The following is a 72,089-nucleotide window of genomic DNA, read 5'->3' as shown; positions in this document are numbered from 1 at the left end:
ATCCAGAATCCCCTACTAGTTTTCAGCAAGATTTGTTTTTGTTTAGGAAACAAGATGAAATGACTGCCCATTACAAATTGCAGATAAAGGTATTAAACATCAAGCAATGTAGCCTCCTATCTCATAATAAGGAATTGGAACAGTTGTGCCTCCACCTACCGTGTTACTTGCGCACTGTATCTGCTGCAGAATAGATTTGCATGACTGGTTCCACACTCACACGGAACCAAAGGCGTCTAGACTACATTTCACAACTCTTTGGGGACACTCGAACATTAGTTATTCAAAGACGGCCAAATGACTCCTTATCGAAAGTTCAAGTCTCATTAAATACTTTGACGACATTTCTTAAAATGGTTTACCATATAAGCGTCTATTTTCACCAAAATGTTCCCTTGTTGTTTTCAGGTGAACAATTGATTTAGCTTTGCACGTGTCTGTGATGGGTGCCACCATTGGTGCTTCTCATGGAAACCGTTTTTCACCACTATTTGACAGCGAGTTATAAACACTCATGAAAAAGACGGAACCGTAAGATCGACGCTGCTTTGGTAAAGATCTCTTATAAATCAAGAAAGGGTGTCGATGGTAAAATAAGAATCATGAAAACATGACTGGGGACTGGGATTTGGGAAAATTACTAGTCTTCGGAGACCCAGTCATCTAAGACATACTTTAACCGTTTACCACTTCGGTGAAATCTATGAGCACTGATATGGTTCCGGCAAACATAGAAACATTACAAGGGCCAGGATTCGAACCCATGAGCATAGTTTCTGGCACGCCAAATTAAGCAACGCTTTATCAGAAAAATGCATTGCCAAGACGACAGGCACTCGAGTCCCTGTAAGTACAGACATGTGTGGCGGATTAACAACATCATTGAAAACAGGCTGGAATATGTAATAGGTCATGGTATACCTGAAATATTGCTGACATGACTGAACATGTTAACTCACTCAATCACTCACAGATCAGTGAATATGTAGATCAGTTTAACGTGTCTTCGTAAAATCCATTTTATGAAATAATCGCACCACAGATGTTCATCAGCGATAAGCATCTTCACATGAAAAAAACTGATTTAATCAAGATGAATAATTTGTTATGGATTGTCACGTAAATCACGTCTTTAATAATTCATTGAAGGATGAATGTGCGCTAATGCTACATGTAGACTCAGTAAATACTTCAATGCTAATTGTTAGTTCTTCTGGATGGCCTCTTGTGTGCATGGCCTATTCTATGTTTGTGTGTGTTTGTATTATCAAGGTCGGTGTCTCTAATGTAGATAGTTAGTGCAAAAGAATATCCAGTTTTTACTTTCGTCACAAACACATTCCATTCAGCGTAAAGGGCAAATTAGCCGTGAACATGATATGAATGGACCAGTTCTTTGTTTTATTATATCCAATACTTCTATGCATCATTTAACCTTCTCAACATCTGACACTGTGGACACAAGCTATACATAGCCGGAAACTGAGTAACATACATTTTTTAAAAATACACAAAACAAAAAAGTATTGTAAGCTGCTTTTTTTCTTTCCAGCTATATGTAGCTACTGATCTGATACCGGACGCATCCGAGATATCATCTTTCACCTTCAACGTGGCTAGAGGTGAGTTGAAGGAATACCAGTGCATTTCAGTTAAGAAAACCATTTACACTACGACTGTTTTGTTCTCGGGTGTAGTATAGCCACCGACATATTGGTTATACTATGGGGACTGCTTTCTTCTGTTCATCTGCTTCTAAAAGAGACACGGAAATGCAAAAGATCAAATCTAACTTTATTTCGGGAATTACATTTTTGCAACCTTGACATTGACCGTAATTCCAAAGACTCAGCGTCAGACGTGGTCGTCGTGGACGTCCCCCTCGCAGAACCTTCATGACCCCGTTTTCTTCCGCGTCTTAGGAGGTTGCCCACCATCTCCTCTTGTTGCTCGTTTACACGTTTGTACTCCTAGACTGCATTGCTTCTGTGCCCAGTGGTTCGTGGGAGCAACTGCTCATCCACCATGTTGTTGAATAGTCGGGCTTCACATGTTGCCCTCAATGAATGGTTTGTGTAGAAACCTGGAAAATACATATTAAGTACATTTATCTGTTCATTCATCAATATTTAATTGATAATTTCATTAAAACATCAAAAAATGAAAGCCGCACTTCAACCTCTTAGTCTTGCATATGTAAAGAACATTGATCTTACCTCACACATAAATGTCGTTTTATGATTGAAAATAATAGAAGAGCGCTCAGCCAATGTACCTCGCTTACAAGCGCGTAACATTTCAATGCTCCCCGCTGTCAATGGCAACTCATTTGGTACTTCGTGGTAGTAATTCTTCATCTCGAATTACATTGAATCACGAAATGATGTACGGAAATTACCGATGTTTTGCGAATGCAAATCGATGGAAGGGAGATAACTCTAAATCTGTTATTCTTGTCAGCAAAATCTAGCGATGGCTACAAAAAGATTTGTACCCGTGCTTCAAACAATTCAAAATTAACATTAAAGTGTTCGGTAAGATAAATACGTTGTTCACTGGTCCCTCGGGGCCCATGGGTTGATGTACCCTCGATATTTATTTATGTTCCCATGTCCCCCTCGAGACCAGTGAACAACATATAGTACACATATGTCAGCAAATTTGTACACAAACTGTTAAAAACCTATGTTTAAAATTATGGGAAGGGGGGATCGGGGTGGTCATTGATTTTGTACATGAAGGGGTTACTTAATTTTTACATAATTTTTAGGGGGTGGTCACTCACATTGTACATTGCAAAAATCATCAAACACCCACCCAAGCACGCACGCACGCACGCACGCACTCACGCACGCACTCACGCACACAAGCACGCACGCACGCAAGCCATAAATTATGAACGGTCCCTAAAGTTACTGTAGGATGGATAAGTGTTTACAGGAGGGTATTTGTCTGTCCATAATTATTAACATATTTGATTTCATTTATTATATACCTGCGTGCTTGCGTGCAATCTCCATACTGTCATCTTCACAGTTGGTAGAAGCGATAACACCGTCGCCATCTGATGAAAAGTCATAGTTGTCGACTTTCAACTGATCATCGGAAATAACGTGAGACGAAGATTTGAGTTCATCATCATCTAAAATATCTGACAGAGAAAGATACGTCTTCTCCTCCATTTTACCAAATGCTTTTCATGAATACTGGCTCAAAATGACAACGTGGTCGACTGGACACAAGCCACACAACTAATGTTGATACTGAAACACGTGATAATCGTGCACGGGCGATAAAATCGGCACACGACTACATGTCTATGCCGTATTACCTCTTAGTCAGGGAGCTCAGGGCTATTTTCAGGGCATTTGGTTCAGATTCTTCCAAAAGCACCACATTTGGCACAGAGGTAGCTTAAGGCATACTCATTCGATTCCAGACGGGCGCCAATATGGCCGCCCCCTGTGGCGGCCATATTGGACAAAAAACAAAATGGCCGCCACCCCGATTTAAGAAATATTTTTTCCTACGGTTGTATATAGTCATGTTACATATTAAATGAAAGACAATAAAAAGGGCTTTACAGTGATATATAAATGATATTAAAGAAGTTAGATGAAAAATAAGATCTGGGGGGTGGACCAGAAACATCAAAATGTCAATAAAAAAACGAAGAAATACAAAAAAATATCCTCTTTCTTTTCTAAGAACATGTTTTTTTATAGTTTCCTATCGATTTATGAAGAAAATGCCCTTTTAGAAAAAAAATATAACATGGTTCAAGTCATGAGCATCACATCAAGCGCACAAGATATGCCCACCAGGTTTCCCTCATATCGCTGAACAACCTCAAGCAGAATGCATACTCTAAATATTGCAAGGGTGTCATGGGTCCACCGGAATCTTTCAACATGTGGGATCAACGTCCTCAAATATTTGCACAGTTCAAATACTGGTCTACTATCATTGAACTAGAACTGCTCATGGCTCGTTTTGTGAGGTCCTTGAGGTAAGGAGACTTCCAACTTTATGTACAATCATGTGACGAACTTTGTGATTGGTTTCACGCATTGGACCACACAAGCTATGCACGTTGGCTTCCAGTACATGTACGTGACATGGTTGAACTTAGCAAGAATCACCCTGAGATACATGATAAATTTATGAAGCGCAATTTCGTCGTTCAGAAATCATCCAAGAAGTTCAGTCTTATGGCCAAGGACCAAGCCCATGAACAGTCCAACAAATCCCTCCAGGAACATGGTGGAGCAACTGGTCTTTATGAGAATCCTGAAGCACTTACCCTTTATATGCTTGCAGGACCAGACTGTATGCGGATGGTAAAGGAGTTTGAATCAACATATGACCTTTCACCCCAGGCAACAGCTCATTATGAGGAAGGACACCATTTACAAGTCAAATTTCAAAAAGTCATTTTATCTTTTGTTCATGCAGTTGAACAACTTGGAAACCCATTCCTAGCAACCGGTCAGGAGCTTTTTGCTCTGGATACCTAAACTGTCAAGGAGCCGTCCGTGGTGAACAGTCTGTTACAAATCACTGAAGCTGGCAAAGCCCTGCATGCAGATTATGTCCAAGAGAGACTGGTGAAGATATATGTGCCTGTAACAGATACAATCAAAAGAAACAACATGTTGACCTTTGCAAATCGACCTGACCCAAGGAGAAAAGGACCTAAGGATGTTGGTGTTCAGAAACAAAACATGATATTGGTGACACAGCTCTTCCTTTCTTTGCAGCCCCGCCCAGATGCAGACTTGGCCGACTTTTTCAAGTATGAAAATCAAAAGGAACCACCAACCCTAGCTGACAGAGGGTCATTGAACCTTTTTATTGTCTTTCATTTAATATGCAACATGATTATGTACAATTTATGACAATTTATGACTAAATTTTTTCTTAAATCGGGGTGGCGGCCATTTTGTTTTTTGTCCAATATGGCCGCCACAGGCAATCTTGGCGCCCGTCAGAAATAAACTTAGTATGTCTTAAGCTACCCCTGTGCCAAATTTGGTGCTTTTGGAAGAATCTGAACCAAAATATTCCTGTGCCCCCTGACTATCTGGTGTGCGATCATGTAAAACACTGAACACAGCAGAAACTGAATCCCACACTGGCGTTGAACAACAAGAAAGATACAACATTTTATATTCTGTTGTAATATGATGAGGTCGAAACTCCTATGCTTACTTTAAGTCAAAACAAAGAAATTCAGATAATCAGTTGCATGACATATTGGCATGTGTTTAATATAGACATTACGGTCCATTTTACACCCGCGCAAGCATTGTGACACAAATAAGTTCTTGTCAAAATTTAGTTTTGTTGTTATTTTTCACCTTCACAGGAAGTTCTTTCTTCATTGTCGTAGTGTAAGTAAGTTATATGACTCGTATGTGCTGTTTAATCCACGAACTGGTTGGTTATAGCCTACTACTCGCCGTGCAGCTCGTAGTATAACCAACACGTGCGACAACGAACCACTAGCAAACAGCAACAAAACCCTTTCCACATCCGTAAGAAATCTCTGTTTAAAAGCAGATTTGGTTGCACGATTCCGATTGTCTCATGAGCATGTGTTTATGAATCACTATCTTTAGTGATGACACCAGGTGTTCAAACATACAATGGCTAGTAGTCAATAGGTCACATGGAAAAACACGGGAACGTATGTTCTTTGAGTGACATTTTAGAAGTTGTAAAGATGAAGGAAAACCAAGTTCTATGGACAGTCAACTTCTTTATTGCAATGAGTGCGACGTTTCGGCGTAGGTACACCGTTATATAGCCAGTGATGAACGTATGGTACAACATAAAGTAGGGAATTACGGCGAACATCATATTTGTCAGTGATGAGCCAATTTTGGGAGTTCTTGTCTACCATGCAATCTTTAGAAAGATTAACTGAGGCCTAGATGTGTTGTAACCTTCCTTAAACAACTTCTGAACAAGAGTCGGACGGCGTTCTTTGAAATCTGTATAACCTGGTAAAAAGAGCATGTTCGGTTGTGGCATAAATGCAAGAATTCATCATCAGTTATCATCATCAGGTAGGGCCTCGTATTTGTATGCTCTGTTATCGACGATGTACACAAAAGGGTCATCTGCAGTAGGTAATGCTAATCAGAGTCAGCATTGCGAGGAATCCATACAGGATCTGGTGTCACTAATTTGTGTGACTATCCCATTGGGCTATACAATCTGACTGTTGTCGCAAACGATATGGCTCGATCACTGCTCCTCCAGTGGTTATTATTTCGGTGTCCATCATATTGGCCAATGAGATTCGAAATCTTATATCACTTGTATAAGCTTAAAAAACGGCAGCTCCCAGTAAAGACGATCTCATAATCAAGACCTATATTGGAATGACACGGGCATTTTCATTGAAGTGTATTCAATTATCCCGATAGACGCGACTTGTGACTACGTCGTGTACAGACTCGTTAGACCTGCTCCACATATAAAAGTGGAACATATTTGGTAAATTCTTAATTCATTACAAGTATTGACAGCACTGGAGTCTACAATATGTTCCTGCATGTACATATACCCTAAAGAAATTGTTTAATCTAACAGAAAACGTCTATATTTTACAATGATCAATTTATCTAATCATTGAACTCTCAGTTTGGTTTGATAGCAGGCAGTATTTGACAGTGTATATGTCCCGAAAGACTGTTTTCAGTTTATACAGAACAGGGAAACATCTTGACTTCTGTATAACAGTTTGCACCAAAAACGATTGCTTAAAAAGTATAATGTTGATAATGATATAAGTACATTTTGTGAACAATTGGGAACAAGAGATTCTATTACACATATTTTGGAATATATGTTTCTTACAAACTCTCGGGAATGCCATTGCATCGATGTTTCTGTAAACATCTAATAACATTAAAATACGACGTCAGCAATCCACTATCTCCCCACATAATACCAGATCGTAAGAGATTCATCAATACATATACATGTAGTACCAACTATCTCCCCACATAATACCAGATCGTAAGAGATTCATCAATACATATAGTACCAACTATCTCCCGAAATAATACCAGATCGTAAGAGATTCATCAATACATATAGTGTCAACTGAAAAGGTCCAACCTCGAAGGATTCTCCAAATAGTCAAAGATTGGTATAAAGCAGAACAGTTTATTGCAAAACCTAAGAATCATGTTTTCAGGCACCCAAATTGTCACCATTACCGGTATATTTCACTACAAATAGAACCATGAAATTACACCAACCTGGTCATACCGCCATAATATCACGGTAATATTCACTGTTCATAAACTATTGATTCGTGCACACCCGGTGTTTAGGTTGATCCAGCTATATGTTGACACATAATACCAGTGAGAGACGAGATGGGGACATGCAGATGCAGAACATATAGTGATGATATATTGTGAACATAACTGCTGAATATGTGCTGTACCTTGACATCCTCTGTGTATGTATCGAGGCATGATACAGTGAGAATACTGAAATTACATTCTGAACAGTTTTAAGGAGATTTATTTCGTAGGGAAACAGACAAACAGTAAATCAGTTCGCTATAGCCGTTAATTCGCTACTCACGAGTTCGTTATTCGCGTATAATTCTAATGATATCATAAAGGATTGTTGACGGGACTTTTAAATTTGTTCGCTATATCCGTTTGTACGTTATATCCGTGTTCGCTATATCCGTGTTCTACTGTACAATAATTTAACAGAGAAATGAGGGATGGTAACCCAAGAGTAAATAATTACAGCATATTCATTGTACTTTCCATTTTAAAGATATGATAAACACATTTAGCAATACTAATCAATAGTTGTACATTATTAGTTTGTAACATGTTCACAAACTTTATCATACTTGGTCTGGCAATGACATGCTTTGGTAGATAACGATTTCTTATACTTAAATATTTTTGACAAATGAGCAAGATATGGTATTCATCTTCGAGATCGTTTACACAAAATGGACACAGGCGATCGTGTAATGGTGATTTAGGTGTAGTCCATCTGCCCTTTTCAATCATCGGTGTATGTGAACTCAATCTGAACCGTGTAAGAGCAATTCTATATTTCCTTATATCAATATGTACTAGATACTTTTCAAAATTTAAACAATCTTTAATTGCAAATGTAATCTAGTTTCACTCAAACAATTTAAATCATTCTTCCACATCTGAGAGTAAAAATCATAAATACGCTGTTTAAATTCTGCTATAAATCCATGGTAATTGCTCAATCTCTGCGAAACCCATAAATAACCAAAGCCAAATTTATAGAGTGTATATCTTAATAATGTTATCCAATTTTCACCATGAGGGTTCAATTCAGATAATGACAAGAGTGAATTGTAATTCAGTACTAGATATCTATGTGCACTACACTCTAAAATCTTCTAAAATCAGACAACATTATGACCTGCAGTTGGGTCAGATCGACCTTGGGATGACGTCGTTTGGCATTTGTGTTACCTGCCACCCGAGGACGTACAAGTGTTCATTAATAAGTTGATGGTATTAGCGCATGTTTATTGCATGTTTTACTGAAGAAACGGAAGTCGATGGGTGAACGGCACCGTTGACTAATGTCTTGCACGGAGTTGTTGTAAGGTTTTCATTGATAATGTGATAGCTAGAGTCCTTAGTCTAGGGAAGGGCGACATTTAGGGCCTACAGATGCCAGATTACCTCTCCCCAAAGCCAGAAAGGCTACCTCTCTGTGTCATAGTGTTGGCAGGGATGCCTTAAGGCATGTCTAAAGCACGTCACACGTCACCCCCGATAAGCACATACTCTACATTAAACAACTAGCACCGAGCAGTTAAGATTACGATGCGATGATATGCTTAAAATGGCCGAAGGCCGCCATGCAGAGTGACAAACCATGTTTTCTTTTTCATTTCAGTCTACAAAAACTTTGAAATGTGTATTTCCCATGCAGTGTGTCCTGCTATTACACCCACAGAAACGTGTGTGGTGATAGGAATCAATTTTTGATTAAATGCCTCGGGGTTTTATTTCTTACAGGGAATTTTTCAGGTGTCGAATGGTTGCGGCAATATTACATCGAGGCTGGCAAGTTGGCATCATATCAGATTCTGTTGGGCTATGATGAAGTTTAATCGGTGCGACGTTTTCGGCCCTTGGGACCACACCGTGTTGATATAACGAGTAGACTAAATAAAATTTTCATCACATTTTGATGCGGTATTGATCACGTTCACAACTGCAGTGCTGTAAACCCCGCCGCGGAAACAGAAGCGCACACTGATGTGATATGTCCCGCACTGCAACACATAACACCCATTTCATCGTGAAGTCCTCTCGGCGGACAAGCCTTCCCACAGCCTCTCATTGTGACACATTTGTCTACGTAAATGTAATATACTATTCACACTTTCCTAAGGATCAAATCATGGATTCAACAGAAAACTATGATGTGGGGTCAAATTTGGTTTAAATATCTAAGCGTATAGTAAGCATGGGCCCTAGGTGTCAGTTTGTCATTGCATCTTGTGGACCCCTTACCTGCTACTGACAGGTGTTGTGTACTTGTCAATGACTCGTTCCATGATTTGCAAAATGGATGATTAGTGCCATGAAAACCATTTTTATGGTTACTCATGATCAGGTGCATAAGGTTAGATAAGTGGCTGTTTGCCTAAAGAGGGGTTACCACATCAGCATTTTTCCAGTTTCAAATGGACACAATTTCAAATTATAAATCTACGTTTAAGTAAAGTTGTGATTTTTTGTGATCCTTAGCAAAGTATGAGTAGTATATATTATATCTGATAGAAACACATGAGTAATGTTCATAAAATGTCCTACCTTTGCTGTTAAAGAACCAACAAAAGCAAAGGATGTTGCTGAATAGGGAGCTTAATAATATGGTCAACTTGAAGGACCATCGGAGAGACACGGCAGCCTGGTAGTTACAGTTCTCGCCATCCGCGCCAGAGGGCAAGGGTTCTGTCTTCGCGCGGGTAGAATGCGCGGCGTAAAACTGTATACACACTAAGGACCATACCAATCGTTGCGACATGGTTCCGACACCAGCCGTTAATGAATACCTCCAAGGCATATCTCCCTTCATTGTTGTTACTTCTTTCAAATTCAAATTGCGATCCAAAGACATTTAAATCCAGATTTTCCTTTCGAAGAGGTCAGGTGACATATTTAGCACTGAGGATTTTCAAATGCTATGTTTTTCATAACAGAGCGTATTGTTGTAACACCAGACAGGCGGGAGTGTGCTGCTGTTGTTACATTGAAGGCGACGGCACTGTACTGTCGTTGTAACATGTGACAGGGCAGGAATGCTGTTGTAACATAAGCAGACGGGCTTACACTGTTGTTGTAACATTCAAGGTGACGGAACAGTATTGTTGTTGCCCGGTTTTAGCAAACGGAACAACAAAAACTGTCGTTGAAAGATTCGGAGAATGCGTGGAACAGCATAATTCTCCTTTCAACTTAATTCATTCCTCAAATGAATCAAGATAATCGAATTACTAGTCAATGATAATTTATTTGTCTTTAATTTGATTCAGTAAGCTGTTTCATGTCCTCTGATTCTTACGGCCAAGGAACACCCGGCGTTATGACGTTATTGGAAAATGACATGTTGTCCTTCATATTTTGTACAAAGACACATTAAAGAATGCTTATTACCGATCTACGATAACAATGCTGATATTATTATATGCATTATGACATTCTGCACTTATTAGAAGATAGTAAATAAGAGGCTTATTTTAATAATGTACATTTTGTTCTTAATTCAAATATAACTTTTGCGAACAACTTTCGACACAGACGCAAAACCTGAAAGTACAATGATTCAACATTCCTCAGATGTGACAACTTCGATATATACTCTTTAAAAAAAGTGGGGGAACTTATTAATTTACGATTGAGAAAAATGGGAGATATAACGAAGTCAATGAATGTTGATATGATAATAATGAATGTTCTGAGAGTGCATCACCACTTGTGCTTCCTTATGACCATAGTTGTCTGTACAATAAATCGCTCTTGAAAGATGATTGGTGTATGACGTGAAATTTGCATGTTTCCGATTTTCATTTTTAAAAATAGGCTTCAGCAGAAAAAATAAAAATAAAAAAATAATTAAAATTTAAAACCCGGCGAGAAATAAACTCTAACTGTGTGATGCAAGATGATTGTCAAATTGAAAGTTCAGGTTCCCCTACTTTTTTAAGAGTATATATGTGGTGAGTATATGTGCAGCTTCCATTCCTCCAAGATTATACCGAAGTGCTGTAACGTTGATACAGGCTCACACCTTATTGACAGAAGTAGGAAATGAAACAGGTCACTCGGCACAGCGAAGGTCGGGATTCGATCCCCAACATCGGAAGACATATGAGTCTCACCCTTCATGACGATTGCCCTATTGCTGGAATATCGCTAAAGAGGCGTAAACAGACTGTTCAGATCTCCTGTCCAGAGCGTGCGTTTTTCATATAAATAACAGGTTTCCTAGCTGTGTAGACGTCTCCACAAAACCAAGTGACTTTTGGCAATCACTAAAACCTTATGAATGTATCATCTATCAACAACTGTGACGACCCTAGAGCGAAACAAGTTAGGTGGGGAAAGGTTTCGGCCATATACGGCAAGCCTAAATGTCCAATCTAAAACATGAATGTTTATCAAGCACAAAAAGAGTATCTTTCAACCGGAATCAAGAAAGAAAAAAAATGCCGCATCTTCTTCCTGTTTGTCGTTTTTTGTCGTGACTCTGACATTAAAACACTGCAATAGTATCACCAGCTCCCCTCTAAACAGAGTCCAACATTATTGTTGACAAAGAACTTGACAACCCCTGGCCAGAGCCTTTAGACTGTTGCCGCTTTTTATATCTATCTAGCGTGGGTTCCATGTTCATCGATAAAATCATTTGCTTGAGATCCCGTGTGCCATGGGCAGAAACTTCCTTCAGATTCAAAATCGATGCCCGGATGCAGACACGATTTAGACAGGAGCCTGGGGACCGCAAGCCGATGAATAACAACACACGGACCTTCGTCGTGGCCAGTGCTGGACAGTGAAACAACTTAATGTTCTAACAACATTCATTCATCATCTTCTGTTATCCTTAGTTGTTAGCAGATTTGCCAGTTGTAGACATAGTCGGACATTAGTGTGTCTCATCCGTACTTATCACCTATAGTTAAAAGACTCATTACAAGAAGCAATGTCGGTTCGTCCTACCCTTGTATGACATGGCGGTCAGAGCACCACTATCATATATCCGGGCCCTTGTCCAGTACTCCACTCCCCCAAGCTGAATGCCCTTTGTCTACATGTCAGTTAGATGTACACATCTCGTACCAGTGCCTGCAGTGAAGTAGAGATTGTGATCAACAATGTAAATGCAAGAATTTTGCAAATTTGAGGCAGATATGTACATGTTAATCAGCATTATATATCGCACGAATGCTCATAAATCTCAATGATATCGGGCCGTCGATAAATCAAGACGGAATTCCAACAGCATCTTATTATGGCCTTATTTCATTTGCTAACGAGTTCGTGATAGTTAACAGATGCCTTCCCCGTTTCTATAGCTATCTTTACCGTTTATTATATGGTATCATCTTCATTGCCCTCACACACTATACAGTAATTGCGGATTTACACGAGCGCCTCAGTTGCAGTGATTTCCAGCAAGCTTGCAGCAACCAGCCGAATGATTACCGAAAGTGGGTGAGTTTCGTTCGACAGCTCAGCACAAACAGGTCTGTCAAGGACAGACAAATGACAAATGAGCCCAATAAACCCAAGAGAAGCAGTAATTCATTACTTTGACATTTGCAATTTTCTTCTTTGATACACTGTCTATGTAAGCTTAACTACAGAAGACATCGACTAGGGTGATAGAATACAGATTGGGGACGGACCCGTTGTATAGAAACGTAATTGGAATATCTACCTACTTACTAGGAGGAGTCAGTTATGTTTTGTGCTGCTGTATACATTCACCCGAGAAGCTTTGTATAGCAGTTTCATGCATGAAGAATTCGCCGTGTAAAGAAGGGGTGAAGTTCAGTTGTGTACTATAGTAGATATATTCAGAAAATAACAAAATAATGACACAACACGAATTTCCCTCCTGTGCGTTTCAAATTTGTGTGTGGAAAGTGTATTTTTTACCTTTTTTGAGTCTATAAAAACATGAAATTATATATACATAAATATATTGTGTCTAGGTTTATACTATGGTTTTTGATCATAATATTCAAAAATCTGCTTTTATTCCTATACTTGTCTACAGTTCACACCTACACACTCAAACATGCCTACAGCAGTATTCTGTTGAAAGTCCAGGCAACTGTGGACGACTACAGGCATTGTGGAGGCTGTTATTGTGTTATTGTATTTTTTATCTTCCCTACAGCTCATTTAGTGAAAAGGTCAACAATAAAGTCCACGTTGAAGTAGAGTCTGTATGTGTGACTGACATCAATTGCTTCATCACGCTGGACCTCCATCCTTTCCTTCGACGCTCAAGATTAACTCCTCAACACCTCAATACTTGCCATTACATTGTGACAAATTGCTGCCAATCCCAACTCGGCGCCTTTGATCTGTCACGTGCAACGTTATAAACAAATCAAGTGAAATTCAAATCCATTTGCACTTCAACAGTTTGACGTCTTATTTGCTCGAAGGATTTCGGGGCAATCTTTAATGCATTTTGTCTCTTAAGAGAGGAACTTGAAAATAGCAATAATCACTCTCGTTCGTTGTCCTTAATTATATGGTAGAATTCATTTCTCCACAAAATGTCTTTAAATATGCATTACATCAAAAGGCATTAGTGTCTTACAGTCCATAAAACCCTTACATGGCAATAATAGTATACATGTAGCATTCCTATACAAAGAAATGGGCTAACATGAAATCACGCCGTTTGAATTATTTTTTGTATTACATAAAGTCGTGTGATTTATGCATGAAACAAACCCACATCTGACTTCTGAATTCACAAGAATTCTGAAGTCACGGGTGTTCTTTATACCTCGTTGTTAAATTTACGCATTTGATAATAATCGTCACTTAGTTTACTTCTAAATATTCTAAAAGTTTGCCAGACCCGTCGTGCAGGATTGAAGAATGGGAGCCTCAGCAGTCTATCAGCACACTTTCCCTATAAACACAATGAACGCGTAACCTAATATGGTGGTTCCCAGATAAGGTTAGTTGTATGGTAGTCACGAAATAAGGACTAATACAATTGCCTGGTGTGTGAGGGTACTCTCCCATAGCTCCACCAACAACTGTGGGTTCATCGCTGGTCATCAGAACCAATACGCCGTGGCTAACTAATGACTAGGGACCCAACAGTGGACAAATATCCAGCTTCCATTCCACTAATAATATAAGCCCAGGACCGGGGGCTATCTTGTCGTGTCCCAGGGGGACAATGAACACCGATGTCAACACATGTACACGTAACCCCGTGTGTCGCATTCGTTGTATACACTCACTAACTCAAGGAACAATGACTTACAATGATACTCTGTCGTGTCCAGTTGGGCGCCATATTATTAAACCGTTAGACTATTTCACATCTTCTCCCTTGGCTGCAGTTTATGCATTATTCATGAAACGAAATTGTTAAAGAAGTCAAAGAGGAGATGCATTCATCTCGGCAAGTGCTCTGTTTATCGTGTTTCAGAAACGTCTTCAGTATAAGCGAAGATAAGAATGAGATATTATTCTTTTAGGTGCAGGATTATGCAATGGAGGCCGACTATATAAGATCCTGAGTAATGTTGGAACGTATTTATGCCCAGTCAGTGTGTGGAGTCAGACAGTATAGACATCTAATAAGGTAATATGAGAGTGAATATGTATGGTGTAACGACGTTTTTAGCAACAACTGCACGGCAGGGAAAACTAGAAACTGGTTTCTCGAGGCTAACCCTCAGCCCCAGTTGCGCAACGTAAACAATGGTGGATGACCTCAGTTACGGAAGTGACCTATGCAGCTGTTGACTAGTATATACTGACATACACAATAGCCATGTGCATCTTGAGCAGCCTGACTATTGCCAATCTATCACAAGTATTTCATACTTTGCCCAAACATGTCACTAATGTTGCTGTAAGTCATGTACCGTTGTCAATAGTACTGAAACCAACCAGTTTCAGAGTAAAACAATTATCGTGTATTCTTACTGTAAACATAATTTACGAGTTAAGATCTGCGCTGGAATTGGGTAAAATGAGAAGGTCAAGACTGGGTTTATGGTCCTCCTCAGCAAAAGGGGATTAGCAGAAACATCTGAGGTCATAAACAGATTTAAAATATTAAAGGAAATGTTACCATTTCCTACAGAGAAGCCTTGTTAGCCCTAACTCCGTATGTCAGGACAACTATGCTTCCCGGCCATTACTGGTAAAACGGTTATAGATTGAGTACATAATACACACATGGTCATTATAGTATAATATGAAGTATAAGTAACATATAGTTCCCCAGACATCAGTCACTAAGTTAATGCTCACGCCCGTCTTTACATCAGAGTGCACTCAAATGATATTCTCATTTCCCTGGGATTATACTCAAAAATTATGTTGACAAAATCGTCTTTTATTCCTCTATTCCGAATGTGTTCAAGATGTGAGTTAAAATAGGGATGTTGTCACTGATGTTTCAAGTTTGGAAGTGTCCGCCAATAAACCCTGCCGATGTCTGCATAAGACTTGTAATAGGCCGACTAAGTCTTTACTTGGTGTAACCCTGACCAAACACCTTCAGAATAAGAATAGCATGGTGCTTTTTGAAAAATGAAACGCTGAGAAATGCAGACAGCATACGAGGCTGCTTGAGAATTACTTTCGGAAGCTGAAGTCATCCCTCATGTCATACCGTCCTGTGGATAACTACATTGTATAGTCATCCCTCATGTCATACCGTCCTGTGGATAACTATATGGTATAGTCATCCGTCATGTCATACCGTCCTGTGGATAACTACATTGTATAGTATTCCCTCATGTCATACCGTTCTGTGGATAACTACATTGTATAGTATTCCCTCATGTCATACCGTTCTGTGGATAACTACATTGTATAGTCATCCCTCATGTCATACCTTTCTGTGGATAACTACATTGTACAGTCATCCGTCATGTCATACCGTCCTGTGGATAACTACATGGTATAGTCATCCCTCATGTCATACCGTCCTGTGGATAACTACATTGTATAGTCATCCCTCATGTCATACCGTCTTGTGGATAACTACATTGTACAGTCATCCCTCATGTCATACCGTCCTGTGGATAACTACATTGTATAGTCATCCCTCGGGTCATACCGTCCTGTGGATTACTTCATTGTATAGTCATCCCTCATGTCATACCGTCCTGTGGATAACTACATTGTATAGTCATCCCTCGTGTCAAACCGTCCTGTGGATAACTACATTGTATAGTCATCCCTCATGTCATACCGTCCTGTGGATAACTACATTGTACAGTCATCCGTCATGTCATACCGTCCTGTGGATAACTACATGGTATAGTCATCCGTCATGTCATACCGTCCTGTGGATAACTACATTGTCATACTGTGGATAACTACATTGTATAGTCATCCCTCATGTCATACCGTCCTGTGGATAACTACATTGTATAGTCATCCCTCATGTCATACCGTCCTGTGGATAACTACATTGTATGGTGATCCCTCATGTCATACCGTTCTGTGGATAACTGCATTGTATAGTGATCCCTCATGTCATACCTTTCTGTGGATAACTACATTGTATAGTTATCCCTCATGTCATACCGTCCTGTGGATAACTTCATTGTATAGTCATCCCTCATGTCATACTGTCCTGTGGATAACTACATTGCATTATCATCGCGGTTTGTGACAAATACCCTGTGGATAAAGGGATTAAGTTTGTCTGTAAGTTCGTCGTGTAGGGTTGTGGGAATGTGATTAAACCGAAAACAGTTCTTTTCCCTGACATTGCAAAGTTTCAAGCAAATCCTTTGTGTTTTGTAAGAACCCACATGGTAACACTGGGATCACATTACATGTGCATTATATGTACAAAATGTCTGTAGGATCTCACTATTAACGGCCGAGAGTAATGGAGATTCACTCTGGATTAAGAAATGGCACGAACATTGTAAACTGCATATGCTAGCAAATAGCAGGATGTTTATGTACTCCATCTGCCTACATTAATGTCTATTTACAGCTGCCGTTAATAGTATTGCAAACTAGACTGTGAAATACTAGTTTTAAGGAATTATCTTTCAGACAATACGCGGTGTTATATGATTTCAGGACACCATGTTATATTCCTATGTTAATACCATCTGAGGTTTTAGCAGCATAGAATCACAGGTTTACTGTGATCAATAATCTCAAGTATAACGTTGTTTGAAATTGCTATATTTTTTTTAAAAACAATGATAACTGACTGTATAATTGTATTTGAAAAAAAAAGGTTTTCATTTGCTAAATTTAGGGCAGTTCCAAAAGGAGGGAGAGATATCGTATACACTTCTCCATTGCTTCAAGCAGGCCAGTGTGAGTTCATGAAAGATGTTTTTTTTTTTCAAGACGGTCCTGCTGGATTAGAATAACGTGGGTCGGCGGTTGCTCTGCTGTCGATGCTTCTAAACATCGTGATTTTAAAAGTCGATAATGAAGTATTGTTTTGTTTTCCACGCTGGGGGTATTTCAATTATTCTAATTCCAGACCCTAATTCCGGTCTTGGTTTATCGTCGAACCCCTTTGAGCCGTGGATCCTAACCTTCCATCACCCCATCCACGTCTTCCGATAACCCACCTCGGTGCTTATAGTCGCTACAACGTTATTTTCACATCGACCGCCGTCTACCGGTGAAAAATTACGCGGACATAACTGGAAAATCTATGCAATTATCGTAGGGCAAGAGGACTCCATTATGGTCGACTTCCTGTGGCGTGTCAGTCTGGTGTCACATGACAAACAGGTCGCCATATTGGGGACGAGGATTGGTCACATGACACGGCTTACTTTAAAGACACTGGGAAAGAAAACATGACCTCACGCATTTTTATGTGCGTAACCGGAAATGGATTTCCACCTTTCCGCAATTTAGGTGAGCTGAAACTTATTTTCTGCTTTAATAAATCATCGATGAGAGATTGAAGTATATTTTTTTATGTTTGCCACTGCTTAAAGATAGTAACAATTATGTTTATAGCACGTACACGGGCCCGCGTTCGTGTCGCTGCGTTGTAATTGAAAAATAAACAGTTGTGAGGAAAATGGGGTCTTTTTGCCGTCATAATTTATAGCAAGCGTGCTGTTTCCAACAAAGGGAATTGTCTTGGTTTATTGGGAATATCCTGAGAGGTAAAGCTCGGCAATTTAAGACAAATTATAAACTGTTTCATTTATCAAATAGAGGCTGAGATGGACCTTGAAGTGATCAAATAGTGACTGCCCTTATTTTGATGTAATCGTTAGGCATTGTTGGAACTATTTCGGTAGCAGAAGGATGGTTATTTGGATGTTCAGTACTTCTTTGCCTCAGTTGTTCATGGCTGTTACTCCTTCATGCCTATTTTTCGAACTGGAACCAGTTGAACTGCACCATGGAATGTTTAAAATATACCTAGTGGTGGCAATTAACTTTTTCACAAGTTAATTTACATTTACAGATGAAGAGTATTAATCAATTAAGTTTCTGCATGTCCATTAGCGACACCGGCGATCGATAGATGCCTCTCCTAGATGCAAGAGCTCAGTAAACAAAATGGCGGTACTTCCTGTAGCCTATAGAATTACCATCTGAAAGCACGACATACCATGCATTATCAACGAGAAATACAGCAACAGTTCGTTTTGTAGCTGAGTGTAACTCAATTGATCATTCGTTGCTGGCATATTCCGTTTGGCCTGCCGTTTGGCCATATCGTTGAATATTCACCACAGCGTCGGATTCTTTTGCATTTAAATAGACTAGAGATTTTCACACGATGCTGTTTTTACTCTCACACATGTATGATATTCAACACTGTAGTTGTTATGAATACCACGTTCTATTAAATTATGTGAAACAGATCACCCCCTTAATTTGCAGAATTAACGATTATACAATTAATGTAATCAAATCCATATGATCACGCGAAGATTGAACATATAGTTTATTGTACAAGTTCCGTACGTACTGTGACGGTCCGGGCATTCCTTTGGGCCGTATAATCGGTTACAAGGAATTCATTTACAAAGAAGCTACCGTCGAAGTGGCCAACGGCTCCTATGAGATTTGACAAATGCAGGTTTTATCCCAACATTGTTCACTGTACTTGCTGTATGTGATCAATAATGATTTGTTGGTGCACTAAATTGTTCAAATTTCCCTTTCAGAGACAAAAGAAAGGCATGTCCTGAAGCTCAGACGGATGCCTTCATGCTAACACGCCACTCCTAGGCCATGCTGTCAATACATCAGGTTGTTGCATACTGAAAGACTGTCCTAGACAGTGATATTGTTGCATTCATAAGAAACCCTTCTGTGTCTAATGTTATTGCTGGGTTGACACCAAACCATTCTGTCTGCCCAATGTCATTGCTGGGCTGACAACAAACCCTCCAGCGTGCCCAATGTCATTGCTGGGTTGACGACAAACCCTTCTGTCTGCCCAGTGCCATTGCTGGGATGACAACAAACCCTTCTGTGTGCCCAATGCCATTGCTGGGTTGACAACAAACCCTTCTGTGTTCCCCAATGTCATTGCTGAGTTGACAACAAACCCTTCTGTGATCCCAATGTCATTGCTGAGTTCACAACAAACCCTTCTGTGTTCCCAATGCCATTGCTGGGTTGACAACAAACCCTTCTGTGTTCCCAATGCCATTGCTGGGTTAACAACAAACCCTTCTGTGTTCCCAATGTCATTGCTGAGTTCACAACAAACCCTTCTGTGTTCCCAATGTCATTGCTGGGTTGACAACAAACGCTTCTGTGTTCCCCAATGTCATTGCTGAGTTGACAACAAACCCTTCTGTGTTCCCAATGTCATTGCTGAATTCACAACAAACCCTTCTGTGTTCCCAATGCCATTGCTGGGTTGACAACAAACCCTTCTGTGTTCCCAATGTCATTGCTGAGTTCACAACAAACCCTTCTGTGTTCCCAATGCCATTACTGGGTTGACAACAAACCCTTCTGTGTTCCCAATGTCATTGCTGAGTTCACAACAAACCCTTCTGTGTTCCCAATGTCATTGCTGGGTTGACAACAAACCCTTCTGTGTTCCCAATGCCATTGCTGGGTTGACAACAAACCCTTCTGTGTTCCCAATGCCATTGCTGAGTTGACAACCAACCCTTCTGTGTTCCCAATGCCATTGCTGGGTTGACAACAAACCCTTCTGTGTTCCCAATGTCATTGCTGAGTTCACAACAAACCCTTCTGTGTTCCCAATGCCATCGCTGAGTTGGCAAGAACAACTTCTGTGTGTCCAGTGTCAATGCTTAACTGACAACTCTTCAGTATGTCCATCTTCTTGATTCTGGTGGCAACAAGCCCTTTTTTGTTAACTCCTTGCCCTGGATTTGTTGACGGCGATTGGGTCTTACGAGAATAACAGCTGATTGAGGTTGATCGACAACAAACCCAACATGCATTACCTGTCTTAGCAACACGGTCTCCCGTGTGATCTATGCACTTTAATCAACACAATCGTGATCCCTTGGGTCAAACATGCTTCAATACAGATACAAATCAAATCCATCACACAACCAACTCATCAACTGATACACGTTTTCAGTAATCACTTATTCATGTGAAAATTTGCTTTTTAGAGAATTATGTCAGTTGTAAGTGAAAGTGAATACGTACCCCTTAACTATATTTCTGAAGCTACTGGTGATTGTATTGTTGAATACTATAAGTTTTCTGCATCACTTAAAAGAGGACAAAGACATTTTCATCATATCATCCTCTCTGTTTCCGATTACCTGTGCACCCTAAGCCTCGTTTTGGATTCTTGACGTCAAAGGCTAAAACGAAGAACACGAGTACAGTTATCTCAGGTTATATTCCTTAGCAAGAGGTTGTGAAAATGCAGCATAGGTCATACATACATGTGCTAAAATATGCGGTTTATTACATTAACCGTGTTACAGAACGCAAAACGTTTTGGAGGCTAGATTGAGTGAGTTTGCGCAATGTTTTAGTGATGTAGTGAATTCGAACTCCAAGAATAAGCTTCACACACAGTTCCCATGTGTGAAACGGAAACCAGGCCATCGGTTTGGAGAGCGAACGTTTGAATGACCAGATTCATTCTGTCTGCGTGGTACAAAACAGATATGTCACGTGCATAGTGTTAGGCGAAATGCTCTTCTTCCATAATAGGAACAAAGCCTTTGACATTGTGTTTCATTGTACACACAATGGACCATTTAGGCATTTACCTTATGAGTCTTTTATGACAACGTTTCCTCCGTCTTTTAGATAATTGTACAGTGTCTGTCACCTCGTGTGGGCGATATGTGCCAAAGGCCTTTCTGGCCACTTTCTAGATTTGAATTTTTTTTTTTTTATAATCCAGAGCCCAACGTTACAACTGCTAATTTGGACACAAATTACTTCAGCAAGCTTTATTTCCTGCATCTCGACGGTGGTGAAAATATTTCTGTCCCCAACCGTTAGGTCACCCTGACCTTCCTGCTCGACAGAAGTACTTTTGCTCTGTCTGTGTGTGTGAGCGTGCGTGCGTGTGCGCGTGTTTGTGTTTTTGTGGGCGTTGAGCAGGATTTGAGCAGGGGTGGGTGTTGAGGGGGGATGATGTCCTTTTTTCACTTTTCATCGGAGAAATACGAGATATGAAACCCCAGTGGCATTGCTGTTTTTAAATAAGTAATCATTTATTGGATGTTGCTGACAATTCGCTCTCGGACGTTGCCATTTGTCATATGTGATAGTGTCAATGCTCTAGGTTTAAAACGACGTCAGTGATTATCTGCGGCCACTGCCGTCAGTTAGCCCAGAGTGGCTGTTTACAACACTTCTGTAATGATTTATTATTTTATTCCTATCTCCGGAAGTAACACGCAGGATTGGTGCGTGATGCAAGTTATCGACAGATATATGATTTCTGCCATTCAGCTCCATCCTGTGTAATTAAGGCACCTGCCGCACCTGCGAACCATCCCCAAAACCACCTCATTATTGTGGGGAATCTGACTCAACCTCAGATGAAATATTCATTTGATAAACCGTGAAGAGAATACAGGATTGAAAATATGCCTCATGTCACGACTAAGGAAGCTTTTAATTTGATTCGTAGAGGAACGAGTGGGAGCGGGTTTTGGAGGTGGGAGGTTGTTAGGTCGGAAATATTTTTCAGAACATTTTACTCATTATTCCAGTTTAATCAAAGAAATTATTAAATTACTGAGCAACACCGAACAACTAGCATATCAAATCGACTTACCGTTTGTCGCTTATATTTACGTTTAACATACCTGCACCTTTGCGACGTAATCCTGCACAGATAGAGGCAGCTTCACTGGCAACTGTTTCAGTATAATCTGTGTGTGGTGTAATTCTTTTTCGGAATGTACTAGCAAGGACAGATTCAAATAAATAAAAGCGAAACACCCCATCATTATTCAGGAGAAATCTATACCTTATTCTATCAAAAATATTAAATTTCCACTAAACTTTTCAAAATGAACTGGACGAATTTGTAGAATTACAAGCAATAAAACACAAACATCAACAGAGCCTTGTGTACCATTTCGAAGGCGTACTGTCATTAACATTTGCTCTTGTTCCCTTTAATCACATCTTAGGTCATGTTTTTGCAAAACAAGCTGACTTTGTGTGTACATAAAGCTTTGAATCAAGCCCTCCCTTGTCCCGTTTAACGTTCGAGTGCGAAGGTTTATTTGGATTGGTTAGCCAGTGAGGCGAACACAGCCGTCTACATTTCAATCAAATTAAACATGTTCTTCGGACGGGAAGAGATAGCAGAAAGCTAATCGATATGTACAAATACGAAACGCGATCTTTTTACCAGCTTTACGTCCCCAAATGAATTCTAGCCAATAGGAGCATCGAAGAACTTTACTAATTGTGTCTCTCTTTATAACTCTTCTTTACAACTGATAGTTGTTAGCCATACTTTCGTAATTGTATCACATGATCTGTACGACTTGGACGCAGTCTCTGAGACAACCCTCGGGCTTATTTCCCGAGAGAACAAGTCACGTGCGCAGGTGTATTCTGGATCAAAGACTAAACTGATTGATATATTGTCGTTAATCACTCATGTTTTAGCTTTTAATCTGATATTGTAGGTAAACTCAGACTAGACAAAGTATAAATAATTCATAATCTGATCATGTAATAGGCTGTCGTCGATACTACACAAGATCAATGGGTACAATACGGACAGGACGATGTGGAGCGTGGAATAAAAACAAGACGTTATCCCGTACCGCGGCGTGTGGGAGATAGTGTTACAAACACAGTGGAATAGTGATGTACAGTGTACATTTGTAGGTTGCATACAGACACAATCACATCCATAATCAAAATGAAAGAGACACAAAATTTCAAGATCAGTAGATAATTATCTATTGTACGGTTCGGATAATGAAATGGGCATGAATCACAGGGTAATGTGAGGAATGTACTATGTAAAGAATTGCATTTTGGTCAAACTGGTGTCAGGAATGGTTGTAGCGGATTGTGTTTTGTATAAAGTAGTGTCAAGAAATTATTTAGTGGATTGTACTTAGTTCAAAGTGGTGTCAAGAATGTATGTAGCGGTTTGTGTTTTGTGCAAAGTAGTGTCAGGAATGTATGCAGCGGTTTATGTTTTATGCAAAGTAGTGCCAGGAATGTATTTAGCGGTTTGTGTTTTGTCAAGAATTATGCAGAGGTTTATGTTTGTGCAAATTAGTGTCAGGAATGTATGCAGCGGTTTGTGTTTTGTGCAAATTAGTGTCAGGAATGTATGCAGCGGTTTATGTTTTGTGCAAATTAGTGTCAGGAATGTATGCAGCAGTTTGTGTTTTGTCAAGAATTATGCAGAGGTTTACGTTTGTGCAAATTAGTGTCAGGAATGTATGCAGCGGTTTGTGTTTTGTGCAAATTTGTGTCAGGAATGTATGCAGCGGTTTATTTTTTGTGCAAAGTAGTGTAAAGGAATGTATGCAGCGGTTTATGTTTTGTGTAAGGTAGTGTCAGGAATGTATGCAGCGGTTTATGTTTTGTGTAAGGTAGTGTCAGGAATGTATGCAGCGGTTTGTGTTTTGTGTAAGGTAGTGTCAGGAATGTATGCAGCGGTTTATGTTTTGTGCAAGTAGTGTCAGGAATGTATGCAGCGGTTTATGTTTTGTCAAGAGTTATGCAGAGGTTTACGTTTGTGCAAATTAGTGTCAGGAATGTATGCAGCGGTTTATGTTTTGTGCAAATTAGGAATGTAGGCAGCGGTTTATGTATGCAGCGGTTTATGTTTTGTGCAAAGTAGTGTCAGGAATGTATGCAGCGGTTTATGTTTTGTGTAAGCTAGTGTCAGGAATGTATGCAGCGGTTTATGTTTTGTGTAAGGAACTTCAGGAATGCATGCAGCGGTTTGTGTTTTGTGTAAGGTGGGGTCAGGAATGTATGCAGCGGTTTATGTTTTGTGCAAGTAGTGTCAGGAATGTATGCAGCGGTTTATGTTTTGTGCAAAGTAGTGTCAGGAATGTATGCAGCGGTTTATGTTTTGTGCAAATTAGTGTCAGGAATGTATGCAGCGGTTTATGTTTTGTGTAAATGTATGCAGCGGTTTATGTAGTGTCAGGAATGTATGCAGCGGTTTGTGTTTTGTGCAAATTTGTGTCAGGAATGTATGCAGCGGTTTATGTTTTGTGCAAAGTAGTGTCAGGAATGTATGCAGCGGTTTATGTTTTGTGTAAGGTTGTGTCAGGAATGTATGCAGCGGTTTGTGTTTTGTGTAAGGTAGTGTCAGGAATGTATGCAGCGGTTTATGTATTCTGTAAGGTAGTGTCAAGGCGCCTTTGTTGAAGAAGACATCAAGTCGTTTATACATACGACATGATATACAATGTACGCAGTAGAAAGTTATGATGAATACAGATAAAAACAACAGTCCCTTAGTCTCTTAATCCTAGAACACCGAACACCGACGCCACATAGAACACCGACGCCAGAGAATAACCTGCGCTTACTATGCGTCAAAACACATTCCATCTTCAGCTGGTGTTCACAGAAACAGGGTAAACATGTCCTCCCCTACCGGTTACGAATTTTTACGAAAGAAGAGTTGACTGTACTCTTTCAACATTACCATAAGTATGTGTTTACGAATAGGAAGGATAGCAGGTATTCATTAAACGTGAGCGTATCACGATCCTCTTCGGAAATGACTCCATATGTCCACCTTAAAACATTTTAACACTACGCTACACAAATGAGGCTTGTAACCAGATCACAGAACTTTTTAGCTAAAGTCGCATGACGCTTCAGAAAACACTTCGTAGTAATAGAAACTCGAAATTTGAGAAACGTAGAAACAAAAGGCTTCTGTCCCTGGAATATTGCTCGACACAGAGAAAAATGGCTAATAGAAAGTTGAAGTCACCCATCTTGTCATCGTCTTGTGCATAGTTTTTGGTCACTCTGAATCTTTATTCATAGATGAATCGGTTTCAGTAGTCTCTGGTGCATTGTGTTTCATAAAACATGCTTTGAGTATGCATTGAGCATTGCTGAAAGTATTCATTGGTCGAAGACAGAAAGACATTGTTTAAGGGTTTGATGATATAGTAGTCATAAAAACATCCTAAAGTTTTGGACTGGTGCGAGATCAATGTTTCACTTGATAGATCCCCTGGGTCATATCGCACTGCGGATACATGCAATACAACATCATACAAACAAATAAGCAATAAATATACAAAAGCGTTACGGCTTAGCCATGATCAGTCATAGACTACTTGCGCAAGAAAAACACGGATCTGCCTCCTGTGTTGAAGATTAACTCTAGGAGTGGACCGTGTACTGTTCATGGCTACAGGGTCTGTCCTCTGACAGTACCTGGTAATATGATGATACGAATACACAACATCTTGTAGAAAGTAATCGCAAAAAGACAGCAATCTAACCCTCTCAGCTGACGATAAGGGGTCTTACTTTGAAACTGTGGGTTCGAATCCCGGATGGGACTCAACCCCCCCAAAGTACTCGAATCTATACTCGCCTGAGAAAGCGTAATTCCAAATAAATGTTAAATATGGTGATAAGGTCCTCTGCGATGACCTCAGAACACTTGGCACATTCTCCAGCACGTTGTGTGTGTTGATGTCGTGATGTGGAGCTATTAAACAGCAGCGGGCTTGAAGGTGTTACCTGTGTCTTTGGTGACCTTCCTGTTCCATTATTCATAAGTAAGGTCGTGTCCTTGTAAGGTCGTGACACACGTTGCCGTGCTCTCTCAGATCAGAAAGGTACACAATGTACATAACACAAACAGAATTTTTTATTTCGCATGAAAACCAAAATCACGATGTAGAATTTACAGGTTATGTAGTGAGATGACTCATCTGGTCAATGGCCGCTGGATGTTGACAGCGATGCCAATGAACAAAATGACAGGATGTTCTGGTTTTCAAGTACGCACGGATGAACATATTAAGATACATCGATACATAATTGCAGTAAAACAACCCTTGTTGTGATGAAGCAGCACGCCATCCAACATCTTGGTCTTCTCCTCCTGTCAGCATCCAAGGTCCTCTCATTCCGTGGACCTATCTAGCATATAGAGATGATGGTGACAATCCCTACAGTTCACAGGTAAACAAACCAAACATTAACATTAGTTGAAATAAACACTTCACAGACAATAGTTACAAGTGAATGATTCAGTGAATTTATATGATACTTAATTACTGTCGATTGGAACTTGCTTAGACAATGAATTATGGATTAGGCAGTTCCTGGTTGAAGGTGTGTGGTAGGGGAGGGGAGGGAGGGAGGAGAGGGAATTATGTTCGTGCCCTTAACGACAGTGCAATAAAGCAACGATTATCTGCTTTATTTGACTGTACATGTTTTTACGAAGTTCCCAACTGTGTGTTAAAGACAATTTCGCCGACTATTTAAAATATACACATGGAAAATTATCGCAACACCTATGATTTTAACCTCCATACATGGATTTTAAATATGCAGGTGCTACGATCAAAGGCCAGCGTCATTTGTAAAACGTATACCCGTTATTAAGCTTTTCAGTATACTGAAGTATATTAAGTTTCAGTATACTGTTTTCACAGCTGGTTAACTTGGAAAATCAATGGTTTTCGTTGTTGATAAGCCTCCTCAACTGACAACAGCTCAAAGATGGCGGGTTATTGGCCTACGGAATGATTACATGTCGTTGTAACTATTGCAAGACATGTTGGTTGTTATCCATCAATCGACTGGCCAGAAAACATCAACAAACTAATGACGTTAAGGATGACGTTCAGGTCGACCACGAGTGACATCCCCAGGAAGGGTACAGCCCTTCTCATAATCACAGGACTTCATCCGTTCATGTCAAATGGCGGGTAAAAAAACAGTGGCTTCCACAACGTCGTCGGACGAAAGTATTTTTTTGTTCATGGCTGATGGCCGAACTCGTGTTTGGCGCCGCCGACCACTGCATACGCACAACGGAATATCTTGGAGTGCCGTTTGATGGGGGTTCATTGACGGTGTGGAAGCGCCTCAGGTGCTTGTAAAGGCGACCTTGTGACGATCAAACAACGGAACATCACTGATATCCTATACAATGTTGTGTCACATCTCGATGACCATCTTCTGAACACCAGTGTTAATGGACAACAATGCTAGTCCACACTGTTGGCGATTTCATACGTCAAGAGGCATCTCTACCTTGGCCCGCCTGAAATCCAAATCTTAATCCCATACAGCATGTTTGTAATATTCTGGCTTTCAGGATACGCCAGAGAGATTCTCCTGTACAAAATCTTGATGTATTGGAACAAGCCTTCCATCAAGATTGGAACACAATACTTCAACGTCAGATTCAACTTCTGATACAATCAATGAGGAGGGTCAGGGGGTATTCTTTCAGTTGGCGGAGGTACACCAGATATTGAAAGTGTGCTCGGTTATCGTTACTTATGTGATTTCCTGAGGACGCCGGAATCTTGAAATTGACTGCACTTTCTAATGTTTACGATCTTTCTAACGTTATCAGCACGACGAAATGAGGGGCCAATTTTGCCATGTTTGCTTCCTTGAATAAACTACAGTTTTGCTTTTAGATTTGCCATTTAAAAGGGTTTTGTCGCTTCTATTTGTGATTATCCCTTACTACTGAAGGCGACAAGATTTACTTTATATAGTTGTCAATGATAGTAAACCTTCCTGGACATTAACACCGTTGTTCATCCTTTTCAATATTGAGACATACATTGGTACTGTCATATCGCACCTCATCAGTCGAGTGATATATTTCTAATTCCTGTAAATAGCAACCAAACTAGATAGAACCTTATAAATTGGTAGAATTATATCTAGTAGCTTAACTCTGCCAGTGTCATGTTTCCAGCAATGGCGTTTTGTATTGGATTTGGTTGCCAATCACAAGGTCGGCAGTCTTTAGGAAGAGTCCCTCGTGATCCTGTTTCCTGGACTGATAATCCGACAGGAACATATTCTTGTGGTGATGTGCTGTATCTGTTCCAATTAGTGACATATTCACTCAGCTATCGCTGTAATTAGGAGATGAACTGCTCGCCCTGATGGAAATTCAATTTATCGCGATTAAAGCTACAGATACCCTGGCTCCTTATTTAAAACAGCATGTTTATTTCCATTGTATCAAGACAAACGTAAAGGTTGTTTCAGTATTGCGACAATAATTTAGTCCGATGGGATTTTCAAATGAATTAAGGAGGTACAGGAGACGAACATCAATCCATAACAATGGTCAATATAAGTCCAATGTGTGATTCCAACTTGAGCTTGTAAATCAAAAACCGAGGACGCCACTGGTGAGTGAGTGAGTGTGGTTTTACGTCGCTTTTAGCAATATTCCAGCAATATCAGGGCGGGAGACACCAGAAATGGGCTTCACACATTGAACCCATGTCGGGAATCAAACCCGGGTCTTCAGCGGTAATATTTGTAATACTGATCTACTACTACTGATACTTGCCTTAAAAGTATGTCGATATAAATGAAGGTCGATATAAATGAAAATCTGATAACAAACACAATTGTAACTCGCATATTTTTTTATTGTTCCCAATTAGTTGAATGCAAGCACACAGAAGAATATGTGTACATAACAGCTTGTGGGCTCAACAGAAATATAATACATTAAATACTAATATCAACAGTCATATGTTTTCGTTAAACAGTTATTCGGGATTAAACACTGGGAAGAGAGGAATCCATTTGGTTGAGAAGCTTTCAAAAGTATTATTTCTTCTGGAAATGGATTTTTAAGTGGTGAATATGTCTTTCAATATCCTTAAGTAATTATCAACTTTTGAAATTGTTTTTCTTCAAAGAGCAGGTATAATTATATATCTCTTAGCAGAGAAAATTAGGAGATTCGGTAATGGATTTTTACCTAAAAGGCCAAACCAAATCAACGTTTTTGTCAAATTAACTTCCTGATCTACTGTTCACGTTTCTTTCAGAAGGTTTTGGTTTTATCACATTCCCAATATACATGGCATAAAGTCTCACTAGGAACATTACAAAAAGAACATATTGTATTGTCAACAAGATTCATTAAAGAAAGTTCTTTTTTGGATAAACCTTTCCGTGCAGAAATTTAAATTGAAAAACTTATAGTTTCACATCTCTTAAATTCTTTCTGCAAATATAAAAAATCATATGCCAATCAAAATCAATAAAATCAAATAATGTTCCCCATTTTTGCCAAATATGAGGTTTAACATCTTCAGATAACAATTTATCATATGATAATCTGGAACCTTTCCCTGGGGATATGAAATCCCGTTGGAGAGAATTTATATTGAGGCCATTGATGTTTATGTATCCATGTTCCTTTATAGTCTTTTTCCAAGGTTCAGGTAAAGTATACATAACATATCCAAGATCTAAATGTGTACCTCTTATATCAAATTTAAGCTTCAAATCTTCAAAGGATATAAACACGTTCATCACAAAGATCCTTGATTGTCAAAATTTCACTTTTAGCCCAGTCTAAATGTAATAAAACGGCATACATCTGAGGACTACCTCATTGTTATCAAACTATTCTTTGAATTACCAGACTATAAACACTGAAAATGGGAAATATTTAAAGTAGATTTTAAGTGAATTTCCAATTACACGCAGGTTACAAAATGGCCATTGAGACTTATCGATATCCCTCCGGTTCCCAACAAAACGTCTATGTGATGGGCTCTCATGTCAACAGACTCTAAAACATTAAATATAGTTCTACTTTTTAGCAACTCAACACCTCGGAATACCATGTTTGTGCATAACAGTCTTGAACATAAGCGATAAATACAATTGAAAAGTATAATACTTCTTTATTTATTATGATGCATAGAAAAGTATAATACTTTACGGAAAACAACTCCTTTATTTATTATGATTATTAACCATAAAGTATTATACTTTTCTATTATCCATCAACTTCTAAAATGCCAATCAAACAGATAAACACAATTTTTGAATTATTCAAAATGTCAAAGAAGAACTGATGATGTGACTGTCAGATGTTTGCTTACTGTGATATGCTCAGTGATCTGTGTCGGGGGTGTACAAATCTACGATTAAGCATGGGATGCTTTACAAAGGCTTGAAATGCTGAAAATCTGATTAGGGAATTTACATCATTTTTTTCTTTAAAATCTTCGTAACGTAGAATATGAAAGCAATACGTCCATGGTATGGTTGGACTATGACGTCAAATCCCAGCCATTATATAAACACAAGCGACAGAAGTCCTTCCAAAAACAGCCAATATCTGCTGTGAGTAGATTCCATTGTCCTGTTCCAACTGTATCGTGAGCACGTGTTAATGAATCACTATCAAGTATTGACGATACCGGGTGCTGGAGTAAAGGTAAGCGTATCTTCCACGATCGGTGTCATACATATTAATGCATTACACATTTTGTCAACTTTCGAAAAGTCCTCCACAACCTCAAACCTTTTCACAGATTTTAATTAGTTAGGCCTTGAATGTTGTAACTCTGATGGCGGAATGTTTGAACGTTCTGGCGCTCTTTGAACACAGTAAGCCTGTGCTCGACTGAACCTCAAAAGGTGTAAGCTTTAGACACTAAAGGCTGGTGCTGCTGAGATATTGCTGGACGTATCAACTGTGAAGTTGAGCTAGAATATCAAGCACATTTAAACAAGGTACGCATACCGCAGTCAATGGCTGGAGATGATGAAATATTGCTTGACATAATGATGAAGTTGGCTGTTTACAAACTGAAGTAACTTGTAGAGAGTTCCGTTTAACGACTCTGAATGGTTATGCATAGATCTAATGAAACAGATGTGGCTGTATTACTGGTTTCTTTCAGTCTAACTTCAGGTGGGAACTCCAGTGGAGCGGCGTTCTAGTTGACACATAATGAACGGTATAAATCATCGATAATCCTGATGCTTATGTTACACACCCAGTTAAATCTTGACATTGCGTTTTCGCGAAATGCTGTTGCACAAAGTAAAAATCAACATTTTTGACAGAGCTGCTTTTCGTTTTTATCTATGATATTACGTTTTTGAGGATCCACATTTATGAGTTTCACTAGTCTCAAAATCTGTCAGTGGACTTAAGCGAAGTCCTCCCTTGGCTGCTTTTGGGACAGTCTAGGAAGAAGTGGTCCCAAATGACCTATACTTAAATGTGACTGGCGGTTACAATGGCTACACAGCGTGAAAATGTGTTTTATACAAAACAGATAACGAAGACCTTGCTCTTAAGTCAATACATCGTCGGTGGCTGGATGCTCACCTCATCGATCTCTTGTATATTAGGGATTGCGGAATGCAATTCACTTTAATCTGTCAGACTATAACTCACTCATCCACTCAAACACAATTAGAGCAATGAAATAGTGTGGAATCATGATATCTAGATATTTGGATCAGATAACTCGTCTTGCAGACCGATTAAACGTAATAAGATAAATAACATGGCTATAATCAGTTGTTAGGGAACTGTGCTAATTGTGTGCTGACATCCTATTCCTCTTACCCAACCCATGACATCTAATTACTGATACTGTTAAATATTCACCAGTGGTCATAACTGACCTGCCAAGTCGATATCGGCCTTCGTTAACAGCTTTTCTTCATTAATATAAGCATCACAGCGATGGAGTTTGGGCCAACCACTGTGAGAGTAATATAATGGACACTTTTATGAGTTTCTTTTATCTCTACACAAATAAAAGGAAAAATCGATTAATTTTATCACACAAGAAGAATAACGCTCTACTGACTAGAACCCGATTGTGTTATAGTTGTGTTATAAATCAGAGGACACAATGCCGTCATTATACAGAATAGCTGTCCTTTCAACGTAAGCCTGCAAGCCCTTTATATCTAAATGAGGCTTTTTGTTGTGTGTTTGTTGTTTAACACCGGAATCAATGGTTCAGCTATATGGCCGGGGCATCTATAAATAAACAACATGGAAATGATTACGTCAGGACATGGCCACCCAGTGGTTGATATTATGGACAACGATGTACGTATTCAGGTTAAGATGGCAGAATTCAACCAGCAATAACTAAATCTAACCACCCTGTTCGCTTGGTCCGACTCTAATGACCAGCGAAACAATAACATTGCGGAATGAGTTCGTTATTAAGTATTTGATACTTGTATATATTTCGGCGTATTTAGGGGACTTGATATCAAAAGTATATGTTTAGAACCCTTTTCAAATCCTAATTGCGTACATCGATGCTCATGCTGTTGATCACTGGAGAATCTGATCCAGACTCGATTATTTACAGACCACCACCACATACCTAGAATATTGCTGAGTGTGGCGTTGAACAACAAACAAACAAAACATTCATAGTGGACATGAATAGAGAGCAATATGACCGTTTGGATTCTTGCATGAGGAGCAGTATCAAACGTACGGAAGTACGGTATCAGACATATAGAATCACAATCCCAAACGTACGGAAGTGAGGTATCGGATATACAGAATCACAGTCTCAAACGTACGGAAGTACGGTATCAGACATACAAAATCACAATCTCAAACGTACGGAAGTAAGGTATCAGATATACAGAATCACAATCTCAAACGTACGGAAGTAAGGTATCAGTCACATACAAAATCAGAATACAAAATCTCTCAAACGTACGGAAGCAGTCTCAAGGTATATCAGACATACAAAATCACAATCTCAAACGTACGGAAGTAAGGTATCAGACATACAAAATCACAATCTCAAACGTACGTACGGAAGTAAGGTATCATCAGGTATACAGAATCACAGTCTCAAACGGAAGTAAGGTATCAGACTCATAAAACGGTAAGGTATCAGACATACAGAATCACAGTCTCAAACGTACGGAAGTAAGGTATCAGGTATACAGAATCACAGTCTCAAACGTACAGACTTAAGGTATCAGACATACAAAATCACAATCTCAAACGTACGGAAAGGTATCAGACATACAGTCACAATCAGGTAAGGTATCAGACATACAGAATCACAGTCTCAAACGTACAGACTTAAGGTATCAGACATACAGAATCACAGTCTCAAACGTACGGACTTAAGGTATCAGACATACAGAATCACAGTCTCAAACGTACGGAAGTAAGGTATCAGACGTACAGAATCACAATCTCAAACGTACGGAAGTAAGGTATCAGACATACAGAATCACAATCTCAAACGTACGGAAGTAAGGTATCAGACATACAAAATCACAATCTCAAACGTACGGACTTAAGGTATCAGACATACAGAATCACAGTCTCAAACGTACGGAAGTAAGGTATCAGACATACAGAATCACAGTCTCAAACGTACGGAAGTAAGGTATCAGACATACAGAATCACAGTCTCAAACGTACGGAAGTAAGGTATCAGACATATAGAATCACAATCTCAAACGTACGGAAGTACGGTATCAGACATACAAAATCACAATCTCAAACGTACGGAAGTGAGGTATCAGTCATACAGAATCACAATCTCAAACGTACGGAAGTAAGGTATCAGACGTACAGAATCACAGTCTCAAACGTACGGAAGTACGGTATCAGACATACAGAATCACAATCTCAAACGTACGGAAGTGAGGTATCAGACGTACAGAATCGCAGTCTCAAACGTACGGAAGTACGGTATCAGACATACAGAATCACAGTCTCAAACGTACAGAATGTTATCAATATTATCAATAAGAACTAGAGCGACAGACTACACCAACTGTCCCACTGATATACATCCGTGTTGGGGTATCCATGTACACATGTAGCAAACAATAATCAATGCTTTGCAATTTGTTGGAGTTGAGATAGTATATATGGGAAGAATTCTCTCCAGATTGATGTTGGTTTCATTGTACTGGGACACTCATGTGTTAAATTCGAAGCGTGATTCACTTGGTACTTTAAGCTTCAATGAACGATTGACTAGACCCCTTGGTAGCAGCAAAATGAATGCTGGATGCCAAATAAAAACAGTTAAGTCTTCTTAATAGGTCCCTCGGACTTGCAAATTATTACAAAAACACCACTCGGTTGTGATTAACTACGCTGAATGATTGTTTATACACGCTATGGATTCCGCTTGATTCCCTTCATCGCTCATTGTTTGAACCAAGTCGGCGCCATTGCAACATCTAGCAATTCTTCTACATGGCGTTTAACAGTACAGACGTATAATGCATCTGTGTCAAGATCATGGGCTGTTATGTCAAGGTAGCACCATTGTATAACACTTATATTTTCCTGGATTTGTTCCGTCCGCCTACAGAAGCCCCGTAATGTGTCCACGGCTTTCATCTTCTTTGTCACCGATATGGTGACAGTCATGATCATCACATCATAACGGTATATCTCAGGTGCTCGACCCTACAGGTGATCCTAATTGTTGCTAGGCTACGACGTTTCACGTGCTCGTATTTCACTTTCGATCTAATGTTGGCTTTTTCAGATGCTTTAGAAAATGGTTGTGCTGAGGTATATGGGCATCGCTGATGTATATGTATGTACCTGAGTTTATGTGTCTATAAATCTGTCAGTGAAACAATATCGTTAGATAGATGCACAAATATGTCAGACAATCAATATTAATGTCTCAGTGTGCATTTAAACAAGATGAGGAATATGGGGTTAATGTTTTGTAGCCCATATGTTTCTTCATTTCCAAAAGATGAGTACCTTTATTAAAGGAGGAATATCGGGTTAGTGTTTTGTAGCCCATATGTTTCTTCATTTCCAAAAGATGAGTACCTTTAATAAAGGAGGAATATCGGATTAGTGTCTTGTAGCCCATATGTTTCTTCATTTCCAAAAGATGAGTACCTTTATTAAAGGAAGAATATCGAGTTAGTGTTTTGTAGCCCATATGTTTCTTCATTTTCAAAAGATGAGTACCTTTATTAAAGGAGGAATATCAAGTTAGTGTTTTGTAGCCCATATGTTTCTTCATTTCCAAAAGATGAGTACCTTTATTAAAGGAGGAATATGGGGTTAGTGTTTTGTAGCCCATATCTTTCTTCATTTCCAAAAGATGAGTACCTTTGATAAAGGAGGAATATGGGATTAGTGTCTTGTAGCCCATATGTTTCTTCATTTCCAAAAGATGAGTACCTTTATTAAAGGAGGAATATCGAGTTAGTGTTTTGTAGCCCATATGTTTCTTCATTTCCAAAAGATGAGTACCTTTATTAGAGGAAGAATATCGGGTAAGTGTTTTGTAGCCCATATGTTTCTTCATTTCCAAAAGATGAGTACCTTTAATAAAGGAGGAATATCGGGTTAGTGTTTTGTAGCCCATATATTTCTTCATTTCAATATTTTGCTTGGATGCTAAATGTTTATTTTTTCAAGTCTGCATTTCATGTTTAATCAAATACTAAATGCGCCTAGTCATTCATATGCATCTGCGGCGATACGGAATCTTACTGCACTTTAGTTAATTAAACCACTATAGGCTTTTCATTCCCTATACAGAACAGGCAATAATTTAATTTATCAGTATTAATAGTAATTCATAAACGCATGTATATGATACAATCAAATTCGTACAACAAACTTTGATTTTAGCAGATCTTTCTTGAAATGACTTAAACATAGAAAATGTAAAAGAATGTGATCATATCTTGTACTGTTGAAAATTATGACCATTCTCAAATAGCTATTCAATATCTAGGATAGGATTTTTCTGTTTACGTGCTGATATGATACGTTGTTGTATACAGTGAATATAATACCCTGTTAGCGCCATTTTCTCACCTACACTGGAGATATGGTCGGGTCAAGGTGCAGTTCTACCATATTATCTCTTTACACGAATTTTCCCTTTTGACTTTGTTCAATCAAGTTTTCATGTTTATTTTGTTTTATCTTATATCTATTTATTGCATAATGTGGACTCAATCAAAATTCCATCTTTTACAGAGAAACCCAAGACGACCATTATCAAAGATCGTCAAACGATCTTAAGTCGAGCATTCATTCACAGGTTCACTTAAAGAGCGATGCCTTAATACAATAAAATTAGTTTCATTGAATACTAATTTCTACAGGAACCAAACCAGTCTTTGCACCGATGGTGGAAACAAGTGCGTGTACTTTCTGTAATGTTTTGCGAACGTCTTTAAAAATTGAGAACTATTCGAGCGGAAGTAATCTCCACCCTGTCGCCCAGTAGGCTTGTTAGTCCTCACAGCCTGTAAGTGCTGTACTATGAATACACCATTTACCGCTTTCCCACAGTTCTAATCGTTAATCGCATACATGTCCCTTAGTAACATTACTACTACACTTAACGGTAAACTAGCTGTATGGAGCTCTCTGCCGGAGCGGGCTTTCAGTCGTTCACCTTTAGGACCTTTTTCTCTGTCATGCATTCAAGGAAAAATAGCGATATGCGATCTAATATTGATTCGAGGCGCCATAAGTTAGAGGCGGACGCAGAATGAATGATTTATCGAAGACGGGGAGAAAAGGGGAAATGATAAAGTTTGTGAAGCGTCTCTTCTGTAGAACCGTTGTTCTTCAGCTCGAGATAGAGATGCGATATTCGTGGATGTCTCAGAAATGAAATTCTGTCTGGTTCATACGATCCATCGATCCTTGCAGCGGCCATGATATTAAATAGGCTTTACTGTGAGTTTGATGTGAGTCGATGTCTCAGGAGTAACCCGTTCAGACCCGAGTTTGGTTGCTTTGATCGTCAGGCCAGTGCTGAAGAGATTCCCCAGCGCCAACTCAACCATACAAATGCCCCAGCAGTTTGGCCCTGCGGTATTATGAATGAGTCCAAATGTCCCTGTGTGTTAGGATAAATGTATTACGTCCATACAGTAGAAGACACCGCGTGGTAATGACATAGAATGATTGCTTTCTACATAGTCTTTTAAAACAGCGCGGAGAAACTCCCAGCAATCGATGAAATAATTGGTACAAAGGTTTCAGGAGGGCGTCACATGTTAAGGTTCTTACAACGAGGAGGATATGAAAGAGGGAGATGGAAACACATATCAAAGCTGGCTGTGGAACTGGTGTTTACTGTTCCCGATCTGGCACGTCCACTTCATGATGCGCTGAATCTCCGACTCACGTTCATCATATTGTTTTAGCTTTAGTCGGTAGGGGCGAGGGATCAATATTTGTGCATTTCATTTGCCCGTAATTGGCACAAATTCCCGCAGCACAGATAGATCCTTGAATCGAACTGCCTTTAATCTAATCCAAGAAGTGCTGGTGTCCGTGCCCCCGTGTACAAGCCATCCACCTCCTTACGAAGAGAGCACGCGGCCTATCAGATAGAAAGCTGGGGTCGATCGCTCCCAAATTCACCCCTTTCTACCTACGTTCATCAATTTGATTCCAGTCTTGTTTAATGGAGTAGACTTCTAATTAAATGCTTGCCGCAACAAGCGCTACTGGAATACCTGATCTCGATCGCCAGGCAGTTTGGTTTGTTAGAGATAGCTCATTAGCTGCTGAAGCGTCCTCAGCCGCACGAAGCATCGACAGCAAGCTTGGATGGTGGTTAGCGGGAACTGTTTGTGTTCCGAAGATAATTATGCACAATTGCATGTAACATTGAATCCCTAACGTTGCTGTCGACTGGATAAGGGAGGGTCTATCCTCTGCCCCACAAGTGCCATCCCTTGGTCGGAAAATGGAAGCACGCCATTGGTGGATGGACAATGTGGACTACAGTATCTAATATATGAGGCGGCTAGTGTAAGAGAAAGTGTTACGCCGAGGGCTGAAGCAACGAGTAAGGACCGGGCACTACCACGACCAAAGATTGAGCCATCTCTCTCCCACTCCTCGAGGTAAGGTCTGTCTTTGATGTATCGACTCGCGTTTTGCTGCGGATGGGGACTAGGCTGGGTTAGGTTACTGCTTCATCTGCGTCCACCATGCATCGCATCATTGTTTTCCTCTCACAAGTAATTAACTTGTCGTCGTAGTTTGTATCGATCTTGAAAACTTTCCCAGTCCCATGTCTGAGCGAGACAATCTAATTACAAGGTACAATTGTTCCCAACAAAACAATTGATGAATGTAATTCTCTGGATACTAGGGTGACCTTTCCGTGTATGTTGGTTACATTCTGATACTGGTTGGTCGTGTGTTCTACATAAACAGGGCGGCACAATGTTCATAAAGATTTTCACAGGCTTATCTAACTTCAGCTGTTCTATAGTTCAAGGGCATGTAGGTATACGTTTATCATCACAATGTCATATTAGCTTCGCACAAATGTACAACTAAAAGAGAACATTTTCTGATAACATATTCTTTAAAGTTGATTATGGTTGCCAATTAGTCTGATTGTCTGATTCTCAAACACCATCTTAATATGACAACAGGCGATTCATTTATTGGGAATGAGAATGATCACCTGTTTGAAGACTTCCAGTGAGCTGTGTTTATGTCGACGGTATAATCCTTCCATGACATAATATGATCGTTGCTTCCCACTCGTTGCTTGCTACTGGATGATGCAGTCTGCCCAATGATGAAAACAGCTGATGACATTGCATCTCTTGCTAGACTTGACTTCCCTGTATCTGGTTTCACCTCGACATGAACCGGTGTATTGCTAGAACCTGACGTGTTAATCCTCAGCTCCTAAGTCTGATCTTGTCATTCACATGTACTCACGCCGTCACCTTGGGCTGTTAACAGGTGTAAGTGTATATATTTTGTTGCTGAATGTTTTCCTTAGATTTTAACCCTATTCAAATTCATGTTTAGAAGTTATGAAACAGTTGTTTTCGGTATACCTTGTACTGTTGGGATGTTGTTGTTTGTGGTTTGAGGCTTTGGGCTAAGGTGTGGCTGGTGTTGGATAGAAGTGTCGAGGGGTGGCTGATGGTGGACCTGGTTGTGGGTCGAGGGGTGGCTGATGTTGGACCTGGTTGTGGGTGCAGAGGTGGTTGATGTTGGACCTGGCCGTGGGTCGAGGGGTGGCTGATGTTGGACCTGGTTGTGGGTGCAGAGGTGGTTGATGTTGGACCTGGTCGTGGGTCGAGGGATGGCTGATGGTGGTCGTGGGTCGAGGGGTGGCTGATGATGTGTCGGTGTTGGCTGATGTTGGACCTGGTCGTGGGTCCAGAGGTGGCTGACGGTGGACCTGGTCGTGGGTCGAGGAGTGGCTGATGGTGGACCTGATCAGTGGTCAAGGGGTAGGTGGAGTGTATCGAGGGTTGGTGAAGGGTGGTCGATGGGGTGCGGGTCAGTTGACTGATGTTTGTTTCTCCATGATATCAAATGTATTTGCCATTCTCTACTTACACTTCCATCAATCTGACGAGGTCGTTATGAACGATCCATGTATATGGCTCTCTTCGATATTTTGGCTGGATAAGCGATGTCATTCTCTGGCGTAGACGTTTTCTATTCCCTTGTGATATTGCTCAGGGCTGTTATGGAATGTCTCTGTTCGTCCAGTGGTCAGTTGCTTAGTTCTTGCATTGCTTCGCTGGTCAATGTTTCGAATCCCAGATTCTATCAGACTCTTGGTTTGCCAGTATTGCATCGTGGCTTGGCCAGGGTGATAAACACCAAAACCTGCACCACTCCCAACTTCTATCTCTCAGTGAGTCGACGCCATGATATATGTGGAACGCGATTCGGTCAAACTCACTTCTCTCACTTACTCACTGCCAGACTTGGTTTTCTTCCTGCTGTGCACGCTTTCACGTTGGCTAAAACTGGCCTGTTTCATACTGAAACTGATTAGATAAGAGTAAATGTGCCTCAGTATGTGTTCTACAGATTAGCTGTCTCCTCGGAAGCTAATCCCAATCGTACATATTAGCATTGGCAGAGACATGATGTGTTTGTCTAGTCAGTGTTGTCATCGAGCTCTGGTCGGACTGAGGATAACCAAGTCACTGTACGCTGCAAATGGCTACATGTGATGACATATAAGACGCTTGGGGCAAAATCCGCCGTCATGTATGGCAATATGGGTTTTCATCTAGCTCTACACACATGCTGAAACAAAAGGAGTGATGACCTCCAGTATTTGATAGTCCTAACTAGATCAACTCACATACTGACACAAGAGACGTATTCTCCAGTGTTTGACATTCCTTAGTAGATCTTCTTACCTAGTGACACCAGAGACCCTTATGTTATAAACAAGATCTGACCACATGACAAAAATCTATTCCAGATCATGTGAAAACTAGAAAATCTGAACCTACTAGAAACACAAGATGTGCCTGAACTGGCTTAAGTACCTAATTATATGCCTCAACTGACTCTTCAAAACCTCAGGGCCTGCATCTAAAATGACGGTTGCTGGGTTCCCATTAACAATGAGACATACAGTCTAACGAAAATGATTGGGAGATTCAAGATGGCATTGGTCCGTGCTCTATCAGTTGATACGTCTGTCTGGAAGAAGCTAGGAAATGTGACCCCTTGTCACTGAATACAACAAACTGTGACATTCTGGGCTATATCCAAATCGCATTCATCACATTCTTAACCTAATTGCTACTGGGTTTAGATCGGACCGCATTATCAGATTGAGGCTGTAGCGAAACCTTCGTATACCGTACAAAAGGAGTTATGTTCTAAACCTGCCTGCTTCTAGAGTTAGATCCAAACTTGCTTAAGACATCAGAGCTGAATACCGTACAATTGGGGTCATAGTCTCAATCAAATTCCTTCTGGGTTTAGATCAGAACACATTATCAGATTACAGCTGTATCTAAACCTTAGTATAGCGTACAGAAGGGGTCATATTCTGAGCCTGCCTACTTGTGTTATTTGGTCAGACCTTAGAGCTATGTACAGAATTCCGATTGTGTGAATAAGAGTTTGAATCTGATCCTAATTATTGATGACTGGTGGAAGAAGATGTAGTAAAGCTGGGAACACTTTAGGCCGACCGACGCCACTGATTCTCACGCCACTTTAGACGGATACATTATACATCCATCAGATGATTGTGGTTAGATTTCAACTATCAGCGAAATACATTAATGGGCCATTTCTATTACAAACCCACATCTGTTCCAAATTTGAATTACATAATGGCGAAATGTGTCAGACATGAGAGCACGTGTTCTAATGACCATGGTGGTAGAAGCAAGGGCAAGTGAGAGACTATTATAATCCAGTGCAGAAGATTTGAAAGCGCCATTCGACTCAAATCGCTCTGCATCTACTTCTTGACGACTTCAGACATGCTGGAAGCGGTGGTGAAACCCATCACATTGAAGAATTCCTTAAAAACTCATCCGAGTCTGACACTTCCTTCAAAAGAACCAATGGCAGATGTTTAGCTGTTGAAACATAAAAAGAAATCTGTTGAAACTTTGACAAAGCATCCTTTGAAAAACAATGAGGCATTTGAAATTTACTGCAATTACGCCCTGACATGCGGATATAACTGTTTGGCTATTATTACAGCGTGATATCATCGTGTCCAACTGCAACCCCCGAGTCTGCAATATTTCTACAGCTGTTGATGCAGTTCCATCGAGGCTCCGGGTTGGGCTGCTGACAGAGATGGTTAAACTCTTATACATTGTAGAAACCCTTGGGCAGAATTTCTGTCAATGTTATTAGCATCTTTAATGCGTTTCTAAATCGAAAGGCGAACCTTAACGTTTGTTTATTAACTATTTTCGTCACCGACTGCCCTTTGGTACAGAACTCAATCATTTGGATGGACATCCATCTCATTAAGAATGTTGTCATAAAGGTTTATTTTTAATAGACGCATACATGAGCTCTGCTACTAGCTTAGAGTGACATGTTTGATCATGTGTTGATCACCTGGTGTCACAGGTGGAATAGGACATGCTAGATCATGTGTTGATCACTGAGTGCCACAGGTGGAATAGAACATGCTAGATCATGTGTTGATCACCTGGTGTCACAGGTGGAATAGGACATGCTAGATCATGTGTTGATCACTGAGTGCCACAGGTGGAATAGAACATGCTAGATCATGTGTTGATCACCTGGTGTCACAGGTGGAATAGGACATGCTAGATCATGTGTTGATCACCTGGTGTTGATCACATGCTAGATCATGTGTTGATCACAGGTGGAATAGAACATGCTAGATCATGTGTTGATCACCTGGTGTCACAGGTGGAATAGGACATGCTAGATCATGTGTTGATCACTGAGTGCCACAGGTGGAATAGAACATGCTAGATCATGTGTTGATCACCTGGTGTCACAGGTGGAGGAAGACATTCTATATCATGTGTTGATCACCTGGTGTCACAGGTGGAATGGGACATGCTAGATCATGTGTTGATCACCTGGTGTCACAGGTGGAATAGAACATGCTTGATCATGTGTTGATCACCTGGTGTCACAGGTGGAATGGGACATGCTAGATCATGTGTTGATCACCTGGTGTCACAGGTGGAATAGAACATGTAAGTTCATGTGTTGATCACATGGTTTCACAGGTGGAATAGAACAAGCTAGATCATGTGTTGATCACCTGGTGTCACAGGTGGAATAGAACATGCTAGATCATGTGTTGATCACATGGTGCCACAGGTGGAATGGGACATGCTACATCAGGTGTTGATCACATAGTGTCACAGGTGGAGTAAGACATGCTAGATCATATGTTGATCACATGGTGTCGCAGGTGGAATAGGACATGCTAGATCATGTGTTGATCACATGGTGTTACAGGTGGAGTAAGGCATGCTAGATCATGTGTTGATCACATGGTGTCGCAGGTGGAGGAAGACATTCTATATCATGTGTTGATCACCTGGTGTCACAGGTGGAATGGGGCATGCTTGATCATGTGTTGATCACTTGGTGTCACAGGTGAAGTAAGACATTCTAGATAATGTGTTGATAACCTGGTGTCACAGGTGGAATGGGACATGCTAGATCATGTGTTGATCACCTGGTGTCACAGGTGTAATGGGACATACTAGATTATGTGTTGATCACCTGGTGTCACAGGTGGAATATGGCATGCTTGATCATCTAGTGTGACAGGTAAAATAGGAGTTTAGGACTTTAGGCTTTCCCCAGTTTCGATCACCTGGTGTAATAAGTGAGGTATAACATTCTTGCTCAGGTGTTGATCGTTTGATGTGATGTGTAAAGGAGGACATAGCTCAATGACCTGGTGTAGTTGGTAGGATGCATGTAGATTTGATTGTTTGTTTGTTATATTTATTATTGTTTAACGCAACTCAGCAATATTCCAGCTGTAAATAATCGAACCCGAACCAGACAATCCAGCATGCGCATCGATCTACGCAGTTGGGATACAATGTGTGATTCGGCAGCCCGCGTTGTGTAGTCGTGACCTTTGCTTGAAACAGACACAATACATTAACGTGCAGACCACCGACTCATACTACTCTCAGTATATCATTTTTAAGACGAATCTGGGAAAGTATCCGTTACTTTAGATCGAGCTTCATGGGTTTTGATTGTTCCAAACTGTATGTATGGACAAAAGATATTCTTCATTTCCTCCATTGTGTGAAGGTTAAAATAAATAGACACACGCTCTGATTACACAACTCAAAGTTCCAAATGCAGATAGTTTGTGAAGTTATTACATCACAATAACTAAGTGAAACTCAGCAGTAGCAGTATATATGCATTCTTATACCAGTGACTCCCCCTTTCGTAGTGTGCAACATGTAGTGAGAATCATCTGCTGGCAGACATGGGAATCTGAACTTGTCTTACACTGTGTAGTTATACCTCCATGCAATAAAGATGTAGAGATGGAAATAGATTGTCTTCATCTTCCCAGAGTTCTACAAATAGGTTAACATCCAGTAAATCACAAATTTTGTTAAGAAAGAGACAGATTGTTTTGACGTGACATTAAAACATGTTCAACTGTGGCAAATGTGTCACACTGGTATTCTTTAGACTGTATAGAAGATGCTCCTATGCGTGCGAGCCTAGCAATGTTAGCAAACTGTTCAGGAGGTGATGTACCAAGTTTCCATAAACTCTGTGCCCTACTGGATCTGACACAGATGGATCTAGACAGTAATAATCTGGCCCGCAGTTCTCTTTGTATTGCCAATGTATCATGCCGGCGTACACTATGCTTGACTAATTGGGTACAAGATTTCTTTTTCATGAAAGGAGACGTATTAACATAGTGGTCTATTACATCGCAAAGCTTGTATTTTGTGGCATTTTAAATGTCGGAGATGTTTGTATGTATGTATGTATGTATGTATGTATGTATGTATGTATGTATGTATGTATGTATGTATGTATGTATGTATGTATGTATGTATGTATGTATGTATGTATGTATGTATGTATGTATGTATGTGTGTATGTATGTATGTGTGTGTGTGTGTGTGTGTGTGTGTGTGTGTGTGTGTGTGCATGCGTGTGCGTGAGAACAATATCGTGGCTCTCCCAACACCATATCGCGTTGCATCTTAAATGACATCGGTTGATCCCGTTTGATATCACTTACAGCATACTGAAGTTTCAGTTCAACTAAGAGATATTATCCAAAGTTACCAAATAATACAGATCAGTGAACAATACTGACATCACCCACCTGCACATAGATACATGTGGGAGGAGACTGAAACCTACAACACGAAGAACCCACCAAGCCCTGGCTCTCCACATCATTCAGGAGGCAGTGTTTGACGCCTCGCTATGATTGATTCGGAACCTGGGAATCGTCGATACTTTGTGTTGTGTAATCAGAGCGTGTGTCTATCGTGGTCGAAGCTGCGTGTAATATCTTTCTGAAAGGTGATGCCACATTACGTAATTAACAATTGCATGAGCTCTTGTACCTGTAAAATGAAACGTTCGATTGTGCAAATTGAAATTATTGAAGCGGTAATTTAAGATAATATATGGCTGTGTTGACCTGTACAGAGGATTGGTGTACCTACATGTACTCCTTGCCAAGGTTCGAAAGACGGTTGCCCCTGTCATTCCCGAAAAGATCAATCTTTGGGTATTCCTAATAGCATGACAAAGAGCCATCGAAAACAGTAAATCTCCCCGATAGATGGCGGGTGGTATAAGACCCTACAATGTGGAAATCAGTGTCGATCGGAATCCGATCGTCGTGGGTTCGAATCCAAAATACTCCCTTTTTATGCTTTGTTGTTGAAACACTGGCAACAGCTGTGTTAATCAAAACTCAAGTAATCAGTATTCAAACTCATATCTGACAAAAGCTTGGCAGTAATCCACTGTTGTTTGTACGTATAAAGAGAATGGTTGGGTTTGAAGAGGTTATGGTGTACTTGTTATGATTGCCCAGCAATATCCCAGCAGGTCCAGCCTTCGGTACTGACATTGAAACCGTCTCATCTGTTTCATATATGGATCTGTATATATGGATTCAGAGGATTGGTCTATCCACAAGACTTTTAGGGATGGCGTCTAATATCAACATTCCCTTTATATCGAACTATATTCCAGTAGCTGCAGGACGGTGGGGTAGCCTAATGGTTAAAGCGTTGGCTCGTCACGCCGAAGACCCGGGTTCGAATCCCCACATGGGCACAATGTGTGAAGCCCATTTCTGGTGTCCCCTGCCGTGATGTTGCTGGAATATTGGTAAAAGCGGCGTAAAACAAAACTCAGTCAGTCAGTCAGTAGCTGCAGTGTTTCATTATCGTGTGTGTACCTGGTTTAAACATGTTAGATTTTCAAGGTGAGTTATTCATGTTTTCATGTCAAACAATATTCCAGCAGCTCCGTCCGTTGATAGGTACATCTTCTAAATCTTTCAAAGAGCATGTTCGTACTTCCACGATTGCAAAGAGCGTCAAACAATATCTGATCAGGGGCTCCTTTCACGAGGTAACCTTTCTAAGGTTAACCTTAACTCCCATTCTTTAACATTTCACTAAGGTTACCTTAGTGACTTACGATCACCTTAGTGCTTTGTGAAAGGAGGCCCAGGCCCAGGCCTCCTTTCACAAAGCACTAAGGTGATCGTAAGTCACTAAGGTAACCTTAGTGCAGTGTTTTAAGAATTAAGGTTAACCTTAGTAAAGGTTGCTTCGTGAAAGGAGACCCAAGGTTACATCATTCAAGACCTTCGTAAAGACATTTTTACTATTCCCTTGCCTTTGCATGTGCTTCTGGTGGGTGCTACAGTGGGGAGTGTTATGCTCAGCTTTTCGCACACACCTCGTATCATCACTGTGTGGTAGTGATTCATAGGCACATTTTCGTGATAAAGTCGGAATCGTACAGTGGTCCTTGCTTTTAGCAGAGATTTCTTCTGGTGATGGCAATTGTTCTGTCGCTTGTATTCGCAAGGAATTCTGAAGTATGATATCCCCAGAGTCGTTTTTCTAAATCTGTCAAACCAGACCGAGACATTGATCATCAGCAGGACGCAAATGTTGTTCTGGTGTCCTTCTGAAACCAGTCTTGAATACAACAAATTCCCAGTTTACAATTGGTGTTGAAGTTTCAGTATTGATCGGGCCGGAGTAGGCCCCATTGAGCACCTTGGCGAACACACGCCGTCACCAGTCGCCGTCCACGTTGATGTAGCGTGTGACCGACATCACGACCCTCCCGGGGGAACAGTGTTCCTGTTTGGTAATGTGTTGCCCTGGTGTGCGTGCAGGCATCTGCCACTGCTTTACACGCTTGGAGAATTACTTACAGTCACTTGGAATCACAGACTCACACCAACAGTAGATCTCAATACATTCATTGTGCGGTCGCCATAATTTGCGTGGACAAATCAGAGTCTCTCGGTAAGGTCTGTCTCCCTAGGTTATCAGTGCGTTTGTCTGTCTCCATGTGAGTGTGTATGTGTGTGCATGTGTGTGTTTTTGTATATTTCTGTCTGGCTGCATGTGTAAGTTTGTTTGTGTTTAAATGTATCTATGTGTGTTTTAGTGTGTCGACTTCTATGTTTGTATGTGTGTATGTTTGTGTAAATGTATGTTCGTCTGTGTGTATGTTCACCATATGTGTCTGTATGCATGTATATCTGTATGTGTCGATATGTGTGGCTGTACGTTTGTATATGTTTGTCCGTATGTGTCTCTGTATGCCTGTATGTATGTGTAAATGTGCCTGTATGTTTGGGTATCAGTATGTGTATGAATATCTTGTCCGTATGTGTGTGTGTATGTCTGTATGTATGTCTGTATGTGTAAGTGTGCCTGTATGTTTGGATATCAGTATGTGTATGAATATTTTGTCTGCATGTACCCACGACTGTGTATGTGATTGTATGCCCGTGTATTTGTACGTGTTTGTAGTCTGTTTGTTTGTCTCTGTTTGTATGTCTGTATATGTGTACGTGTGTCTGTATAAGTATCAGTATGTCTGTATATGTGTACGTGTGTCTGTGTGTCTGAAAGTGTCTGAGTGTGCATCTGTGCGTGTTTGTATGTGCAGCTGTATGTTCCTATTTGTGTGGCTGTACGTGTCTGTAGCAGTGGTATAAGACTCTATACAGTGCAAACGTATTTCTCCCGTTACTGTCGAAAGATAAGGACTGATGGACTCCTCTGGTGGGGTAAACATGTTGAATGGTTGCACTATCTACATGTATTGCACTGTCTCCTTTGTCAGTTCGCTCGTCACGCCGAAGACATTCCCCACATGGGAACAATGTGTGAAGTCCATTTCTGGTATCCCAGTATATTGCTGGTGTATTGCTAAAAGCGGCGTAAAACTAAACTCACTCACTCACACTCTCCTTTGTCAGTCTATATTTCTTCACGATTTGGTAACCTAATTGGTCACGCCGAAAGCCCGGGTTCCATTCCATGCATGAGTACAAGCAGGAAAACATGGGAATGCTCCCAGATGTTTCTGAAATACTGCTACCTGCGGCTTCACACAACACTCACTCACTGTGTTTCTTATCCTGCTGTCTCGCCATCTAGCCTTTTTTCATTTGGCGTCTGAATGTCCCTCCACATGTACTTGTTTGAGCGTCTTGATGCCCCCCTTGTGACATTTACTCCGTCTGTCCGCCTGTACGACTGTTGTTTATTCTTCAGCTCTTCTGTCTCACCTTCCGACATTCCATAATTCTGTTTCCATTAGTCTGACTTAAGTCCTGTCTCACTGTCTGTCTCCAGGTATATCTATAATTGTGATTTATTCTGTTCGCTCCCCTGGGTTTATGTCTCTGTCTGCCCTTAATTCCACTCATTGTTCATCGAACTCAGTCTTCCGATTGTCGTGAATATAACCTGTGGTGGCAGACGTAACGCTGAGGAACCTCCCACCAGGTGATGCCAACACACGTGAGTTGTTCAAGCAACCCGTTGATGCTGATGCAAACAACCCTCTTGTCCTTCACGTCAAATATCAAACTAGCCATTACACCGATCAATGAAGCCACGATTTCTACAAATTGATGTGTTTTATCCATATATTGTTTCATGCAATATTATGGTCAGCGTCTGTTTTGTGCATATCGGTAGTTTAATAATTCATCAAATATAGGACGAAGAACAGATACTCTTTCAGCAGGTCAGTCTCGCCTATATTGGGAGTGCATTCATTACCATTGAAGAACCCTGTTGGACGGAATATAGTGGCGTGTTCCACTGCACAGTGTGGCGTCTTCTTGTGACATCCGTTCAAAAGCATGCACTATTCGTGCCATTGCTACCTGCAGATGCTATTCCGTCCTTATGTCTGTATATGATTCTACATATGGAAGCACGACAGCGAGAGCCTATATTCCTTCATGTGATCCCAGTGGGAATATTGTATTGTTACATCCTGAAATGACCTATCTAAATTCCTTTTGATGATGCTGACCATCATCCTGATGTAAAAACATCTCCGCGTTACCAGAACACAGTAAATGGGCCAGCTAGGCTTCAAACGCCACACAGAATAGGCCTGTGTATACTAATGAAGCCTTTTATCTAAGGAGCCATTATGAAAGCATGTTTGGCCCATTATGTTCTTATGGAGAATCAATATCGAGAAGAGGGGTGCTAGGAGTGCATAGATGTTCTGGAGAAGGCTCGCCAATGTGCGCCTGCAGGGGGCTTTAATGGGCAGAAGTATGCATACACTTACATCATGCCTGGTCATTAATAATACACGGACTCTGGTCAGTGATCAGCCTCACACGGGGAAGATGGCATCAGGCAAATTAGGCTATATTGTTACCAGTACAGGTGCTGTGTGTTTGTGTGGATGTGGCTGGAGAAAGGGGCGGCAGATAATGTGGGCTTGTGTTGACGTTGTTCTTCATTCCCTTGTCTGATGGACATAATACTCTTTGTTATCGTCCACTAATGTACTGCATTGTCAGAGTTTGTTTCCTGCTGAGGACACTACTTAGACGGTTTTGTTCAGCAGGTGATACACAGGTTAGGCATATGTCAGGTGGGCATTCAGCAGGTTCGTTGTGAGTCTCTCTCTCTGTGTGTGTGTGTGTGTGTGTGTGTGTGTGTGTGTGTGTTCGTTCAGTAGATAGTGGTAATTTAGTTCAGTAGATTGTGGTAATTTGTCCAGCAGGTTGTGCATGTGTTAAGCAGACTCTGTATGTGTGTGTTTGTTTGTTTGCTCAGCAGGCTCTAGACAAGTGATGTGTGTGTGTGTGTGTGTGTGTGTGTGTTTTCTGCATATAGTGGCAATGTGTTGAGCAGGGTATGGGTTTGAGTTCAGCAGGCTGTAGATGTTTGTTCAGTAGATAGTCGTAATGTGCTCAGAAGGGAGTAAACAGTAATGTGTGAGTAATGTGATCAGCAGCTTCTAGGTTATTGTTCAGCAGCTACTGAGTTTATGTTCAGCAGGTTGTTGGCGGGTGTTTAGCAGCTACTGAGTGTATGTTCAGCAGGTTGTTGGCGGGTGTTCAGCAGCTACTGAGTTTATGTTCAGCAGTTTGTTGGAGGGTGTTCAGCAGCTACTGAGTTTATGTTCAGCAGTTTGTTGGCGGGTGTTTAGCAGCTACTGGTTTTATATTCAGCAGGTTGTTGGTGGGTGTTCAACAGCTACTGAGTTTACGTTCAGCAGGTTGTTGGTGGGTGTTCAGCAGCTACTGAGTTTATGTTTAGCAGGTTGTTGGCGGGTGTTCAGCAGCTACTGAGATTATGTTCAGCAGGTTGTTGGTGGGTGTTCAGCAGCTACTAAGTTTATGTTTAGCAGGTTGTTGGCGGGTGTTTAGCAGCTACTGAGTTTATGTTCAGCAGATTGTTGGAGGGTGTTTAGCAGCTACTGAGTTTATGTTCAGCAGGTTGTTGGCGGGTGTTTAGCAGCTACTGAGTTTATGTTCAGCCAGTTCTAGGTTAGTGTTCAGCAGCTACTGAGTTTATGTTCAGCAGGTTGTTGGTGGGTGTTTAGCAGCTACTGAGTTTATGTTTAGCAGGTTGTTGGCGGGTGTTTAGCAGCTACTGAGCTACTGAGATATGTTCAGCAGGTTGTTGGTGGGTGTTCAGCAGCTACTGAAGTTTATGTTCAGCAGGTTGTTGGCGGGTGTTTAGCAGCTACTGAGTTTATGTTCAGCAGGTTGTTGGCGGGTGTTCAGCAGCTACTGAGTTTATGTTCAGCAGGTTGTTGTGTTAGCAGCTACTGAGTTTATGTTCAGCAGGTTGTTGGCGGGTGTTTAGCAGCTACTGAGTTTATGTTCAGCAGGTTGTTGGTGGGTGTTTAGCAGCTACTGAGTTTATGTTCAGCAGGTTGTTAGTGGGTGTTTAGCAGCTACTGAGTTTATGTTCAGCAGGTTCTAGGTTAGTGTTCAGCAGCTACTGAGTTTATGTTTAGCAGGTTGTTGGCGGGTGTTCAGCAGCTACTGAGATTATGTTCAGCAGGTTGTTGGTGGGTGTTCAGCAGCTACTAAGTTTATGTTTAGCAGGTTGTTGGCGGGTGTTTAGCAGCTACTGAGTTTATGTTCAGCAGATTGTTGGAGGGTGTTTAGCAGCTACTGAGTTTATGTTCAGCAGGTTGTTGGTGGGTGTTTAGCAGCTACTGAGTTTATGTTCAGCCAGTTCTAGGTTAGTGTTCAGCAGCTACTGAGTTTATGTTCAGCAGGTTGTTGGTGGGTGTTTAGCAGCTACTGAGTTTATGTTGAGCAGGTTGGTGGCGGGTGTTTAGCAGCTACTGAGTTTATGTTCAGCAGGTTGTTGGTGGGTGTTCAGCAGCTACTGAGTTTATGTCTAGCAGGTTGGTGGCGGGTGTTTAGCAGCTACTGAGTTTATGTTTAGCAGGTTGTTGGCGGGTGTTTAGCAGCTACTGAGTTTATGTTCAGCAGGTTGTTGGTGGGTGTTTAGCAGCTACTGAGTTTATGTTCAGCAGGTTGTTGGTGGGTGTTTAGCAGCTACTGAGTTTATGTTCAGCAGGTTCTAGGTTAGTGTTCAGCAGCTACTGAGTTTATGTTTAGCAGGTTGTTGGTGGGTGTTTAGCAGCTACTGAGTTTATGTTCAGCAGGTTGTTAGTGGGTGTTTAGCAGCTACTGAGTTTATGTTCAGCAGGTTCTAGGTTAGTGTTCAGCAGCTACTGAGTTTATGTTCAGCAGGTTGTTGGTGGGTGTTTAGCAGCTACTGAGTTTATGTTCAGCAGGTTGTTGGCGGGTGTTTAGCAGCTACTGAGTTTATGTTCAGCAGATTGTTGGTGGGCGTTCAGCAGACACTGCATTTGTTTACAGCAGGTTGTTAGTGGGTGTTCAGCAGACACTGGGTTTGTGTTCAGCAGGTTGTTGTTTAGCAGGTTGTCTGTGTGTGGTAAATACATTGTAGGTGTGTACTTAGCAGGTGAGTTTCACACAAATAATGGGGAGAGGAGTATGACCTCTGCAGAGGTAAGGAATATTATGATTTCACTGCTAAACAGTTGAAGAATGCGTGATACTTGTATTGTGTATATTTGTTACCAACCCATGTGATACTTGTATTGTATATATTTGTTACCAACCCAAGTGATACTTGTATTGTATATATTTGTTACCAACCATTAAAAAGTTTGTGTAGTACTACCTCATTGTAGTATTGACATTTTAGGTCATTCAAGGTCGGAAACATCTTATACTGATAAGAACTACAACAGTAGGTGCACTTACACAGAAACACGTACACACATGAAGACACACAGACATCAAATTTTCATCTGCCCATCGATCCCAACACACACACACACACACACACACACACACACACACACACACACACACACAAGGTGACCATACACAGATAAGTACCGTGTTCACATTGCATGCATGCACAAATAGCATGCGTCACCCGATTTACATATATGAATTTCCTATCGCTCTTATAAACAGATATACTGTCAACCCCCTACCAAGATAAGTTCCATCACTCCTACATACATATACAAATGTCGTGTCCCATTTCTCTCGTGTACAGATGCTATGGCCGTTCACCATCCTTCATACATACATCTAGATACACCAACCACGGCCTTAAGGCCGTCAGGTCAACGACAGTTTGAATATCTTGAAGATTGTAGATCGGTTTTCAATCGATGAGTTATTGTTAATTCATGAGTCATCTCATGTGTCGGAATTGTCTTGAATATGATCGGCTTATGACGAGGTCTTGTGGCTAATTCTGACTCGGTCTGTGTTTCAGAATGATGTGAGGTAGACCGGGAGTTCGGGAGACCAAACAACAATGGTTCAACTGTTCTATTACGAGACCCGTGGGAAATGCTGCCGAAAGGTGTTCAACTACGAGGGCTACCCCACCAAGGTCTTGCTGTTTCCTTACGAAGGATGGGCACAACCGGCTCTCATCTCTTACTGGACACTTAAAACGTACTGGTGGAGCCGGTCCAAGTGTAAAATTGTGGAAGTCATAGGTTCCAAAAAGTCCACGACGAAAGGCAAGATGGTGGACAAAGGCAACGGGACCATGATGATACAAGGCAAGTTTAAAGAACAGCCCCAGCCTGACTTCCGCATGCATCTAACGACGAATGTGAGCCAGGCGGACTTTCAGTTGGGCTACTGTGTGACCGGGACGCTAGAACGCGGGGACAAGAAGGCGGGGGGTCTTCAGCTCACGCACTTTGCCATGGTCAAGAGAAGAGGCTATTGATTTGCCATGCTCCACTGAAGATGTGTTGAACAATTCCGCCTCTCGTATCGGCATTATTGATATGTAAGCTTTCAACCAGGACAGTACCGGCATTACTGCTTCCCGTACCATGCAGGATACTACCCCAGCCTGTATCCACTGTACGCAGGATCCGAACCAGGATCAAACAGGACACCTAACTGAAGTTTCAAAAAACATAAATCGCTCAATATCAACAGTTACAGAGCAAAGTGTTATAACTGTTGATGTGGGCGGTTATGGTCATTTTTAAAAGATGGGGATCCTTGTGTTCCAGGAAGCGTGCCTGCCCCCTGAAGCATGTCCGCATACTGCATGGTGTCGCGCTTGTACTCAGTGCCAGAACTGTTGTGCACAAGCAGTGCTTCAACCGGCCAAACGGGGCCCAGGTCCCTGCTGCTCCGTCTAACTGTGCGCGTATCATCCCATTGCTCATCTACCAGACAGAGACTTGTTATTTTTGTCGACATTTTGTGTTGACCATCACTGACATCCGAGACATTGTTATGGCGCCCAACAAGGGCTCCAGTCGTTGTGCTTCATCAATCTTCCATCTGCTAAGGACATTTCACATATACTTTCGTCGTGGACAGAAAATAGATATTTTCTATCATAGTAAGTTTGTGTATGTTTGTTCATCTCCTCGTTCACTCAGTGTTTATTAAGAGTGGGCCAGGCGGTACATATATCAAATCAAAATGACCAAACTGAAACTTGATCTAGCTTCGGTCCGTGCGCCTCCTGAGCCTACTAATCAATGACGATCTGGGAATCTTATCGACGTGATAGCCAAGACAGTATCGATCCCCTCTAATTGCAAATCACGTTAGTTTTTCCGTCTCGTCATAGTACGATTCACAATCTGGAAATCCTGCATTCATTTGACTGCTCCCACTAACAATTACCGTGTGTTATCTTCATTTAGGACACGAACTAAGACGTCGTCCTCTTGGAGACATAGAAGCATTCCAACTATATTCTTACTATCTATTCGTTAATGGTTTATTGATTATTCTGTGAGTATTGTATGTGTGCTCCTTTCCTTCTATTAGCATTCCAGCTGTGTTCTTGTTTATTTTGACTTGTTTGTGAATGTCGCTTAGAGCCGACAGATGTATACTTAGAGCTATGAAAGGCTGTGAGATTGAAAACTGTGCCAAACAGTAGTGGATTATGGTATAAACCCAGTTGTTATCATACATAGTCTTGACTGCTTCTTCCACTTGGATCTCAATGAATGCTTTCAGAGCAACTGATGTAAGAGTTTGTACGACACCAAATGAAACAAATGTTTCTAGTAAAACTCAACACGATGTATGAATACGATCTTGGGTGGTAGTCGGCATTTGATCATCTCAGTGTTGAGAAGATGTTAGTTTTTCAGTGATGAGTCATAATCATTCTTTCTGACGCCAGTCGGTCAAGGTGTATGCCATGTTGGGGAGATTCAGCTGTACATCATGGTGGCTAATGCCCGCAGTGAATCGTGTGACGCACCTGGCCGCAGTGTCGACACAATCCCTCCCCGTGTTACAAGTGCCTCTTTAAATACTTGAAACACCGGAAGCAGGTCTATCAAGATGGTTGCCAGACTTGATAATGCCCCCTTTAACCACCGTGTGTACGTCACTTCCGGTACTGTGAATAAATATACACCGTTGATGCAGATAGTCTGTAGTGACAGTGTTGGCGAGCAATACCCAGGGGCGCCTGTATACATTTGTACCGTCAGATTAAGCTAAGCCCTTATTAAATCCCTACAGGTGATACTGTGGTTGTTATAGCGGGCTAATTACACCTCTCGTCCTCACCATAGTGACAGTTGTCATACAATGCAAATGGCTGTCTTGTCCGTCATGTTTGACAACGCTGTGGTAACAGATTAGTTACTGACATCTAGCACGCGAAGCCTACATTCTCATCATCAATATTCCATGGTCTGGATTTATTGAGGTAAACACAAGCATGCTTAATCCTTCATCATGTCCCTCTGAATATATACACAACAATCATGTGAGTTATGGGAACGGTATTCAGTCACAGTTTAGACTCCGAGCCAATTGCAGACGGCTTTGTCCAATCAGTACCACAGTCTTGTTGGTCTTTAATAAATCAAATCGTTATTGATTAATAATTGTGGTAACAATTCACTCGCGTGCCTTTCAACAGTTGTGACAGGGCAGGGTTTGGGGAACAAAAGAGCAACAATAGTTAGTTGTAAAGAATATAACATGACAATACCCGTTTTAATATTCAGCATCATCATAATAATAAGTCAGTGATGGTACAGCTCTTTCATCACCCATCATAACAATTACCTGTATATACACTACTTCCACTTCAAGTAGTTTCACACTCACATAAACCAATAAATTGTTTCAGGGAAACAACTTATATACTAATTCATAATTGTACTGTTTTTAGAATGTAAGATTTGTGTTTGATAAAGTAGGTTTAAATATATATAATTCAATACAAACTATACAGATTTGAAAAATGAAAAAAAATGATCTGAATGGTCAAAGTAGTGCTGAATTTAACATAAATCAATTTTTTTTGCAGTGATGATTATGAATAATGCATTCGGAAAGTTCCCACCAAATGAGAACAAATGAGGTCGATCATGAGACGAGTGGTGTATAACTCAATGCAGACGTCATACACGCTAATTGCTTGCGTTTTATGGCCATCCTCCCTACATTAATTGTAAATTATGTTTACGCATCAGAATGTTTTATGGTATGTCGTATTGTGGGTTATGCATCGAATGTTTCTATTGCCAGCGCAGAAAGACCAAATACTGTTGTATCTTTCAGCCGTGTATTACATAACCACACACAGACTCGCCCTCTCGATGTAACAACTGAAGAGATTGCTTCGAATGATATTTAATGCATCGCTCTTAAATTTGATTTTATAATCATAAATTGGTTGATTATTTCTGAGATCGGAACCATCAGGATATCATCTCATCTCGTTTCATTGCGATTGCTCCAGCAGTTGGTGCGGACCTGTCTGGATAACTGCACCAAGGCACATTTTAAGAGAAGGTAATTCTCAAGCCCAGTATGACAGTGGTGTGTCGCTGTAATTGATTGGCTTGCTACGGGAAAGTTGGCCTCCAGCCCAACAATAAAGGCATTTGATAATATGAACTAAGAGAGTCACGAGGCACATTTAACACTGATGTGCTTCATCAGATAGGTTTCCGCGTACATTTCTGTGTAAATCCTCAGTGCTCGACCATGCGTTATTCCTTAAAAACTCAGATGAAATTTCAAAACATTTTTTATTTCATTTATTTCGAGCAACTGAAAGCTGCAGTATTGTTAATTCACAAGGATAAATGTGCTCCGTGAGCATCAAACACGATTTAAGCATTAAATCGAAGATGCTATTTGAATGTAAACATATTAAAACTGGTATGAATTATTCCGAGCTTATTGATGTAATCTATTTTTCTAAAAGACGTAAACAAGTTGACCTCTAATGGAATAAACCCATGAATAGTTCACGTGATGTATAAAACACACTTAATTCACTTAATGTGCCCTGCAAGATCAAAGTTAATCTCTCCTGTTATGAAGCAACGAAGGCATTGTTAGTCTGTCCCGATGCACTGAGCATATTTCCTGTCTTACCAGACTTCTTCTGAGCATTGATAGGCTTCAAAAGCTTATACATTGTGTCCTTGTCTCCATAAATAGAGACAAACCCATCCTTTGTTGTGTGTGTTTTGGTCCTACTGCAGTGCTGACGTTACAGCTCATATCACCACGCGGTGCATGTTGATATACCAGCCAGAACGTCGTCATCAAAGACCGTTTTCCAATACTAAACCATCGTTACCAATCCCTAGGGAATTATGCAAAAAGTTAATCTATATTGCACTGTAAGGGTTCGCCTCAAGATGAATGAAAGGCCATTGCCTGTGGGTGGTGCTACTGCGTATTGCCCTGCACAGCCAGTACCATTCGTTCTCAAGACAACAGAAGGATCAGTTTACACAGGTTGCCATGTCAACAAAAATAGATGTATTATTATAGCCGCTGTAATCGTTATTACGTACGAGATATGTTGTTGTTAGGACACAATGGGCGGAGGTAGCTTTAAAATACATTTGGCCACTGGTTCATTGCTGTTAACAAATTCTTCCGGGCATTTGGTGGTAATGAAGATAGGGTGATTTATAGTTTTGACGATTTTTATTCTTTAATTTTTTTAGTTCTTTCAAACGGTACGGACCTTTCAAGCACTTGTCGTAAGAGGCGACTAACGGGATCAGGTGGTCAGGCTCGCTGACTTGGTTGACACATGTCATCGGTTCCCAATTGCGCAGATCGATGCTCATGCTGTGGATCACTGGATTGTCTGGTCCAGACTCGATTATTTACAGACCGCCGCCATATAGCTGGAATATTGCTGAGTGCGGCGTAAAACTAAACTCACTCACCTTTCAAGCAGCTCTGAAAGAATGACATTGACGTCCATGTAACCTCAATGCTACATCATCAAACCTACCACTGATGACATTCAGCAATACAAACTGAATGTGTTAACAATTGTCAATAGTGAAAACTACTGCCACTAAATTTTAGACAAACTGTTGTATTTTGGGAATATTTTCCACCCTGGGAAACAATCGACAAGCCACTGAACAGATACGAGTAACCACCCTATCAACATAAATGGTGAGATAGAGATTCCGATATGACAAGTCTATATATCCTGCTTCATGTCGTGCGAGTTGATACCATGACAGAGGATTCGTATGCAGTGTGTATTCAGTTCGTAATATCGTGCAATATTGCTATCATTGCCGTGGCTATGTATTGTCACATACAATGCAAAGCCAGTGCACCTTTAAATAGTACCTCCACCGACACAGCAATATTTGTCCAGAGCCACTAAACCAAGGCACCAATATTCCCCAAGAACAGCCAGTCGGTGGAGGAAACAGGTCAGAGGTCCCCTCAGTCTGACAGATTCAGCAGCTAATAAAGACATAGTCTGGAGGTAATGGAACGCCAGAAGCGGTGTCTGTGGATTGTACAAACCTGTATTCTCTACATCGATTTTGGCCTCATCGCATATTTACTGATCCAAGGATGCCTTATATATCAACAATACGCTGACTTGTCTGGACAACCGACCTAGACTATGACGCCATTACTCTCTGTAACATTGTAGGAGGAATTAAAACAAGCTAATGTTAATGACAATCATAATGTATACTTTTATAAGTACGTGAATATATCCAAATGTTTGAGGTTAACTTCAAATTGTGAATATTTAATTGTTTACAAAATGACGTGCAACAGAGCAACAACCGTTCTCGTTTCGCCAGACCATTGTCATATCAATTACACGGTATAAAAAGAAGCTCCGCTTTTAATCAGGGGACCTGTTCTTTATCAAGCTGTCCTCCCCTCGGTGCGAGGCAGGCCCACTACATCATGCATTATATTTGAATTAAGTGTGCACGAAGTGGCCAGTCAAATTACCCAGCAGCATTCCCTACTGGCGAATATCACTGACCAGCCCAGCCAACCTTCACTTTTACGAGCTATTCCTGGTGCCAGTTCATAAAATTTCCCATAATTAATCGAAACCCTTCAGTTTTATTGCATGGGTTTCACGGGCTTATTAACCATGTAGTGATATCATATCTCATTTCGGGGTTAGTCATCGATACGACAAAAGTCCCCCTCGAGTCGATAGTTCTAGATTATGCTCATCTGCAGTTGTGAAGCCTTTATTCGATTTTAATTACTGGCTTATCGATCGTGCCCCCAACTTGAACAGTTCTGAACCAACTGGAAACATGTTTTCTTTTTTCCGAAATTCTTTAATTACCTGAATACATGCAAAGAGTAAATGTGGCGAAACCGGGGTCGGACTTAAAAATAACGTGCAAGAGGTTGAGCGATCTATTTGTCTCAACGCATATGCTTGCGTCGATCGTAAGTACATGCACACCTATCTGACTGCAGTATGGCGCCAGTATCTGACTCAGCACAGCGTCCTCAGCGGCATCAGCAGCAGCATCACGACGACATGAGACTATCCGGCTGCTATTATGTCAGGACATACAGCTAGGACATATGCGTGTACTTCACAACGGGGACTACACAGTCATACATGGTAACGGCATCGCAATTCCACACAACCTTTGTAAGATGCATTATCGATTTTAGAAAGCAAGTGAAATCATCTGATGGCATTTGAGAGTGAGAGAGAAAGAAGCGTCAGCTGGGTGACTCAAGGATACCACAAGAAGAAGCGGACTTGTCAACTGTGTGACCTGTGCAGGGCTGCGATAAGCTGGTATTGCATGTTGATTCGCGGGGATTCGGGTACGACTGGATCCGAAACAAGCTGCAGGTGCCCGAGGCGGATCGGGTGGTCAGGTTCAGCGACCTGGTTCATTGCGTGTTGTCCTTCCCTGGGCTCGTACTATCAATCATTGGAATATGTTAACCAAACTCAATTATTACCATGTCATGGTCATTGCATAATGTGCAACAAACATGAGATCAGAGTATTAAGAATTTTAATATATCCATTTGGATTTCTGTTAAACATGTAAAAGACGAAACACATTTCTGTTTAGAGAACTTATATCCCTTTTCTTTTTCTATCTTATTCGAGTGCGTTAAGTCTTCTGGATATCAGTTTTGTTAGCAGTTTTTGAGCCCCGTCAATCTTTTCGCGACCCCCTCTCTGCGGTTTAGCTGAAGTTAAACCAGTTTCAAACGAATATACTAAGTGGCTACGTTGTGTCACTACACTGAATACAGACTTGTTCTCGTCACTACACTGAATACAGACTTGTTCTCGTCAATATACTGAATACAGACTTGTTCTCGTCACTATGCTGAATACAGACTTGTTCTCGTCACTATACTGAATACAGACTTGTTCTCGTCACTATACTGAATACAGACTTGTTCTCGTCACTATACTGAATACAGACTTGTTCTCGTCAATTGTTCTCGTCACTATGCTGAATACAGACTTGTTCTCGACTTGTTCTCGTCACTATACTGAATACAGACTTGTTCTCGTCACTATACTGAATACAGACTTGTTCTCGTCATATACTGAATACAGACTTGTTCTCGTCATACTGAATATACTGAATACAGACTTGTTCTCGTCACTATACTGAATACAGACTTGTTCTCGTCACTATACTGAATACAGACTTGTTCTCGTCACTATACTGAATACAGACTTGTTCTCGTCACTATACTGAATACAGACTTGTTCTCGTCACTATACTGAATACAGACTTGTTCTCGTCAATATACTGAATACAGACTTGTTCTCGTCACTATACTGAATACAGACTTGTTCTCGTCACTATACTGAATACAGACTTGTTCTCGTCACTATACTGAATACAGACTTGTTCTCGTCAATATACTGAATACAGACTTGTTCTCGTCACTATACTGAATACAGACTTGTTCTCGTCACTATACTGAATACAGACTTGTTCTCACTATCAATATACTGAATACAGACTTGTTCTCGTCACTATACTGAATACAGACTTGTTCTCGTCACTATACTGAATACAGACTTGTTCTCGTCACTATACTGAATACAGACTTGTTCTCGTCACTATACTGAATACAGACTTGTTCTCGTCAATATACTGAATACAGACTTGTTCTCGTCACTATAATACTGAATACAGACTTGTTCTCGTCACTGATACAGACTTGTTCTCGTCAAAACTACTGAATACAGACTTGTTCTCGTCACTATACTGAATACAGACTTGTTCTCGTCAATATACTGAATACAGACTTGTTCTCGTCACTATGCTGAATACAGACTTGTTCTCGTCAATATACTGAATACAGACTTGTTCTCGTCACTATACTGAATACAGACTTGTTCTCGTCACTATACTGAATACAGACTTGTTCTCGTCACTATACTGAATACAGACTTGTTCTCGTCAATATACTAATACAGACTTGTTCTCGTCAATGAATACAGACTTGTTCTCGTCAATATGAATACAGACTGTTCTCGTCACTATGCTGAATACAGACTTGTTCTCGTCAAAACACTTACAGACTTGTTCTCGTCAATATACTGAATACAGACTTGTTCTCGTCAATATACTGAATACAGACTTGTTCTCGTCATGCTGAATATACTGAATACAGACTTGTTCTCGTCAATATACTGAATACAGACTTGTTCTCGTCAATATACTGAATACAGACTTGTTCTCGTCACTATACTGAATACAGACTTGTTCTCGTCACTATACTGAATACAGACTTGTTCTCGTCAATATACTGTCACTATACTGAATACAGACTTGTTCTCGTCACTATACTGAATACAGACTTGTTCTCGTCAATATACTGAATACAGACTTGTTCTCGTCACTATACTGAATACAGACTTGTTCTCGTCACTATACTGAATACAGACTTGTTCTCGTCACTATGCTGAATACAGACTTGTTCTCGTCACAATGCTGAATACAGACTTGTTCTCGTCACTATATGGCTGAAATAATGCCGATGTGACGTAAAGCCCAACTCAACTCAACTCAACTCAACTGTGATTTTGCCCATGATATCCATTCCATTAATCAACAAACACTGGTAGCAGTATCTGAAATATTCGAAAATAGTTTCTACACGGGTCAGTATTAATCTAATATTATTCTTTATCAGATAGAAACTAAAGGCAACCCCAGACATGTTTGTGGCCGGTTTGACCAGATTTGTATGTAATAGAACCTTCCGTCGATATGGGATTGGATATACAAGTATAAAACTTCCTGAGAACAATAATGAAATTTCCATGCGACATTAATGCGACTGGTATAATGCTGTATAGATATGAATCCGTTTCTTGGGAGGATATCTGCCTCTTAATATCGCCTGACTGATAAAGCACTCTGAACATCATCCACAGAATCACTTAGGCTGATTGGTATTGTACCACTAGCTAGCCTGGATGAATGCTTCCGGAGATGCTATTTCACCTTCTATGGTATAAATCATTTTGGATGTTTGAAACGCTCCATCATTTAATTCAGGCCTTGTTGGTATTTCGATAGCATCAGGCTAGGATTCTCTTGTGTGGTCCTGCTGGGATGCTTCGTATTGATGACTGGTCATATCAACCCGATCTGTACCAAGCCGTGAACTCAATGTCCAGTAGCGTCTCATAGACACTTACTCAAGCAGCCGCCATGGATCTGTAATATACATAATGTAAAGACACTCTAAATCGCTTTTCATTTGTCGATTCTTTGGGGAGTGGTGTTTGTTTAATGGACAGAGTGAGATTAAAATAAAATATTGCCTTGCGTGTTTTAGGTCCGAATCCAATTATACCGAAGTAACGTCAACAGAAGGTTGGAATTACTAAGTTTTTGCGTATGGTGTTTCATTGGATTAGAAGGCAAGAAATGACATTCTGCACCTGGCATGGGGTGTCCTCTGTCAGTGGACTGTCTAGGGACCTGACTCTAACTAAGCAGAATGTGACGACATAAAACCTAGCATTCTATTGTAGAAATAGAATAGCTTTTTATGGACACAGATGGGTCAGTTAGTAGTTTTACGTGTTTTACCAAGTATTGAAAATTGAATTTGCATGATGGCTAACTACAGGTGGACGAGGGTGACATATGTACGGTGTGATTGTAATGGTGAATACTTCGAATATTACGCAATATATGAGGTCAATGTTTAACATTTAGGACACGTAGTGAATTTAGCGTGGTTCACACTTAGGATACACAGTCAGTTGGGTGTGGTTCACACTTAGGATACACAGTCAGTTGGGTGTGGTTCACACTTAGGATACAGTCAGTTGGGTGTGGTTCACACTTAGGATACACAGTCAGTTGGGTGTGGTTCACACTTAGGATACACAGTCAGTTGGGTGTGGTTCACACTTAGGATACAGTCAGTTGGGCGTGGTTCACACTTAGGATACACAGTCAGTTGGGTGTGGTTCACACTTAAGATACAGTCAGTTGGGTGTGGTTCACACTTAAGATACACCAGTCAGTTGGTGCACACTTATGACATAAAGTCAGTTGGGTGTGGTTCACACTTAGGATACAGCCAATTGGGTGTGGTGCACACTTATGACATAAAGTCGATTGGTCGTGGTTAAAACTTAGGATACAAAGTCAGTTGGGCGTGGCTAAAAGTTAGGATACAAAGTCAAGTATGTGTACTTCACTCTTAGGCGTGGTTTACACTTAGGATATGGATTCACGGAGTCCGATTGGCGTGGTTCACATTCAGGACACCGAAACCGTTGGGCGTGATTGATATCAAGTACATAATGTATAGTTGGTATACCGGTGCCATTACGATGGAGTATTTGGCGTGGACCTGCCAAGATTATACAAGCTCAGTAGGCGTAGAAAATGTATTGAAGATCAAGTTAGGTAAGCGCCTGGAGATGAAGTTCGGGAAGCAGCTGCCTCAGTATGCATTGAGATGAAGATCAGTAGACCTGACATCACGGTGGACGGGGTCACAAGTGTATGTCCATAAAATTAGGTTGGCGTGGTGACTGTCTACAGGATAAATTGCTGAGGAAGATGAAACCAAGTGAATCAGCACTAACCAAGACGGTGAGGTGATATGAGTGTGTTGAGTACCCACAATATAAAGTCGCGTGGTGTGAGATCCAAATTTGCTGTCTGGAAGATGAAGGCAGCTCGGATGCCTGGGATAATTTGTCGATGGCATAATCTAGGTATGACTGCACGCGCTCCATTGATATTTCCTATGACATATGGGTGACTGCCCACGCATGCAAGGTAGCTCCCAACATGTCTGGATGAGTCAGCCGTGGCAGGTGGCATGACATCTCCGGCTGTAACATCGTGCACGGATTTCCACATGATGAGGTCCTCCAGGGTTAATCCAGTGTCTGTACATACGCACAGGCCACAGCGGACCTATATCACTGTAACTGCTTCGTACTCGGACTTTACACAACAACATGTTTATTCTTTGTATTGAATAACAAACCCACGCTGTCAAATGAGATTGTTCAGGAACGGTTCTATATTTTATGGGTTATGTTTTTTTCTCGCTGGTCTATTTCCTCCCTCCTGCCTGTTCAAGGGCAGGCAGGCAAACCGTCCCCTTGGGGCTCACAGTATGTCGGTGGCGCTCGCGCTTTAATGCCACTCTGCAAGTTCGCCATAATTCCTCTGCACCACAATCGATCGTATGGCAAATCTGGATTTTTGTTGCAATCAGGCCCATTTCTCGTGATTTAGCCATGTGAGATTTTCTGAGAGCCCCATTAATGCGACATTATGACACATCTTAGTCCAGTTCCTCAGACAATCTGTGTGTCTGTTACAAACTCCCTGTGTTGACACAAGTGGGTTTCCTCTACTCGCCCCTTTGCATACACAAAGAAAATCTGTGAAGCTTCAAACATTGATTTTTTTGTGCGATACTAACTCGAAAAAATCTCGTATTTTGTTCTTTCGCCAATTCTGTGACAGATTGTGAGCAAATCGGCTTTGAAGACCTAATGATCGCGAAAAGACCTTGGATAGGGGCATACAGCAGGATGATGAGCCTCAGGTGGCAACACAGAGAGGACAAATATGCTGGTGATTAATTCTAGGTTCACAATTTCAACGGCTACAAATACATTTATACTGCATGTTGTTTATGCCCAGTGGGGAAGGTGCAATGGTATGGACATGATAAAAGTTGATTAAACACAATGATGGATTGTTGTTTCAACCTGCCTGATGAAGCAGGGAACAGGGGAATATTGTTGTGACATTGTTTCAACCTGCCTGATGTAACAGGGAACAGGGTAAGATTGTTGTGGCATTGTTTCAACCTGCCTGATGAAACAGGGAACAGGGTAAGATTGTTGTGGCATTGTTTTAACTTGCCTGATGAAAGAGGGAACAGGGTAAGATTGTTGTGGCATTGTTTCAACCTGCCTGATGAAACTGTGAACAGGGGCAGATTGTTGTGGCATTGTTTCAACCATGAAACAGGGAAGAGGGTAAGATTGTTGTGGGATCGATTCAACAACATAACTGTGACATACTGTCTGAACATTGCCCCATCGGACAGGGAACAGGGAACAAAAAAACCACAACACCGGTACCAGGAATAGGGAATATAGACTCGTTCAAGGAATAATAATTCTGCTATTTATCGAATAGGTAACTGTTAATCTAATTACATAGGAACACTATCACTTTCACACAAGGTATTCACAGAACCTGTTTAAAGGTAAGATACAGACGGTGGAACACATTGTTTCGTTGACTGGGTAGATAAGGGACAGGTTTTTTTCGTTCGTTTTTTTTATTTACCATTTTTTCACTTGTTTATAGGTACAGTACATGTGGTCAATGTATGACATTAATTGGATTATTATTTTTTCCCTTAATTCCAAGTAAAACATTCTGTTTTGTGAAATATAACGGAATATTCAAGTCAGTTAAGAGCCATAACTGGAGGTTTTTCCAGATATCTTGAACAATTTCACAGTCCCAAAATAGATGGGTAATTGATTCAATGTTATATTTACAGAAACGGCAAATGGGAGAGTCTATATACTTGATCTTAAACAAAAGCTGTTTTGTAGGTAGAATATTATGGATAATTTCTGTATTGTAACCATCTTAGATCAGTACTATAGGTACACTTCAATGGGATAATATTAAATATTTCCCAGTCCTTTGGTAGGAGATTCAGATTCAAGCTATCCCAGTTTTTATTATAGTGTTCTGTTTTAAATTTAGAGCACAGGAGTGTTTCATCGAAATATTTGCTACCTTTTTCACTGAACTTTAGTTTAGACAGATTAAAAGGGTATGTCAGTTAAATGCTCAAAGTTGTAAAATGTGAAATATTTTATCTTTAACATGTATGTAATAATTGCTTGTTTCACCCCTTCAAAGGTCATGAAATTTGTTCTGAGTTTATATAGATCTATAAAGTCATCAAAGGATAGAAATTTCCCTTCTGCTGTAAACATGTCAGATACAAACATAACTCCCTTGTTATACCAATATTTATACAAAATAGGTTTGTTATCAACCAATATGTCATCACTGCATCAGATAGACTGTGACTGGATTTCAAATTCACTTGTAATAGTATCTTTTTGCTTAGATGTGAACCAAGCCCAAGCAAGTAACACATCCTTCCAAAACTGATTGGTTAAGGTTGGAGTAACAACATTTTTAATATAATTGCTGTCTGCAGACCATAGATAAAATTCACATGTTATCTTTCTAAGAAAAGATAGTCCCACCTATTTGATTTTTGTAATAGTTTTCTTACCCATCCAAGCTTTTGGGCCGCAATTGTCTCTATGATTTGTGGTACCTTTAATCCACCATGTTTAGGGAGAGATGTAATAATGTCCCTTTTAACTTTGTCTGGATTTCCTTTCCAAATAAATCTGAAACATAGCTTTTGAAGCTTATCTAAGACATGATCTGGAGGATTTGGGAGTGAAGCAAATAGGTGATTTAATTTTGGAAGCAGGAGTGATTTCAAAACTGTGTTTCTTCCAAAGGGAATGAGTGTTCGTGCTGACCAGGTATTCATTTCTTTCGTAATTTGAGACAATTTATCAGAATATTTTTTTTCAACCATGCTTTCTAAATCTATGTCAAAATGAATACCTAAAAGTGTAAATTCAGTATAAGACCAATCGAAATTCCAGTCTTTGCATAATTTTAGTCTTGATCTCTTTTTTGATCCTATCCGAATTAGTTTTCTTTTTTCAATATTAATTTTTAGCCTAGAGAATCTTGCAAAGAATTGTAATGTATTTAAAGCAGCATAAAGACATCTTTCAGAACCATCCAGTGTCATCGTCGTATCATCAGCAAATTGTGACATAATGTATTCAATATTATCAATTTTTATTCCTCTTATATACTTTTTTTTTTTTCATAAAAGCCAAAATTTATATTGGACAGGGTTGTTGTAGGAATAGACAGGAAGGAATGTATTAATTTAGATAATGTATGGAGCCGAGTTAATGCATAACCGGGGTCTTCTCAAACTGGCAGTTGCATCTATTTTCTTTGAGTGGCATTTTAGAAGTTGGGAAGTACAATATAGAACAAACTTTATGGATATCAACTTCTTTTAATTCGTGAGTGCGACGTTTCGATACAGATACATGCTTGACAACGGTACAAGAATCTGTATCGAAACGTCGCACTCACGAATAAAAAGAAGTTGTTATCCATAAAGTTTGTTCTATATTGCATCTATTTTACCGAACAAATACCCATAACGTGTTTGCTGACAATGGAAATAATACATCTTCATCTATCTTCACTTAGACTTCTACACTTCTCTTTCACTTACAGAATAGTAACCGTCAAGGTGGGTTCCAAACACTATGACAAAGGGTTTTCCAAAAAAACACATTTGCAGCCGCGAAAAGTAACACTAAACTACTGGTGTTAAAATGAGCTTCACTAACGTTTAGTTATTAAATCATTTTGAAATAAAATACAAGTGCCTTTAACCTGTTAAATACAAATGCCATGTAGCCATTTACGAAAGTTTTCACAATGATCTGATCGGACACTTTGACATTTTGAAACCTCCGGCTAACACCGAGTATTTCAACTTGTAACTCCTTAGTCATATTTGTATTACCAGAATCCGGTATGCTCGCCACGCGTCTGAAAATATGCAGTGCCTTAATTGTGTTTACAGGAAAACATACGTGGGCAGTTTTATTTTTTTATTTGGTTTTCTTTATATGTAACCTTTTTCCAAAAAACAACCTGAAAACTCAATTTGGCACACCATTGAACGTTGCCAAACATTTAACGAATTAAATACTCGCAGAAACATACGATGTCTGAATTGACATTTCAGATTATACAGACAAGTGTGTTCAGTTCATACAAACGCGTAATGCGGTTTTTTAATAGAGCTGAAGATCATTAAAAACGCATATGTGACATTATGACTGATAGCTCTTGAGGTTTATGTGAAATATTCCTATCATTCTTCATTCGTGAAAACAGAATGGATCTCTCTAAAAAACAACTGTATTGACATTATGGAACATATAATTGGCAAAACGGCGTTTTAGTGGGAAACATTAGGTTTGATTTATACTGCTAAATCGAAATATCATGAGGTAAATTCAACATATGTCTTCAGATCAGTCCCTAATGAACACATGCGTGCAGTATGGGTGCCTCATGTGTTGTGTTGGTATGTGTCATGGTAAGTGTATAGATGTACAACAAAATGAATTGTAGGGTAATATCTATCGATCGAGGTGGTTATATTCATTTCATTCAAACTAAACAACAATACAACATCGACTCAGGATCATCTGACTACGGTTTGAAGCCTAGGTTTCCCTGGTTTTGATTCTTGGTTTGTAAGCGCCTTTCTCGTGTTCCTGGGATTTACCGAAGCTATATAAGTCAAAATGTATGATACTTCTTAAGTCTGTATTAGTGTGTATGTACAGTGCAAGACATGATAGTCCCTGCAACATGTCTGTGTGTGGATGGGGCACAGAGAGCAATTCGCTGTGTTACATAGACCTGCCAGAAACCTAGTATCTCAGGGTTCATATCCCAGTATGGGAGGTGTGTTAGCCCAACACACATGCTCGAGGGTTGCACCAAAGAGGTAAACGCAGACTCCGCAGTACATATCACACCAAGATGGCATGCCGTCACTCACTCACGCACTCACCCTCTCACCCACCCACTCACTCACTCACTCACTCACTCATACATATTCATTCTTCAGAGCAGTGATTCTACTGTCGCCAGTGATGTGCCACAGAGCACGTAAAGGGCCAGGATTGGTAACCTGAAGGTTAAAGTGTTGAGTTGACTCATCATAAGACCTTCCTAAGTTCGATTCCCCATAATATTACAATGTTATAAGACCATTATTGTAATAAAGCTGGAGTAAAGATAGAGACTTTATTGTTAGTTATTACGGGAGGCTAGGCGGTTAGAGAAGAGTCGCCACGTTCTGTGTCCTGGCTGAAAGCGTACCGTCGCCTCGGGGAGGATGTTCCTTCTTTCAGTCACTGGTTTGCCGGATCCTGGTTATCTACCGTACCACAGCTGGAGTTATTTAGGATGTGGCTGACACCTACAGCCAAACAAACAACATATACCAAACCGTTTCCTTGTTTCCAAACACAGGGTCTAAAAAAGTTTCGATATATAGATGTTCCATTATTTATGTCAGTATATGTACGCCGTTTGAATTTCATACTGCTTCTCCGTACGGCCTTGAAGATGTTTATGACAAACTGCTGTATTAGGTAACACAAACTCTGCACGATAACGTTCTTCAAAGCGTTACTCATAGATTGCGGAATTTAAATGTCACGGGCAAGTTCTTTGTCTGGATTTTTTAGAATATTTAAATATGGCAATTATTTATAGAAATGCAACTGGACACAAAACCCCATTACGTCAAACATTATTACCCGAATAATTTTTAAGACATCAAATACATGAAAGCAAAATATTAATTTGAAATTCAAATATTATCTCCTGGAATATCAATGGTTGAATTTTTATTTTATTGGAAGAATTGCCAGCAGTTAAGCGCCTATCAATGGAATATCCCGTGGATCTGGACATCAGGCGGAAGGACAGTCATTGTAAACAATGGTCGCCGTGTGGCGGTGGGATCTCCATGTCTGTGGAGTAATGCAAATATCCAATCACTTGTCAAATGAACGTCAAATCCGTACGTGTAATTGCAGAGAAGATAACGACGGTGCAATAACAGCGCACGTGTTTTTGGCTTGATGAGATTTACGTAATGCAGTGCTGAGTTTTTATCCCCACATGTCAATAACATGGAATCTGCATGTACTGGAATGTCTTCAAGGCCACTGGTTGCATGAGATTAATGCTTAAGTTCCGTTCATGTCGATGTTGCAATGTGCTAACACCTCAATTACTTCTGGTAATTCCGTCCGCTGTCACAGTAATCCCCCATCCTCAACTAGCCGTAGAGGACTTGACGTATAAATCGCCTGTCGAAGAGGAGACTCAATCTCAGGCATTTTGTTTTCGAATGGCCAGACACGCGACAAGGGACTGTTGTCATTGTTGTCACGCCATTAACGTATTAATCGTCGTCGTTACACCCTCGTGTTGTGTCCCCGGCGCCGGAAACAACGCCGTTGATATGCAGCAACATTTAATAATCTCGTGTTGTCCCTGACCATGGAATCAGTTATGGTCAGATGTCACCAGAAGAATGTATCCCGATCGCAGAGTCGTGGTGAAATGCAGCAAGAATCACAGTCTTGAGAGTTCCCCATCGACAGTATCAGCACGGGTCAAAAGCTGCACAATTTAACATTCATGATTGGTACCCGACACCAGATTCACCACAGCTCATATGAAGCAACATTCAACACTCTCAATTGGTACCCGACACCAGATTCACCACAGCTCATATGCAGCAACATTCAACACTCTCGATTGGTACATGGCACCAGATTCACCACAGCTCATATGTAGCAACATTCAACACTCTCGATTGGTACCCGACACCAGATTCACCACAGCTCATATGCAGCAACATTCAACACTGTCGTGCAGGTAAGGCAACACGGAGAGCACGAGGAAACAAGGGAACACCAGAAACAGGTGGTTGAATCACTCATTCAACCCATGTGTGATATCTAACACTGACCTGTGTGACGAGTGCACGCCTTGACCACTGGACTACCTAACCACCCTATATATAGATTATATCTCCATGTTAAGTCATTGTTTGTACAAAATATTCTACCTTTCAGTTCGACTTTCTTACAGATAAACATCTGGGGCATATAACATTGAGGCAAGAAGTAGATATCCCCATGTGCACCAAGTGTGTTCCTCTCTGCTGATCTGTTTCTGTATGCATATGAATGGGAACTTGGCTTATTGAAAAAAACAAAATACGAGAATTTGGGCAAGATGTTTATCTTAAGCTTAAGATGTATCGATACCCTGATGTTGTTCAGTAACCATGCATAACCAAGCCCCTTCCATTAGTCTGCCTACTTGAACTAGAAAGACGAGAGGCAGTGAAACCGTCTTATCGGTGTCTGGGACATACTGTTTTAAGATTCAGTGATAGACAAATAGCCAATTCCGCATTCCTCTGCTTAACCTACTTGAACTACAAACAACGAGTATGGCGGGGGACATCAGAAATGCTTCACACATTGTACCCAAATAGAGGACTC

General features: G+C 40.5%; 1 protein-coding gene across 2 annotated transcripts; it reads left to right on the top strand.

Moving 5' to 3' along the window:
• The first annotated feature begins 37,703 nt into the window (after positions 1–37,703).
• LOC124275921 lies at positions 37,704–55,021 on the top strand. 2 transcript variants are annotated; one of them, XM_046711625.1, is made up of 2 exons: positions 37,704–38,620; positions 53,337–55,021. In XM_046711625.1, exon 2 carries the CDS (start codon positions 53,379–53,381, stop codon positions 53,802–53,804), a length of 426 nt encoding a protein of 141 aa, XP_046567581.1. In that variant the 5' UTR covers positions 37,704–38,620; positions 53,337–53,378; the 3' UTR covers positions 53,805–55,021. The 2 variants fall into 2 exon arrangements, with proteins under 2 accessions (XP_046567581.1, XP_046567571.1); XM_046711615.1 differs by having other exon boundaries at positions 37,775–38,615.
• Positions 55,022–72,089: the final 17,068 nt, after the last annotated feature.

Source organism: Haliotis rubra, unplaced genomic scaffold (genome assembly GCF_003918875.1).
Source record: "Haliotis rubra isolate DU_JTF1 unplaced genomic scaffold, ASM391887v1 Scf105, whole genome shotgun sequence".
NCBI classification, from domain to species: Eukaryota; Metazoa; Mollusca; class Gastropoda; order Lepetellida; family Haliotidae; genus Haliotis; species Haliotis rubra.
This window is presented reverse-complemented; position numbering and strand designations above follow the sequence as displayed.

What these genes read in the sequence shown, in the direction of transcription:
- LOC124275921 (XM_046711625.1), top strand. Translation starts at nt 53,379, where the DNA reads ATGGTTCAACTGTTCTATTACGAGACCCGTGGGAAATGCTGCCGAAAG.